Source organism: Arachis ipaensis, chromosome B06 (assembly GCF_000816755.2).
Source record: "Arachis ipaensis cultivar K30076 chromosome B06, Araip1.1, whole genome shotgun sequence".
Classification (NCBI taxonomy): domain Eukaryota; kingdom Viridiplantae; phylum Streptophyta; class Magnoliopsida; order Fabales; family Fabaceae; genus Arachis; species Arachis ipaensis.
The window spans coordinates 41,958,070-42,011,941 of record NC_029790.2 but is presented as its reverse complement, the minus strand read 5'-3'; the positions used below and the strand labels follow the sequence as shown (position 1 = coordinate 42,011,941).

Below are 53,872 nucleotides of genomic sequence, written 5' to 3'. Positions count from 1 at the left end.
CTTTAGTTCAAATGTATGAGAGATCTATATATAATTTTTTGTTTAGTCCTCACCATCATTCTTAACCAAATCATTGCACCTAAAAATTAGCTAACATAGTTGATATAATTGGTCAAAGAAAAGAGAGGTGGACTGCATGGGGATTCAGTTTAAGCCACCTGGGTGTTGGGTTCCACTTCCATGTTTTTCCCCCCCAAAAATAATGTCATTTATATTATGCAATCTATTAAACAACATTTTAATAAAATTTCTTTTTATTAAAATAGAAATTCTTTGACATTCTTGACACGGAAGAGGATGATATCTATCAAGTTTGGAGGTTTAGGGCTGCCATTTGCAAAAAAGGTGCCCGTCCATATTGGATTCCACCAGAAGTTCTTGGTGAATTGATGAGACGTTGGGACACTAATGTCTATAGACAATTACAGGCGAGAAATACAGCTGTCAGAAAATTGACTCGAGGTACCTCCCTTCACATTGTAGGAGGCACCACCTTTCCAGAAGCAAGGTTACGCTTGGTAAATTGCTTATAGAACCCTCTTTTTTGCTTTATACTATCAGTTGCCATCATAATTTATACTATCAAAATTTACCTATTCATTCAGCTATATATGCTGCTATGCTATTTCAAAACATGTTAAGACATTCAAGTCCTGCTCTCATAACAATTTAGGCTTTAGAAGTGTCTGGTAAATAGTCATAACATCGATGAGATTTTGTGACTAAACCTACACTAGTCTCCATGTCTCTCTACTTCAAATTGCATGAGTATCTGTCTCCTGTGGCTACTTGCCATCATCAAAATATGTCACAGGAAGGTTTATTATATACAAGAAAAGAAATTGGCACTACAAGAAAAACACCCATTCAGCCACACTTTTTTTAGACTACATTTGAAAAGCGTAGCCTATTCATAGAATAGGCTACGCTTTTCTCCGTGTTGCCTTTTTATAAGAGAAAAGGATACACAAATACGGCATCATTTAAAAAGCGTAGCCTTAGATATTAAAGATATCACTTATAAAGCGTAGCCGTAGGTTGATATCTATAGGTTCACTTTTCGTATCAAAGGAGACGCTTTTAAAGGATAACCTATTTATTAAGTTTTGGGTGCGTTTTAAAAGTGATGCCTAATGTCTCTAGAGCCAAAAACTTAACACTTAGTAATTTTTTTCCTTGTTTTTCTTAAAAGCAAACTGATCACCTTAACACTTAGTAAAACTTAGCAAACTTCTTGAGTCTCAGTCACCTTCGATAGCTCAGTCACCTTCATCCTTGTAAACCCTCGATAGCTCAGTCACCCTCGATAGCTCACCATCGTCGCCCCCCACTCACTCTCTTCACTCTCACCATTGACCTTCTCACTCTCGGTCTCGCCATTGACCCTCTCACTCTCGCCATTGACCCTCTCATTACAAGCGGAAACCCTCTCACTCTCGCTATTGAGAGTCGTCGCCTCCCACTCACGACTCACCTGCACAACTCTCCATGTTGACCGTCGTCACTCCTCTTCGCCATCGCTTGCACTAATCGTCGCTGTGCCGCCTCACCATCGTCGTTGTGCGGCCTTCACCATCGTCGCTGCGCCGCTCTCACCATCGTCATCTCCGTGCTTCTCATCATCGTCTTCGCTGTGCTCACATCATTGAATAGATATGTATTGATTTCTATTTGCTTCTGAAATTGATCAGTGGCTTAGGGTTCCTATTTTAGGGGTTTTAATTTGGGGCTTTTAATCTCTGAAATATGGGTTTGTGAACTGTAATTTGATAACATGCATGCTGTTGTTGATGAATATGTGTGGTATTTTAGGGTTTGTGAACTGTGATTTAGCTTGTCTATTTTCTCTGTATTTTTGTTTCTGAAACTGAATCCAAATGCAGCGTTAATAAGCTTTTGTTTCTGTGATTTTTCAATGAATAAGTTGGCTTCTGTTTCTCTGTTTTCAGCTTCCTATTTTCAGCTTCCTGTTTCTAACAGAGTTCTTGCAGTTTAAACGGTTTCTTGGTTAGCCAGAAATAGAAATGGTGTGAAGAATGTAAAGAATGAAAAGAAGACAAGGAGTAGAGAAGAAGTAGAAGAGGAAGAAGAAAGGTAAGCTGAATTGTAAATTGAATTGAAAGAAAGAAATCTGATTAACATGAAAACAAATCATATACAATCCTGTTTATGTAGCCATATCAGGTGAGCCTTCAACAAAGGCAATAACCTTGTAAATACCAATAAATATAAAAAGACTATGTTATTTAAGCTATAATATATATAATTAAAATTAATAATTAAAATTTATTAAAATATTGATATACTGATATATTTAAAAGCCTTTTAAATTAATAATTAATACAGAACATAGTATAAGAAATTAATAATATTAATAATAACAATTCTTGTTTTGTACAGAAGTGATACAAAGAGTTTGTGGACTTTGTTAAGGAAATTTCTGATTCCTTTCTAGTTTTATGGTGTCCTCATCAGAATAAATATTATCTTAGGTGCTTCTCAGCAATAACCCCAAAGAGAGTTTAATTTGTCTTCTGCAACTTTTTCATCTTTTTCAAGCACAAGATCTTCTACTTCAGGTATGAATTGGGTTTAGGATGCCTCAGTTGTAGAAACCTGATTATTTGACATCTCCATTGTAGAAATCTAGGTATTCATCTATAAAAATGGGGACATTATAGTTACTTATACCCCTTTTGACTAAAACTACAATTTTTCCCTCAGTTGCTGATTCTTATGGTAATTCTTTTCTGAGACTAAAGTTGATTTCTTGAATAGGTGAATGATTTAATGTGTTATGTGTGTAATATTGAAACACTTGTTCCAACCAAAACAACAATGGGTTCCAATCAGATTACAGCAGCAACAACAATTACCAGCCACAATCTCAGACTCTAAGCAGAAGATCAGATGATGGTTACAATTGGAGAAAATATGGTCAGAAACAAGTGAAAGGTAGTGAGAATCCAAGAAGTTACTATAAATGCACATTCCCGAATTGCCCAACAAAGAAGAAAGTTGAGAGATCCTTGGATGGACAAATCACAGAGATTGTTTATAAGGGTACTCATAATCACCCTAAGCCTCAGAATACTAGGAGAAACTCTTTATCTTCTTCTAATTCTGCTGCTTTTGCAATTGCTCCCTCCAATCAAATGAACAACTCTGAGGTGACTGATCATCAATCTTATACACATGGTAGTGGACAAATGGATTCTATTGCCACCCCTGAGAACTCCTCAATTTCAGTTGGGGATGATGATTTTGAACAAAGCTCTCAGAGGTGTAAATTAGGTGGAGATGATTATGATGATGATGAACCTGATGCCAAAAGATGGTAAATTTTTAGTTCCATCCTTTTTATTATTATCATTATTATCCAAAGAATTTCAACTCTGTTAGAAATACTTCTGATTTTTTGTTGCTGTTTTTGGTTTTAGCCTGATCTTAATTATATATTATTATCTACTTTATGTGGTTAATAACCCAAAGTTCATTTCATGGTCTAATGTTGTTATAAATTATGCAGGAAAATTGAAGGGGAAAATGAGAGAATATCAGGAGGTGGAAGTAGAACAGTGAGAGAAGCAAGGGTTGTGGTTCAGACAACAAGTGACATAGATATCCTTGATGATGGCTACAGATGGAGGAAGTATGGCCAGAAAGTATTATGGGCAATCCAAATCCAAGGTAAAAATATTTTTAAGTCACTTCTTTTGATTCATCTTTTTGGGAAATTCTTTCAACTTCTTTTATGTTCTATCATGTCACAGTACTTTGATAAATTCCTTTTTTCCTTTTCTCTTGGATCAAACATCGCATGCACATCATAAAAGGACATAATATGTTGCATACTACTACTTGATTCATCTTTTTTTAAATTTGCACTGTAACATGGGTGTACCTATTATTCTGGTATAAAATTTCTTGGTCAAATTAGGCTTTAGGCAACCCCCCTTCTCTTCTTTTCTTTTTCCCTAGTTTGTGCATGTGACACTAGAAGAATAAAGGATACTTATATAAAATCGACTATCAAAATTACTTTTTTGTATCAAATGGAATTTTAGTTAGAAATCATAAGTTAGTTTATTTGTTTCAAATTTTGACAATTTGCTGCACTATATCTATTAGACTAGCATCTGTTATAACAGTTATTTTAGTTTCAAAAGTTAGTGTCGATTAGTTTCAAATTCTGATCATTGTAGAACTCGACAGGAAGGAATTTGATTCAAGAGTTGTACCCTTGCATGTTTATAAATTCTAAGTAGCCGGTTCAGTCCCCTATTGCAGCTCTTTCCCATTTCTTGAAGATAAGTATTGCTTATAAGTGTAGCAATGGTCATATGAGCTTGCTAATTTTGTTTGAAATTTAAAATCAATAGTAAAAATATGTGCATGATAAGCAGGTCTTTCCCAGTGTATTTTTTCTTCTTATGCTTATTATATGTCATTCTGTTTCCTAAATTTTGATATCAATTAAAAAGCAAAATAGAAGATTTGCTAATGACTTTTAATATGATGCTACAATTTACATTTTACAAAACACCATATATGAATGAGTTGTTGATCCTTTTCTATGTTCTCGGAAGTTATATTATTTTAAACACCAACTGCCAATGTACGTTCAGCTGATTTACTCGGATCAGTGTCACATTGGAACTAACCTTCTTTCTTTTTTTTTCAGTCTAACTCAACTGTGTCATCATTTGGATTATGAAACAGATCTCAAGGATGTGAAGTATTGGAGTTGGCACAATGAGGTTGTTGGAGTTTGGGTGCCTGGTTGCAGTTCTATGTGGTATTCTTATGTCTGTGAAAGCTGAGATTAGCATGACTCTTTCTTTTAGTTGCATTGTCATAGCTACTAGTATTCTTGTGTCTGTGAAGAGAGCTATAACCAAAGCTATTCACTGCCTAAAGTCCTTCAAATTTTAATGGTTGAGGCCATTGTTGGCATAGTTAGAGTTGGTCAATTGGTTCTAATAATTGCCAGAAGATGCAGCTTTAATATGTCCATTTTTATTTTGTTCATTCCAATTTAAGATTCCGATCGAACATAATTCTCTATTAATGAACTAAGTTTGATTGAGTTGCAAAAGTAATATATGTAATGTAATATAAATGCAGGCAATAATTAGGGGTGTGACATGGCTTCTACATTATTTTTGGAATGTACACAATTAGCATGTTTATTTGATTCTCAATTTGGTAGTGAATTTGTTTGAATTTATTTATTATGATGATGAATTGTTGATTTGCTGCAGATTGAGCATTAAGATCCAGTTGCATCTGATGCATTCCATGAATGGTAACCGCCGATGATTCAGATCGAGTCTCCATTTGGAACTGGAAACACTGCCAATGCTGCTCTACTCTCTGCTCGCCCAGTCTTCATCAAGAATTTGCTTCAATATATGTTCAATTCAGTCGCAAATGTTAGGTGCTCTATTTGACATCAATTTGTTTTTTTCTCTTCTATCAGAAGATTAATAACTTTTATTAGAAGATACTTATGTAGGATACAATATTTTGGTTTTTTATAGTTTATTAGTAGTAAATTCTAAGTGATCTAATGTATATTTTGATATGGGTATGTTTAATTTAGTGTGAGATATATGAATACTCATTTATGATCATCCCAATATTTTTAGTTCATTAATGTATTATTTAAAGAATATTGTATGGTATTATTATGTATTTATTTTTATTTTATAATTTTTGACTAATTTAATTAAAAAAAATAGGATTATATATATAATCATATTACTAAATATTAGGTTTTAGAAAAAAAATTATTAGAATATATATATATAGAAAATAAAACAAAACAATGAGGGACCTAAGGCTACACTTATATATAGTAGCTATAGTATACAAAAAAAAAAGAGGGACCTAAGGCTACGCTTATAAAAAGTAGCTATGGTATACAATGTGCCTACGCTTTACAAGTGATGTAGTAGCGTTGAAAAGCGTAGCCTATTCTGGAAAAATGAAAGCTGAAAAGCGTAGCCTTTGGTCCTAGACAGCATCACTTGAAAAGCGTAGCCTATTCCCAAATGCCAAAAGCGTAGCCCTTGGTATAGAAAAGCGTAGCCTTTGAGAATAGGCAATGGCCGAATAGGAATCACCCCAAAAAGCGTAGCCGTAGCCCAAAAAGCGTAGCCGTAGCCTAAGGCATCATTTTTTTTCACTTTTGGCTACACTTTTTAAGTGTACCTGAATGGGTATTTTTCTTGTAGTGTGGGAGTAAAATCTGCTTCCTTGAAGGTTTATGTCAGTTGTCACTGCTTTGCTTGACAGAGCACAAAACGCTGCCAAACATGCAGATGGTGGCTGAGTCTATAATCCTATTCTGCTAGGAGAGTGAAACTACATCTTCTTAATAATTTCTCATGTGCGCTCCCATGCATAAGTGGTGCACGAAATTGTGATTACACTTTTCACAACTCCACACAACTAACCAGCAAGTGCACTGGGTCGTCCAAATAATACCTTACGTGAGTAAGGGTCGATTCCACGGAGATTGTCGGCTTGAAGCAAGCTATGGTTATTTTGTAAATCTTAGTCAGGAGATTAATAATAAGAGTGATTGTATTTATGAAAAATAAATAACATGAAATAAATAGTACTTGTGATTCAATAATGAGAAACAGGCTGAGGTTCCGGAGATGCTCTGTCATCTGAATCTCTGCTTTCCTACTGTCTTCTTCTCCAAACACGCATGGCTTGCTTCAATGGCAAGTTGTATGATCCTCTTGGATGAAAAATACCAGGTACGATCTCTGCACGGCTAATTAACTGACGGATTGCTCGTCTCGGATGAAAAATACCATGTACAGCTACCGCACGGCTAATCATCTGTCGGTTCCCACTAGCGTCGGAATAGGACCCTTGTCCTTTTTCACACTGTCACTGCGCCCAACATTCGCAGGTTTGAAGCTCATCACAGTCATCCCTTCCCAGATCCTACTCGGAATACCACAAATAAGGTTTAGACTTTTCAGATCTCAGGAATGCTGCCCATTTGGTTCTAGCCTATACCACGAAGGTTCTAACCTCCGGACTCGGTCCGTGGATCAGAAACCCAAGAGATACGCACTCAAGCTGTCGCCCAATGACTATGTTGAGCTCAGATAGAACAGAGTGGTTGTCAGGCACGCATTCATGGGGTTGAGGATAATGATAGTGTCACGGATCATCATGTTCTCCATGTTGAAGTACGAGTGAGTATCTTAGAATAGAATCAAGCGTGATTGAATAGAAAACAGTAGTAATTGCATTAATCCATTGAAACACAGCAGAGCTCCTCACCCCCACCTATGAGGTTTAGAGACTCATGCCATCAAGATTACAATATGAAGTGTAAAAATGTCAAAAGGTACAAAATGAATCTCTAAAAGTAGTTTTTATACTAAACTAGTAACTTAGGGTTACAAAAAATGAATAACTGAGTGCAGATAGTGCAGAAATCTACTTCTGGGGCCCACTTGGTGTGTACTTGGGCTGAGCATTGAAGCTTTTTCATGCATAGGCTGTTTCTGGAGTTAAACGCCAACTTTGGTGCCAGTTTGGGCGTTTAACTCCAATTCTGGTGCCAGTTTGGGCGTTTTACGCCAGAAATTTTTAGGCTGGATTTGGACGCCAGTTTGGGCCATCAAATCTCGGGCAAAGTATGGACTATTATATATTGCTGGAAAGCCCAGAATGTCTAGTTTCCAACACAATTGAGAGAGTTCCAATTGGACTTTAGTAGATCCAGAAAATCCACTTCGAGTTCAGGAGGGTCAGAATCCAACAGCATCTGCACTTTTTTTTCAGCCTCTGAATCAGATTTTTGCTCAGGTCCCTCAATTTCAGCAAAAAAAAATAGCTGAAATTATAGAAAAAGACAAAAACTTATAGTAAAGTTCAGAAATGTGATTTTTAAATAAAAACTAATAAAAATATAATGAAAAGTAATCAAAACATACTAAAAACTATGTAAAAACAATGCCAAAAAGGGTATAAATTATCCGCTCATCACAACACCAAACTTAAATTGTTGCTTGTCCCCAAGCAACTAAAAACAAACTATGATAAAAAGAAGAGAAAATACAATAAATTTCAAAATATCAATGAAGATTAGTTTCAATTAGATGAGCGGGACTAGTAGCTTTTTGCTTCTGAACAGTTTTGGCATCTCACTTTATCCTTTGAAGTTCAGAATTATTGGCATCCATAGGAACTCAGAATTCAGATAGTGTTATTGATTTTCTTAGTTCAGTATGTTGATTCTTGAACACAGCTACTTTATGAGTCTTGGCCGTGAGCCTAAGCATTTTGTTTTCCAGTATTACCACCGGATACATAAATGCCACAGACACATAATTGGGTGAACCTTTTCAGATTGTGACTCAGCTTTGCTAGAGTCCCCAGTTAGAGGTGCCCAGCGCTCTTAAGCACACTTTTTTTGCTTTGGACCACGACTTTAACCGCTCAGTCTCAAGCTTTTCACTTGACACCTTCACGCCACAAGCACATGGTTAGGGACAGCTTGATTTAGTCGCTTAGGCCAGGATTTTATTCCTTTGGGCCCTCCTATCCATTAATGCTCAAAGCCTTGGATCCTCTTTACCCTTGCCTTTTGGTTTAAAGGGTTATTGGCTTTTTCTGCTTGCTTTTTCTTTTTCTTTTTTTTTATTATTTTCGCCCTTCTTTTTTGCAAGCTTTGTGTTTTTCACTGCATTTTCTTCCTTCAAGAATCAATTTTATGATTTTTCAGATTATCAATAACATTTATCTTTTTTCATTATTCTTTCAATAGCCAACAATTTTAATATTCATAAACAACAAATTCAAAAATATGCACTGTTCAAGCATTCATTCAGAAAACAAAAGGAATTGCCACCACATCAAAATAATTAAACTAATTTCAAGATAAAATTTGAAATTCATGTACTTCTTGTTCTTTTACAAATAAAAACATTTTTTATTTAAGAAAGGTGAAGGATTCATAGGACATTCATAGCTTTAAGACATAGAAATTAGACACTAATAATCATGTAATAAAGACACAAACATAGACAAAACATAAAGCATAGAATTCGAAAAACAGAAAAATAAGAACAAGGAAATTAAAGAACGGGTCCACCTTAGTGATGGCGGCTAGTTCTTCTTCTTGAAGATCCCATGGAGTGCTTTAGCTCCTCAATATCTCTTCCTTGCCTTTGTTGCTCCTCTTTCATGGCCTTTTGGTCCTCTTTGATTTTATGGAGGATAATGGAGTGCTCTTGTTGAGGTCCTTGAGTGGGCTCTCTTGTTTGCTCCATCCTCTTTCTAGTGATGGGCTTTTGAGATGAATCTCTCCATCTCTCATGACTCGGAGTTGGAAGCAACTGCTTTCCCTTTCCTCTTCCTAGAGGTTTCTCTGGCCTTAGGTGCCATTAGTGGTTATGGAAACCAAAAAACTGAGCTTTTCCACACCAAACTTAAAAGCTTCGCTCGTCCTCGAGCAAAATAAGTTAGAGGGGAGTAGAAGAAGAATGATACAATTAATTTTGAAAACTTATTACTGTATACAAGAAAAATTAAGAAGATTTGAAAAGAATTTGAAAAGATATGTAAGTTTTGAAAATGTTTTGGAAGGAATTGAAAAGAATTAAAAAGAGAATTAAAAAAGAATTGGAAATATTATTAATTTTTGAAAATAGAAATTGAAATATGAAAGTTTAAAATATGTTTGACGCAAAAAATTATGAATTAAAACATAAAAAATTGAAAAAAATCAAATTAGAAACAAAATTATCTCCCTTGTGTCATCCTGGCATTAAACGCCCAGAATGCTATTTATTCTGGCGTTTAACGCCCACTTGTCTGCCTATTTGGGCGTTTAACGCCCAGCCAGATACCCTGACTGGCGTTAAATGCCAGGAATCCTTCTTTACTGGGCGTTTTTCTGAACGCCCAGAATGCTGCCTGCATGGGCGTTAAACGCCCATTCTACTATCCTTACTGGCGTTTAAACGCTAGTAAGCCTGTCCTCCAGGGTGTGCTGTTTTTTATGCTATTTTTTTTTGCTTTAATTCTGCAGCTGTTTTTATGACTTCACATGATCATCAACCTAAAGAAAACATGAACTAACAATGGAAAATGAAATGAAAAAGTAATTAACATAGATAAATGAGATTGGGTTGCCACCCAATAAGCACTTCTTTAATGTCTTTAGCTAGATCTTTACTGAGATTTTTAATTTAGTCTCAATTTTGAGCACTCTTGCTCAACATTGCCTTCAAGATAATGTTTGACTCTCTGAGCCTAGAGTTGAACAGCAGGACCTTCTGTCCTGCCTCAAAGACTCTAGAAGACAGCCTTTTGTCATGCCATCTTTTTGCTTTCTCTTTATAAATTTTAGCATTTTTGAAAGCATTGAGTCTGAACTCTTCCAACTCATTCAACTGGAGTAATCTTTTCTCTCCAGCTACCTTAGCATCAAGGTTTAGGGACCTGGTTTCCTAGTAGGCTTTGTGTTCTAGCTCCACTGGCAGATGACAGGCTTTGCCATACACAAGCTGGTATAGAGAGGTCCCTATAGGAGTCTTGAATGTTGTTCTGTATGCCCACAGAGCATCATCCAGACTTCTTGCCCAATTCCTTCTATGGGTACTTACAGTTCATTCCAGGATTCATTTTAGTTCTCTATTCGAGACTTCAGCCAGCCCATTTGCCTGTGGATGATATGGAGTTGCCACTTTATGGTTAATTCCATATCTGACCAGAGCAGAATCAAGCTGTTTATTGCAGAAAAGAGTGTCTCCATCACTGATCAGTATCCTAGGGACACCGAACCTTCTGAAAATATGCTTCTAGAGGAACTTCATCACTGTCTTAGTATCATTAGTGGCTGTTACAATCGCTTCTACCCATTTGGATACATAGTCTACTGCCACTATAATATAAGTGTTTGAATATGATGGTGGGAAAGGCCCCATGAAGTCAATACCCCATACATCAAACAACTCAATCTCTAGGATCCCTTGCTGAGGCATGGCATGACCGTGAGGCAAATTACCAGCTCTCTGGCAACTGTCATAGTTACGTACAAACTCTCGGGAGTCTCTATAGAGAGTAGGCCAGTAGAAACCACATTGGAAAACCTTTGTGGCTATTCGCTCACCTCCAAAGTATCCTCCATATTGTCATCCATGGCAATGCCATAGGATATTCTGTGCCTCTTCTCTAGGCACACATCTGCGGATAACTCCGTCTGCACACCTCTTAAAGAGATATAGTTCATCCCACAAGTAGTACTTTGCATCAAAAATTAATTTTTTTCATTTGTTGCTTGCTGTACTCTTTGGGTATGAATCTCACAGCTTTATAGTTTGCAATGTCTGCAAAGCATGGTAATTCCTAAATGTCAACGAGTTGCTCATCCGGAAAGGTTTCAGAGATCTCAGTAGGAGGGAGGGATGCCCTTGCTACTGGTTCTATCCGAGACAGGTGATCAGCTACTTAGTTCTCTGTCCCTTTTCTGTCTCTTATTTCTATATCAAACTCTTGCAGAAGCAACACCCATCTTATGAGTCTGGGTTTTGAATCCTGCTTTGTGAGGAGATATTTTAGAGCAGCATGGTCAGTGTACACAATCACTTTTGATCCTACTAAATAATATATGAACTTGTCAATGGCATAAACCACTGGAAGCAACTCCTTTTCTGTGGTTGTGTAATTCTTTTGTGCGTCATTCAAAACACGACTAGCATAGTAAATAACGTGCAGAAGCTTGTTATGCCTCTGTCCCAATACTGTACCAATGGCGTGGTCACTGGCATCACACATTAATTTGAATGGTAATGTCCAGTCTGGTGCAGAAATGACTGGTGCTGTGACCAGCTTGGCTTTCAGAGTTTCAAACGCCTGCAGACACTCTGTATCAAATACAAATGGCGTGTCAGCAGCTAGCAGATTGCTCAGAGATTTTGCAATTTTTGAAAAATCCTTTATAAACCTCCTATAGAATCCTGCATGCCCCAGAAAGCTTCTAATTGCTTTAACATTGGCAGGTGGTGGTAATTTTTCAATTACCTCTACCTTAGCTTGATCCACCTCTATTCCCTTATTTGAAATTTTGTGCCCAAGGACAATTCCTTCAGTCACCATAAAGTGACATTTTTCCCAGTATAAAACTAGGTTAGTCTCTTGGCACCTTTTCAGAACAAGTGTTAGATGGTCAAGACAGGAGCTGAATGAGTCTCCAAATCTGAGAAGTCATCCATGAAGACTTCCAGAAATTTCTCTACCATATCAGAGAAGATAGAGAGCATGCACCCCTGGAAGGTTGCAGGTGCATTGCACAGACCAAATGGCATCCTTCTGTAGGCAAATACTCCAGAAGGATATGTGAATGCTGTTTTCTCTTGGTCCTGAGGATCTACTGCAATTTGGTTGTAACCTGAATAGCCATCCAAAAAGTAGTAGTATTCATGACCTGCTAGTCTCTCTAGCATCTAGTCTATGAATGGTAAAGGAAAATAATCCTTTCTGGTGGCTGTATTGAGTCTTCTGTAGTCAATACACATACGCCACCCTGTAACTGTTCTTGTAGGAACCAGTTCATTTTTTTCATTATGAACCACTGTCATGCCTCCCTTCTTGGGACAACATGGACAGGGCTTACCCAGGGGCTATCAGAAATAGGATAAATAATCCCAGCCTCTAGTAACTTAGTGACCTCTTTCTGCACCACCTCCTTCATGGCTGGATTCAGCCGCTTCTGTGGTTGAACCATTGGCTTGGCATCATCCTCCAATAGGATCTTGTGCATGCATCTGGCTGGCTAATGCCCTTAAGATCACTTATGGACCACCCAAGAGCTGTCTTGTGTGTTCTTAGCACCTGAATTAGTGCTTTCTCTTCTTGTGGCTCTAAGGTAGAGCTTATGATTACTAGAAAAGTGTCATCTTCTCCCAGAAATGCATATTTCAGAGATGGTGGTAGTGGCTTGAGCTCGGATTTAGGAGGCTTCTCCTCTTCCTGAGGAGTTTTCAGAGGTTCTTCTGTTTTCTCTTATTCCTCTAAATCAGGATGAACATCTTTAAAAATGTCATCTAGCTCTGATTCAAGACTCTCAGTCATATTGACCTCTTCCACCAAGGAGTCAATAATATCAGCACTCATGCAGTCTTTTGGTGTGTCTGGATGCTGCATAGCTTTGATAGCATTCAACTTAAACTCATCCTCATTGACTCTCAGGGTTATCTCCCCTTTTTGGACGTCAATGAGGGTTCGTCCAGTTGCTAGGAAAGGTCTTCCTAGAATGAGAGTTGTACTCTTGTGCTCCTCCATTTCCAACACTACAAAGTCAGTAGGAAAGGCAAATGGCCCAACCTTGACAATCATTACTAGAAAATTAGTTATTACAGACGGATATTTTTGACGAATTTTATCCCACGGAAATACAGAAGGAATTTCAGAGGGATTTTTTTGTCGGAAAACAAAAAAAATGAATTAGCATAAATTACAGACGGAAAAAAAAATCCGTCGATAATTCTGTCGAAAATATTAATTTTTTTTCCAAAAAAAATGGTTACAGACGGAAAATCCGTCTGTAATTTAAAAATTTTTGTCGGAAAAATTGAGATAACCCTAACTCAACCCTATCTTCTCGAGCTTCATCCACACCCCACACAAGTGAGAGCTCCATCGCACGAGTTTCTTCCTCTCTCCTTCTTATTTTGCAATATAAAACTGTTCTCCTCCGCTCCCCTCGCCAGCGGTGCTACCGAGCTCAGAGCCGGCGGCTCCATTCACACTCCACACAAATCTAACGAGCTTCTCCCTCTCTCCGTCAACGAGCTACTTTTTCTCTCTGTCGCACGAGCATCTTTTGCCGCTGCCGCCGCCGCTCGCGTCGCATGAGCCCCCTCCGCCGCCGCTCTCGTCGCATCTGCTCCCTTCGTCATCGTCCCTTGGAGGTTAGATTTTTAATCCGCTAATTAACCGAAACTAAAGCCCTCCATTTTTCTTCGCTTGGAGGTTAGTTCATTCAGCGTTTCGTTCCTTTCGTTGTTCTTGTTCTACGATTTGATAATGGTGATTGATCATATTTATGGAGATCTGCTTTCGTTCCTTTCGTTCCTTTCGCTTGGAGGTTAGATTTCATGCAGATCTGCTTCAATCAAAACAAATGCCCTAAAAGCTGGTAGTAAAGATGAAGAAAGACAATATAATATGGTGTTGTCTATAGTGTTGAAGGGAAAAGGGAAGAGTTCTTGGAACAACTTTTGAGTTCTAGGAACAGATCAAGATCAAGGAGTGGAAAAAAGAGATATTCATATGAGGAATGCTCATCATCTTCTTCAGATGTTAGTAAAGAATAATGATTGACCAATATTTCACTTTGCTTTTGACACTCGGATAGGCGAAGAATATTTCTATTTTGACAAAGTCAACTCTTATCTTGTGCCTCATTTTTCAATGGTAAACCTATTTTCTCTTTTCTTGATGTAGGCAAAGAAAATATTTCCAACTGGCTTCAGTGCTATTTTAAGGTACCTCAATTTGTGGCTTTTTATCTATTAATTTTCACTTGTCTTTGAAACTGCTAATTTTCCTTTTAGCTTCTTCATTACTACTTGCAAAATTATGCTTCTTTTGTTTAGATCATTTATGCATGTTGCAATTTTTTATTTCAGTTCTGCAATGCTCTATTGTGCCTTTTACAGTTCTGCTTTTGAGGTAACTATAATTACCAGTTCATGAAATCTTCGATCATCATTTAATCATTTATTTTGAATATTATAATAAATCTGTGCTTTTAATTGTTATTACTCTTTTCCATTTGATTTTAGGAAATCGAAGTTTTACGGATTCGACAAGAAAGGGAACTGGTGGAAGGAGATAACCGCAGGTACCGTAAAGTTCCCGAAGAACAAGGTTACTAGCAAGGTTTGGCTTCTTTGTTTATGTTGCTTATTCTCTGATTCTTCAGTTCGTAAGTAGTTAGAGAAGTTTAAATGATAATTGTTTGAGCCTCATATAATAATGTCGAACGTGGTTCTTTTGCTGTCATTATAGTAGTTAAATCTAAGAAGGTTAATTGGTTCATTTGTGCTTATGATCTTCTTGTTATAAATTTCAGTTCCAATGATATTCTTAATCGCCGGTGCTCTAGCCTGAAACTTAGTTACTTAAACTACTTCACCTCTCATAAATTTCAGTTCCAATGATCTTCTTGTTTGATAAGTTTTATACATCTCTGTAATAACAGAGCTGTATGGTTCTCTTAATTCAGATAGGGTATTATGCCATTTCTGCTTTAAGCCAAAGAAAGTTACAAACGAGGCCTTGTCAGTTGACCATGCTAAAAAGAGTCAAGTGCTAGTATCAAGTGTTATTCTCCTTAAAACTACTTTGGATGCCCTTATTCTACTATCAAAGGTACCTCTATCTCATACACAAAATCACAAACTAGAATAAATATTCTGGCAGTAAGCAATTTAGGCTGAAAAAAGGGAGAAATATGATCTTATTAAAATAAGGTATATGCAGTTGCTTGTTGTAGGTTAGTGCAGTGAAATGTGGAAGGGTTCAAGTTGATGGTGAGAGGGTATCAATTTTATACATAGTTAAATCATCACAGAAGATTAGCCATTTCGTACACAGGTTTGTCTTTGCACTGAAAGCTTTGCAGTTTTACTTTTGTGGTTTAGAAGTGATTGAGCTTGAAACTGATGCCGCAAAGATTTTAGGCATGAACCGTTTGTGATGGCTTGTGAGGTTCCGATTCTCCAAAAAGAACTAGACGTGCTGACTGTTTGTAAACCTGCATCTGTCCCTGTAAGTATGCATTAACAAGTGAACTATATTTGCTAGTCCCTGTGATTGCTTTTTCTTTTCCTGTGGGAAATTTTATACTTTCTTGTTTTCCTTGTCCTTATTATTTGAGTTAATGTGGTATTGTTGCTTGTTAGTTTGGTTGTCCTATTAAGGGGAAATGTTAGGGAACAAACAATTTGAAAAAAACGTTGATTTAGAATCTTTGCATAACTCAAAATAAAGGATATCCTTTGCTTAGGAGGTGGTTCTTTTGTTCATTCCTCAGTTTTCTAACTTTGGTTCTGTTGCCTCTTTCTTCTTTTTGCCTGTATTTTGGTTACAAATCATATTGATCATTTCAGGAGCATCACATTCGAACTGGTTGTGGTTCTGTGTCTGTTATAGTGTATGGGGATCCTGAGAAACCAGCTCTGATCACTTATCCAGACCTAGCACTAAATTGTGAGTGCATATGTGTATTCTTTAATCCATTCTTTTTATTTTATTCGGAAGGCCGAATTAATTGTTCACTTATCTGTTTGTGCAGATATGTCATGTTTCCAAGGATTATTTTTCTGTCCAGAGGCAGCTTCTTTGCTGCTTCACAACTTCTGCATATATCATATCAGTCCTCCTGGACATGAGGTCTGTAAGAGATTGATTTCAATATACATTTTCTTTTCTATTTAGAAAGTGAACTTTATAATTCACATAGCAGGTGAAGTAACTTTCTTTTCCCTTGTTCATTTTCCTTGTTTTGTCTGTTTAGCTTCTCCGAAATTCAGGTCTTATTCTTATTGATGATCATTAGGGTGATGATCATTGATCTTGATGCACATCAAGGAAATGGCCATGAAACAGACTTTGCCTATGATAGTATGGCCACCAAAATTTCTCCTTATGTTGTCTGACTTCTTACCTTTTAGGATTTTCACTGAAAAGACTGTGTAATGGCAGGCCGAGTCTACATTTTGGACATGTACAACCTTGGAATATACCCTTTGGTGAGCTATCTGCTCCTTTGTTTGTTTTGTGTTCATAATTTTAAAGTGATTTTCTCTAATTTCCCCTTTTCACATTTGGCTTATTTATTCATCATCGCTACATGACATTAGACATGCTGCCAGTATCTTGTGGCTTTTACCATACATTTGGTTTATCATGTCCTTTGTGGTGGTTGGAAGGATGAGTGTTTTTTCTCTTTTAATCAATGTCATTAGATGGTTCAAGATACATAGATCAAGCAACACTATTAAGTATTATGGCTTTGTTAAAACCTGAATTTTCTGAAAGTTTATTTAGATCAATGTCCTTTCTAATTGTTTCTATTATATTTTCTTTGGTTATTAGTTAAAGCACATATATATTATTATTAGTTACTTATTATAGAAACTTAAAGCACATATATATTTACAGAAAATTGAAAGGAGTATCTCATAATAAGTTTGGTTAGGTGACAGGCAATTCTAGCATGTGCCTTTGCTGAGAAAAATTTTGACAAAGTAACTGCTGCTGCAACAAGGTTAATTTATGTTTCCAATATTTCATTTATCAATGGATTTGGTAATGCTTCGTTATATGATTTTGTGGCTAATTTCATTATATTATTGCCCCAATAGTTTGTTGCTTCCACATAACCAATCAATTCATTAGCCTTTGTATTTGATGGTGTGAACTATGGTGCTTCCGATTTTGCTTATTCTGCATACTCCTTGGTAAGTTATTAGTTCACATAATGAAATGCCTTTATTTATTCCTATTTTCATAGCGTGTTAGATCTCTATCTAAACATGTTAATTTGCTATAATATTCTCTATTTTTCAGGTTTTGGTTTCACTAGCAAGTATTATATTATTCTATTAAAGTTCAATTCTGCTAGCTTGGAGAGAACTGTTGATTATCATATTAAATAAAAAAGCTTGGTTGTCATAATTTAATTTCTATAGAGACTGATATAGTATTTTCTGATCTGGTTCTAGTTGCATTTGCGGTTAACACTTGCTAGATTGGTGTGAGATATCAGCTAATCTTGGAGTAGCTATTTCCAAGCTTAGTAATTATAGATGTATTCTTTGAAGGATATCTGATCATTTCATGGACTTCAATTTTGTTTACTTAACAAAATTTAAGCTCATGTCAATATAACCATTAATTAGAATCTCAATATAACAAAACTTCAATCATAAACTATATAGGCTAACATTGCAAGAGCTTTCATTGTAGATGCTCATGTGGAATAAAGTTGGCATCTCAAATGTGGCTGGAGAAGTAGCTTTGCTAGCAGGATTAGCCATGTGGGCCACTAACTTACCTTTGATAAGGCAAAAACTTTATGAACTTTTTTTCTACACTCATCAACTATACATAGTTTTCGTAGTCTTTTATGTACTACATGTAGGATTTTCTTCTTTCTGTGTGTTTCTTACAAGCTTTTACTTATTCTTGATCGATCGCTACCTCAGGTTCCTACAGTTCCAGCAAAAAATTTAGCTGGTTTCTGCTCGCATCTTATCTTGTGAAACTATTGAACTGAATTTCTCCAAGAATCCAGGTGAATGACAAGTTCTATATCTGAATTTGTCTCCATTTCAAGCAACAGTATTTATTTCAATTTCCTCTCATGTTGCTACAATAGGATTCAACTTTTCATATATATTGCTCTCACGGGGACACAGAAATTGTTGAGTTCTGATCAGTGCATATAGGTAGCTAATTTCAAATCTGCACTGTGATGTCATACAAATCATATAAATCATTGAGAAACTGTGTTGATCTTTTTCTCCACATCTGTTGTAGTGCTCAAATATATTCTTGAAAAAAGATCAAGATATACGTTAATTGTTTCTTTTGACTTCACATGTCATTTGGAACAGTCAATCACTATGTGCAGGACTTATTTTTACCCCCATCAAGCAATCAATCCAGAATTTCTTTCCAGTCAAAACTTGTTTAGAAATGGGGTACATTACACTCAACCTCATGATTATATACTAAAAATAAAAGCTCAATCATTCATTACTCTTTTTCTTTGTTATTCTTCTTGTAAACTTTTGCATACTCGCTTTACAGGAGTTTGCTGAGAGGAAGGACAATGGGAAGATGGCTGGAGGATCAAAAGGAGAGGAAAAAGCAGGAAATTACGACTCATAATGCTCAGTTGCATGCTGCAGTATCCGTGGCAGGCATAGCTGCTGCTGTTGTGGCCATTGCAGCTTCAATAGAGTGTACATTGTAGAATCAATAGAGTGTACATAGTAGCCATAAGAAAGTGTACATAGCTGCCATAAAGTTCTACACTTACCATATGAGTGGTCTCTAGCTTAGCTTGCATTGTTCAAGAAATTTTAGAAAATTCTAAGGATGCTACTCTACTAATTTTTGTGAGACATGGATGTAATTTTCACTCCATATGGATGTATAACTGTATATTATTGAATAAGTAGAGTTATATGCAAAGAAATATTATATAGATAATCTATTTTTCATATATCTCAAAGAAGGAAAAAATAATATATAATTTATATGAGTTGAGTTGAGTTTTTTTATATTTATTTTGTATGAAAACAAGTTTATTTTGCAATTAGAAAAATAAAAAAATTCTATTTTACCTTAGTGACGGATTTACAGACGGATTTTCTATCTCTAATCAGAATGTGGGATGATTTTTCAAAGTTCAAATTACAGACAGAAAATCTGTCAGAAAATCCGTCTATAATTACAGACGGAAAATCCGTCTGAAAATCTGTCTGTAATTACAGACGAAAAATCCGTAGAAAAGTTCGTCGCCTTTGGAAAATGGATAGAAAATTTATAGAGGGAAAATCCGTTGGTAAATAATTTCCGACGGGGCTTTTACAGAGGGACAAAATCCATCGGTAATTTCATCGGTAACCAAAAATCCATCTGTAATAAAGACTAAATCCGTCTATAAATCTCTCTGTATTAATCCATTTTCTAGTTGTGAATCATGTCCTCAATTATGCCTGATGGGATTTTAATGGAGCCATCAGCAAGTTGGAGGTATATCCGGGTTGGTTTAACTTCATCAGTCAAACCAAGATTTTTGATAGTGGATACTGGTATTAGGTTGATACTTGCCCCAAGGTCACATAGAGCTGTCTTGGTACAAGCGTCCTCTAATGTGCATGGTATCATAAAACTTCCGGGATCTTTAAGCTTTTCTGGTAAGCTTTTCAGAATGACTACACTGCATTCTTCAGTGAGGAAAACTTTTTTAGTTTCTCTCCAATCCTTCTTATGACTTAAGATTTCTTTCATGAACTTAGCATAAGAGGGTATTTGCTCAAGTGCCTCTGCAAACGAAATCTTTATTTCAAGAGTCCTGAGATAGTCTGCAAAGCGGGAAAATTGTTTATCCTGTTCCGCTTGGCGGAGTTTCTGAGGATAAGACATCTTGGCTTTGTATTCTTCAAACTTAGTTGCTGCAGGTTTATTTCCTACAGAAGTGGTTGGAGAAGCCTGCCTAAGGGGGTTATTATCAACACTTGCAGGTGTCTGACCCCTTATTGGCGTTCGAACGCCATAATTGGGTGCTACATGGGCGTTTAACGCCAGATTGGCACCCTTTTCTGGCATTTAGATGCCAGAATTGGCCATCCCTTGGGCGTTTAACGCCACTTTTCCACCCTGTTCTGGCGTTTGAACGCCAGAATCATTCCTCTCTGGGCTCTTATTGTCCTCAGATGGATTTTGGGCAGTGGGTTGGTTATCCTCTGTCAGTTGTTCCTTTCTTGGCTTTCTGCTGCTTTGAGTTGAGACATTCAATGTCTTCCCACTCCTTAATTGAACAGCTTGATATTCTTCTGTTATCTGGTTAGGTAGCTGCTGTCTTGTCTGATCTAATTGTGCTTCCATATTCTTGTTAGCATTTTTAGTATCTTGGAGCATCTCTTTGAATTCTGCGAACTGTTTTGTTATAATAAGCAATTGCTGATTGAGTTCAAGAACTTGTTCTTGAGGACTAAGTTCAGTGGATACTGCTTTAGCTTCTTCTTTCATGGAGGTCCCACTACTTAAGTAAAGATATTGATTTCTAGCAACTGTATCAATAAGTTCTTGAGCCTCTTCAATTTTCTTTCTCATGTGTATAGATCCACCAGCTGAGTAGTCTAGAGATATCTGGGCCTTTTTTGTAAGCCTGTAGTAGAAGATGTCTAACTGCACCCAATCTGAAAATATTTCAGAGGGGCATTTCCTTAGCATCCCTCTGTACCTCTCCCAGGCATTATAAAGAGATTTATTATCCTCTTGTTTAAAGCCTTGGATGTCCAGCCTTAGCTGTGTCATCCTTTTTGGAGGGAAATATTGATTCTGGAATTTGTCTGATAGCTGTTTCCATGTTCTTATGCTTGCTGTGGGTTGGTTATTTAACCACCTCTTAGCTTGATCTTTTATAGCAAATGGAAACAGTAATAATCTGTAGGCATCCTAATCTACTTCCTTATCACGTACTGTGTCAGTAATTTATAAGAACTATGCCAGAAACTCAGTAGTTTCTTCCTGTGGAAGACCGGAATACTAGCAATTTTGCTGCACCATGATAATGAGATGAGGGTTTAGCTCAAAACTGCTGGCTCTTATGGGGGGTATACAGATACTACTCCCATATGCAGCAGTAGTGGGGTTAGCATATGACCCCAGAGTCCTTCTGGACTGTTCATTTCCACTTAGGTCCATGATGGAGAAAGGGAGATGATGTGGATTGTAAAATAAATTATTATTATTATTATTATTATTATTATTTTTAAATAAAAAAGTTTTAAAATTTAAATTTGAATTTGAAATAAGATAAGATAAGATTTTGAAATTTTAAAACTAAGATAAGATAAAATAAAAATTTTAAAATAAAAATCTGAATTTTTAAATGAAATTTTTGAACATTCAATTAAATAAAGAGAAAAGATATTTTTGAATTTAATGAGGAAAGAGAAAAACAATAAAATGACACCAAACTTAGAATGTTTAGATCAAAACAAAGAAAACAAACAAAAAAACTTTGAATGTCAAGATGAACACCAAGAACACTTTGAAGATCAAGATGAACACCAAGAACAAATTTTAAAAATTTTTAAGAAAATAGAAACACAAAGGACACCAAACTTAAAAATTTTTATATTTTGGACACTAATAATTCGAAAATGTATAAGATAAACAGCAACAAACACCAAACAAGAAATTTTAAAGATCAAATAAGGAAAATTATCAAGAACAATTTGAAGATCAATAAAGAACTAAGAACATATAATTCGAAAATTTGAAAGAAAAATAAAATCATGCAATTGACACCAAATTTAAAATATGAAACAAAACTCAAACAGAAGACTAAATTATGAAGTTATTGGTTTTAAAAATTTTCGAAAATAATTTAGAAAAATAAAATAAGGATTTTAAAATTTTAACCAAAAACAATAATAGAAGACTCAATTTTAGTGACTCTAAACCAAAAGGATAATTTTTTCCAAATCTAAGCAACAAAATAAACCGTCAGTTGTCCAAACTCGAACAATCCCTGGCAACGGCGCCAAAAACTTGGTGCACGAAATTGTGATTACACTTTTCACAACTCCACATAACTAACCAGCAAGTGCACTGGGTCGTCCAAGTAATACCTTACGTGAGTAAGGGTCGATCCCACGGAGATTGTCGGCTTGAAGCAAGCTATGGTTATTTTGTAAATCTTAGTCAGGAGATTAATAATAAGAGTGATTGTATTTATGAAAAATAAATAACATGAAATAAATAGTACTTGTGATTCAATAATGAGAAACAGGCTGAGGTTCCAGAGATGCTCTGTCATCTGAATCTCTACTTTCCTACTGTCTTCTTCACCAAACACGCATGGCTTCCTTCAATGGCAAGTTGTATGATCCTCTTGGATGAAAAATACCAGGTACGATCTCTGCACGGCAAATTAACTGTCGAATTGCTCGTCTCGGATGAAAAATACCATGTACAGCTACCGCACGACTAATCATCTGTCGGTTCCCACTAGCGTCAGAATAGGACCCTTGTCCTTTTTCACATTGTCACTGCGCCCGACATTCGCAGGTTTGAAGCTCGTCACAGTCATCCCTTCCCAGATCCTACTCAAAATACCACAGACAAGGTTTAGACTTTCTGGATCCCAGGAATGCTGCCCATTTGGTTCCAGCCTATACCACGAAGGTTCTAACCTCTGGACTCGGTCTGTGAATCAGAAACCCAAGAGATACGCACTCAAGTTGTCGCCCAATGACTACGTTGAGCTCAGATAGGATGGAGTGGTTGTCAGGCACGCATTCATAGGGTTGAGGATAATGATGAGTGTCACGGATCATCATGTTCTCCATGTTGAAGTACGAGTGAGTATCTTAGAATAGAATCAAGCGTGATTGAATAGAAAACAGTAGTAATTGCATTAATCCATTGAAACATAGCAGAGCTCCTCACCCCCACCTATGAGGTTTAGAGACTCATGCCGTCAAGGTTACAATATGAAGTGTAAAATGTCAAAAGGTACAAAATAAATCTCTAAAAGTAGTTTTTATACTAAACTAGTAACTTAAGGTTACAGAAAATGAATAACTGAGTGCAGATAGTGCAGAAATCCACTTCTGGGCCCCACTTGGTGTGTGCTTGGGCTGAGCATTGAAGCTTTTTCGTGCATAGGCTGTTCCTGGAGTTAAACGCCAGCTTTGGTGCCAGTTTGGGCGTTTAACTCCAATTCTGGTGCCAGTTTGGGCGTTTTACGCCAGAAAGTTTTAGGCTGGCTTTGAACGCCAGTTTGGACCATCAAATCTCGGGCAAAGTATGTACTATTATATATTGCTGGAAAGCCCAGAATGTCTATTTTTCAACGTAATTAAGAGCGTGCCAATTGGGTTTCTGTAGCTTCATAAAATCCACTTCGAGTTCAAGAGGGTCAGAATCTAACAACATCTGCAGTCCTTTTTCAGCCTCTGAATCAGATTTGTGCTCAGGTCCCTCAATTTCAGCCAGAAAATACTTGAAATTACAGAAAAACACACAAACTCATAGTAAAGTCTAGAAATGTGATTTTTAAATAAAAACTAATAAAAATATAATAAAAAGTAATCAAAACATACTAAAAACTATGTAAAAATAATGCCAAAAAGGGTATAAATTATCTGTTCATCAATAAGCTAAGCATGTAATAAGCATAGTTCAGAATCTTGTGAAGATAACTAATAATTAGAGTAATGCTAGTGAAGTCATTTTTCATGGGACAATGCCCTGACTCATCCATTCTTTACCATTGAATGAGGTCTAAGTGGGGGTGCACACACATTCAACTGCAGATGATGGATGAATTTGGAAGATATCCCATAATGAATGAGTTCACCAAAGGTTTCTCTACTAATTAAGACAAACATGATAACAAGGATTAAGATGATAATTGTTGAAAATGGTCGATAAAACTTTGCTTCTATGTTGGTAGCCAGATGGTCCAAAATCTTAAGGCCTGGGAATGGTTCTTATTAATCTCTCTAACTGGTTTAATATCACATTTAACATGTCACTTGTTGCATCCCTTAATAATTTAGAAATGTTACTATCTTAAGTGTCAGCCTGTTCTCAAATGTAACTTTTCTCTTTGTGCTTTGTAAGCTGCTCTATCTAAGTGCAGTGGCTTAGTTCAGTACATCATCAATTGTACACCCATATTTGTTGATAATTTAGTTACATTATGTAGAATCATTCACTTGGAAGACCATCACGTATGGATGAGTTTTTTTAGCACACTCATACTCGCAAAGAGGATAGGACTCAATGGGTTGATGAACACTTCCGAAAGACAAAGGTAACTTACTTTCATTGTAATGTTGGACTTATTTTTTTCACGTATCCCCTTAATTTTTGCATTATTGATACTTATAGTAGTTTATCAATCATTTCTCCTCATTGTAGGATATATTTCAAGAGTGCATGTTTCAGGCTGAGCAAGAGTGGCAGGCTGCTATAGAGGCTGGTGTAACTGATCCACCGCCTATCTCTGAAGAAAGCATATGGATTGAGACAGTAGGTGGAAAGCGAAGAGGTAGGGTATATGGCATGGGTGAGGTAAGAGATTCTTCTATAGTGAAACCTCGAGTTGATGGGTCAACCACGACCACCAGCACTGATGTTTTGGATCTTAGAGAACAAATCGCAATACTCAATAGGGAAGTTGAACAATATGCCGCTAAATATAGAGAGCTTGAAAACCGCTACCAAAGGGAGAAAAGAGAATGGCAACAGACTATTGAATCCTTGCGTGAGGATCTCAACACCAGTAACTCATGGATGGATCAGTTTAGTCATCGATTGAGCAGCTTGACTGAGTATGTGAGGGCCATAGGTCCTAGTAGTTCTAGATCACGTGTTCCCCTGCCTCCTCCTTTTACTTTTCCAAGCTCCCAGAAAAGCACAACCGCTGGTAGAAAACTCCCACCTATTCTGCAACAACCAGGAGAACCACAGAGTTCTCAAAGGAACGATGATTCTCATGATCTTGATGACTCGGATGATTATTTAGATGAGTATGAGTAGGGTTATTTACTTTGCTTTGAATATTTTGTATTATTAGTAGATTACAATTTAAATGAATATAAGTCTAAGTTTAGTTATTTATCTTGTCTAGAGTCTTTATGTTAGAGGATTATTTATTATTTTGATAAGTTTGTAAATTCATTATTTTTATATTTAGAAGTTTATTTATCTAATATTTTGAATAAATTTTACTTATATATTTAAAAGTTTATTTGTATTAATTGTATACTAATTTTCAAATAGAAAAATAATTAAAAAAATTATAGCTATTAAAATCGACGGTAATATTGTCGTTTTTTAAATTTAAAATAGATAAAAAAACAAAATATAGACACAGAATTTGTTGGTATCTAAGTAATTGAATCGACGGCTCTTTTGTTGATTTTATTAAATCAAATATCGACAAAAGTGCTGTTGATTTTATATAAAAATATCGACGGCCATGTTGTCAATTATATTAAGCATTTGTCGGTATCTAAATAATTAAATCGACAGCCCTTTTGTCGATTTTATTAGATCAAATATCGACAAAAATGTTGTCGATTTTACATAATAATATCGACGGCAACGTCGATTTTAGTAACAATGTAGAATTCTCAAACTCATATTATAGATAGAAACACCGTCGATTTTATTAAGTTATTATCGACAGCCAGGCTAGTCGTCGATTTTAATAGCATTTTGAAAAATTGACAAGCTTAATAGCGACCATCTCCGCCGTCTATTTTGTCATCGAATTTCAATTTTATCGACGGCTTAGCCGTCGATATGACCGTCGATTTTAATGATGTTTCTTGTGGTGAGATTAACCAATTGTAAAAAATACATATTAAAATATAAAAATACTTTGAAGATAAATTAAACAATATATATATATATATATATATATACTCTACCCTTTCTAAAATAAAAAGTAAATTACCCCTTGTGACATATGCAGTGATTTTTAATAAATTATCTTTCTATCCAAACTCCAAGATTCACGTTATTTTCTCTTTTCCCTTCAATTGACGCTATTTTTCTCTTGAAACTTGATAGTAGTGTCATTTTCATCATCCCCACCAAATACACTTCTTCTTCTCTAATTTTAAAACCTTAATTCCTCTCAAATCAAATCACCATTTTCAATCAATTAGGTTAGGATTTTGAACTTGTTCTTACGCTTTCAATCTCCAATTTCAACGAGCAATTCTACCAATTTTTCAGCTCTTTCCTTCTTAAGATTTTCTTCCTAGTATTTTTTTTAAAATTCAACCGAATCAACAATGGTACTCCTCTTCAGGTAACCAACCCCCACAGCCTGCCTTATATAACTATATAACAAAAACAAACTAAAATATTAGTTAGTCATAAAAACAATGAGTCAATAATTATCATCTTAAGATTTTTATTATCTGAATAATGATTGAAAGATAATTTAAGAGCAATTAAAGAGAAAAATACTTTGATGCTCTTTTTCATGCACCAATTACCATCATTTTTAACTAATATATCGCAAATTTCTATCAGTTTTTCAGTTCTTTCCTTCTTAGAATTTTGTTCCGATCATATTAGAGATAGCGATCAGATTTGATGATCTCATTCGAACCTTGGAACTCTAGTTAAAAGATAATTTATCAATAATCACGGTATATATCACAAGTGGTAATTTACTCTTTATTTTAGAGAGGACATGGTAGAATTCACCATAAATAAATATATAGTGACTAATTTGATAGTTGCTTTTTTTTTTGCACATAATATTTTTATTTTCTTTCACATAACTTGAAAAAATTAAGAAAGTAAATAACATAAAAAAAACTATATTAATAATGTTTTTTAACATTCATAATAATTCTAAAAATTGAACTGGATCGATCAGTTCAACCGGATTAACAAAAAGCCGGTCATCAAGTTAATTCGATTAGCCTCATAGATTGTCTGGTAAGAAACCGATCAAAGAATCGGTCGAATCGGCAGTTAACCAGTGAACCGGCGAAATCACTCCGTTATTTAAAGAATTTTCGGTTTAAACTACCCCACCAGACAGCGTCATTTTATGGGCTGGAAAAAAAAACCCTTAAAATCTAATACCCTAACCCATCCCCAGTCCCATCCCCACTCCTCTCCTCTCTGAAACTAAAGAGGGAAATTTGGAAATTGAGAGAACAAAGTAGAGAACCCTAGGAAAGGTCTTCCTAGAATGAGAGTTGTACTCTTGTGCTCCTCCATTTTCAGTACCACAAAGTCAGTGAAAAAGGCAAATGGCCCAACCTTGACAATCATGTCCTCAATTACGCCTGATGGAATCTTAATAGAGCCATCAGCAAGTTGGAGGCATATCCGGGTTGGTTTAACTTCATTAGTCAAACCAAGCTTTTTGATAGTGGATGCAGGTATTAGGTTGATACTTGCCCCAAGATCACATAGAGCTGTCTTGGTACAAGCATCCTCTAATGTGCATGGTATCATAAAGCTTCCGGGACCTGTAAGCTTCTCTAGTAAGCTTTTTAGAATGACTGTACTGCATTCTTTAGTGAGGAAAACTTTTTTTGTTTCTCTCCAATCCTTCTTATGACTTAAGATCTCTTTCATGAACTTAGCATAAGAGGGTATTTGCTCAAGTGCCTCTGCAAACGGAATCTTTATTTCAAGAGTCCTGAGATAGTCTGCAAAACGAACAAATTGTTTATCCTGTTCCACTTGGCGGGGTTTCTGAGGATAAAGTATCTTGGCTTTATATTCTTCAACCTTAGTTGCTGCAGGTTTACTTCCTACAGAAGTGGTTGGAGAAGCCTGCCTAAGGGGGTTGTTATCAGCATTTGCAAGTGTCCGATCCCCCATTTGCGTTTGAACGCCAGAATTGGGTGCTGTATGGGCGTTTAACGCCAGATTGCCACCCTTTTCTGGCGTTTAGACGCCAGAATTGGCCATCCACTGGGCATTCAATGCCAACTTTTCACCCTTTTCTGGCATTTGAATGCTAGAATTATTCCTCTCTGGGCGCTTACTGTCCTCAGAGGGATTTTGGGCAGTGGTTTGGTCATCCTCTGTCAGTTGTTCCTTTCTTGGCTTTCTGCTGCCTTGAGTTGAGATATTCAATATCTTCCCACTCCTTAAATGAACAGCTTGGCACTCTTCTGTTATCTGTTTAGATAACTGCTGATGAGCAGATAATTGATACGATTTTTGGCATTATTTTTAGGTAATTTTTAGCATGTTTTAGTTACTTTTTATTATATTTTTATTAGTTTTTATGTAAAAATCACATTTTTGGACTTTACTATGATTTTGTGTGTTATTCTATAATTTTAGGTATTTTCTGGCTGAAATTGAGGGACCTGAGCAAAAATCTGATTCAGAGGCTGAGAAAGGACTGCAGATGCTGTTGGATTCTGACCTCCCTGAACTCAAATGCGATTTTCTAGAGCTACAGAAGCCTAATTAGCGCACTCTCAATTGCGTTGGAAAGTAGACATCTTGGGCTTTCAGAAATATATAATAATCCATACTTTGCTCAAGATTTGATGGCCCAAACTGGCGTTAAACGCCAGCCAGAGACCCTTTTCTAGCGTAAAACGCCAGAACTGGCACACTTCTTGGCATTAAACGCCCATTTTGGCACCCAGGGTGGCGTTTAACTCAAATTTGAGGCATATCCACGTGGAATCTTGAAAGCTCAGTCCAAACACTCACCAAGTGGGCCCCGAAAGTGGAATTCTGCACTATTTACACATAGTTACTCATTTTCTATAAACCTAAGTTACTAGTTTAGTATAAAAACTACTTTTAGAGATTCATTTAGGAACTCATGACATTTTACATCTCATATTGTATCCTCTACGGCATGAGTCTCTAAACCCCATAGGTGGGGGTGAGGAGCTCTGCTGTGTCTCAATGGATTAATGCAATTACTATTGTTTTCTATTCGATCACACTTGATTCTGTTCTAAGATACTCACTCGTACTTCAATATAAAGAATATGGTGATCTGTGACACTCATCATCATTCTCAAATTTATGAATACGTGCTTGACAACCACTCCCGTTCTATCTGAGCTCAATGTAGTCATTGGGCGACAGCTTGAGTGCGTATCTCTTGGGTTTCTAATCCCTGAGTTTGACTTGCATCTCCTGACAACAGAGCATTCGAATCCGTGAGATCAGAACCTTCGTGGTAGAGGCTAGAACCAATTGGCAGCATTCTTGAGATTCGGAAAGTCTAAACCTTGTCTGTGGTATTCCGAGTAGAATCTAGAATGGGATGACTGTGACAATCTTCAAACTCACGAATGTTGGGCGTAGTTACAGTGTGCAAAAGGATAGAGAGATCTTATTTTGACACAAGTGAGAACCGACAGATGATTAGTCGTGCGGTAGCTGTACCTAGTATTTTTCATCTGAGACGAGAGATCCGACAGTTGATTAGCCGTACAGAAACCGTCCCTGGTATTTTTCATCCGAGAGGAAGGATGGTAGCGATTGACAATGGTGATCCACCAACATACAGCTTGCCATTGAAGGAAGCCCTGCATATTTGGAGAAGAAGACAATAGGAAAGCAGAGATTCAGATGACAGAGCATCTCCGAAACCTCAACCTGTTCCTCATTACTGAATCACAAGTATCCTTCAATTCATGTTATTTACTTTTCATAAACAAAAATCATTTTGATTACTAATCTCCTGACTAAGATTTACAAGATAACCATAGCTTGCTTCAAGCCGACAATCTCCGTGGGATCGACCCTTACTCACGTAAGGTATTACTTGGACGACCCAGTGCACTTGCTGGTTAGTTGTGCGGAGTTGCAAAGGTGTGATTGCGATTCCGTGCACCAAGTTTTTGGCGCCGTTGCCAGGGATTGTTCGAGTTTGAACAACTGATGGTTCATCTTGTTGCTTAGATTGGGTAATTTTATTTTATGTTTAAGCTTTTTATTTTTATTTTCGAACAAAAAAGTTTTCAAAAATTTGATTCAAAATTTTTAAGAATGAATTCTAGAGCTTCATGAGATATGTTGAAACCTAGCTGGCTATTAAGCCATGTATAATCTTTTGGACTGAGGTTTCCACTTTCCATTGTAGAAAGGACATATCTGTATTTGTTATGCTAAAGCTTGGCTGGCCATTTGACCATGTCTAATTCTTTTGGACCGAAGCTTTAGAATAACATTGCATGAGCCTTTGGATTCTTAAATCTGATATTGTTATTTACAGTGTTTTACTAAAGCTTGGCTGGCCATTCGGCCATGTCTAATTCTTTTGGACCGAAGCTTTAGACTAACATTGCATGAATCCGGGAATTCTTATTAAAAATTTTGAATTTCTTTATTTTCTTTTTCCAAAATAATTTCGAAAAAAATACAAAAAAATTTAATAAAATCATAAAAACCAAAAAAAAATTTTGTGTTTCTTGTTTGAGTCTTGTCTCAAATTTTAAGTTTGGTGTCAACTGCATGTTTTTAATTTTCTTAGATTTTTGAAAATTCATCATGTGTTCTTTCTTGATCTTCAAGTTGTTCTTGATGATTTTCTTTGTTTAATCTTGTGATTTTCTTGTTTTGTGATTTTTGTTGTTTTTCATATGCATTTTCGAATTCATAGTGTCTAAACATTAAAAATTTCTAAGTTTGGTGTCATTTGCATGTTTTTATTTTCCTTCAATTTTTCGAATTGTATGTTCTTTTTATTCTTCATATTTTCGAGTTTTATGTTCCTTGTTCTTTCTTGATCTTCAAGTTGTTCTTGTTTATTTCCTTGTTTGATCTTTAGTTTTTCTTGTTTTGTGTCTTTCCTTGTTTTTTTTGTGCATTTTTGAATTATTAGTGTCCAAAGTATAAAAATTTTTAAGTTTGGTATCCTTTGTGTTTTTATTTTCTTAAAGAATTCTAAAATTTGTTCTTGGTATTCATCTTGATCTTCAAAGTATTCTTGGTGTTCATCTTGACATTCAAAGTTTTCTTGTTTGTTTTCTTTGTTTTGATCTAAAAATTCTAAGTTTGGTGTCATTTTATTATTTTTCTCTTTACTCATTAAATTCAAAAAAAAATTCAGATTTTTATCTTATCTTCTCTAAGTTTTAAATTTAAAAATTCAAATCTTTTTCAAAAATCATATCTTTTTCAAAATCTTATCTTATCTTATTTCAAATTCAAATTTCAAAATTTAAATTTAAAATTTTAAAAATCAAACCTTTTCAAAATTTAAATCTTTTTCAAATCTTTATCTTATATTGTTGACTTTTTCAAAATTCAAAATTTAACTTTAAATTTAAAATTTAAATTTCAAAACTTTTTAATTTAAAAACTTATCTTCTCTTAAAATTCTTTATCTTCTCTTACCTAACTTATCTTATCTTTTCTAATCTCAAATCTTAAAATCAAATCTTTTTCAAATCTTTTTAACTAATTAATTAATTTAGTTTTCTAATTTCTTTTATTTCTTTTTCTTTTCTTAATTTTCAAAACTTGCATCAATTTTTTTATTTACTTTATTTTTAAAAAAAAAGGGGAATAAAATTTTAATTTACAATCCATATCATCTCCATTTCTCCATCATGGACCTAAGTGGAAATGAACAGTTCAGAAGGACTCTGGGGTCATATGCTAACCCCACTACTACTTCATATGGGAGTAGTATCTGTATACTCCGATCAGAGCCAGCAATTTTGAGCTAAACCCTCAGCTCATTATCATGGTGCAGCAAAATTGTCAGTATTTCGGTTTTCCACAGGAAGAACCTACTGAGTTTCTGGCACAGTTCTTACAAATTGCTGATACAGTACGTGATAAAGAAGTAGATCAGGATGTCTACAGATTATTACTGTTTCCATTTACTATAAAAGATCAAGCTAAGAGGTGGTTAAATAACCGACCCACAGCAAGCATAAGAACATGAAAACAGTTATCAGACAAATTTATGAATCAATATTTCCCTCCAAAAAGGATGACACAGCTAAGGCTGGACATCCAAGGCTTTAAACAAGAGGATAATGAATCTCTTTATAATGCCTGGGAGAGGTACAGAGAGATGCTAAGGAAGTGCCCCTCTGAAATATTTTCAGAATGGGTGCAGTTAGACATCTTCTACTATGGGCTTACAGAAAAGGCCCAGATGTCTCTAGACCACTCAGCTGGCAGGTCTATACACATGAGAAAGACAATTGAAGAGGCTCAAGAGCTCATTGATACAGTTGCTAGAATTCAACATCTATACTTAAGTAGTGAGTCCTCCATGAAAGAAGAGGCTAAAGCATTGTCCACTAAACTTAGTCCTCCAGAATAAGTTGTTGAACTCAATCAGCAATTGCTTCTTATAACAAAATAGTTAGTAAAATTTAAAGAGTTGCTACAAGACACTAAAAATGCTAACAAGAATATAGAAGCACAATTGGATCAGACAAGACAGCAGTTATCTAAACAGATAACAGAAGAGTGCCAAGCTGTCCATTTAAGGAGTGGAAAGACATTGAATGTCTCAACTCAAGGTAGCAGAAAGCTAAGAAAGGAACAACTGATAGACGATCATCAAACCACTGCCCAAAATCTCTCTGAGGACAGTAAGAGCCTAGAGAGGAATAATTCTGGCGCTCAAACGCCAGAAAAGGGTGAAAAGTTGGCGTTGAACGCCCAGTGGATGGCCAATTCTGGCGTCCAAACGCTAAAAAAGGGTGACAATCTGGCGTTAAATGCCCATACAGCACCCAACTCTGGCGTTCAAACACCAATGGGGGATCAGACACCTGCAAGTGCTGATAACCACCCCCTTAGGCAGGCTTCTCCAACCAGTTTTGTAGGAAGTAAACCTGCAACAACTAAGGTTAAAGAATATAAAGCCAAGATGCCTTATCCTCATAAACTCCGCCAAGCGGAACAGGATAAATAATTTGCCCACTTTGCATACTATCTCAGGACTCTTGATATAAAGATTCCGTTTGCAGAGGCACTTGAGCAAATACCCTCTTATGCTAAGTTCATGAAAGAGATCTTAAGTCATAAGAAGGATTGGAGAGAAACTGAAAAAGTTTTCCTCACTGAAAAATGCAGTGCAGTCATTCTGAAAAGCTTACCAGAGAAGCTTACAGATCCCGGATGCTTTATGATACCATGCACATTAGAGGATTCTTGTACCAAGACAGCTCTATGTGATCTTGGAGCAAGTATCAACCTGATACTTGCATCCACTATCAAAAAGCTTGGCTTGACTGATGAAGTTAAACCAACCCGGATATGCCTCCAACTTGCTGATGGCTCCACTAAAATTCCATCAGGCGTAATTGAGGACATGATTGTCAAGGTTGGGCCATTTGCCTTTCCCACTGACTTTGTGGTACTGGAAATGGAGGAGCAAAAGAGTGCAACTCTCATTCTAGGAAGACCTTTCCTAGCAACTGGACGGACCCTCATTGATGTCCAAAAAAGGGAGGTGACCTTGAGAGTCAATGAGGATGAGTTTAAGTTGAATGATGTCAAAGCTATGCAGCATCCAGATACCTCAAATGACTGCATGAGCATTGATATTATTGACTCCCTGGTGGAAGAGGTCAATATGACTGAGAGCCTCGAATCAGAGCTAAAGGACATTTTTAAAGATGTTCAGCCTGATATGGAGGAACCAGAGAAAATAGAAGAACCTCTGAAGACTCCTCAGGAAGAGGAGAAGCCTCCTAAACCCGAGCTCAAACCACTATCACCATGCCTGAAATATGTATTTCTGGGAGAAGATGATACTTTTCCCATGACATAAGCTCTGCTTTAGAGCCACAGGAAGAGAAAGCACTAATTCAGGTGCTAAGGACACACAAGACAGCTCTTGGGTGGTCTATAAGTGATCTTAAGGGCATTAGCCCAGCCAGATGCATGCACAAGATCCTATTGGAGGATGATGCTAAGCCAATGGTTCAACCACAGAGGTGGCTGAATCCAGCCATAAAGAAGGTGGTGCAGAAAGAGGTCACTAAGTTCTAGAGGCTGGAATTATTTATCCTATTTCTGATAGCCCTTAGGTGAATCTTGTCCACATTGTCCCCAAGAAGGGAGGCATGACAGTGGTTCATAATGAAAAGAATGAACTGGTTTCTACAAGAACAGTTATAGGACGGCGTATGTGTATTGACTACAGAAGGCTCAATACAAACACCAGAAAGGATCATTTTCCTCTACCATTCATAGACCAGATGCTAGAGAGACTAGCAGGCCATGAATACTACTGCTTTTTGGATGGCTATTCAGGTTACAACCAAATTGCAGTAGATCCTCAGGACCAAGAGAAAATAGCATTCACATGTCCATCCGGAATATTTGCCTACAGAAGGATGCCATTTGGTCTGTGTAATGCACCTACAATCTTTCAGAGGTGCATGCTCTCTATCTTCTCTGATATGGTAGAGAAATTTTTGGAAGTCTTCAAGGATGACTTCTCAGTATTTGGAAACTCATTCAGCTCCTGTCTTGACCATCTAGCACTTGTTCTGAAAAGGTGCCAAGAGACTAACCTAGTTTTAAACTGGGAGAAATGTCACTTTATGGTGATTGAAGAAATTGTCCTTACGTACAAAATTTCAAACAAGGGAATAGAGGTGGATCAAGCTAAGGTAGAGGTAATTGAAAAATTACCACCACCTACCAATGTTAAGGCAATCAGAAGTTTTCTGGGGCATGCAGGATTTTATAGGAGGTTTATAAAGGATTTTTCAAAAATTGCAAAACCTCTGAGCAATCTGCTAGCTACTGATACACCATTTTTCTTTGACATAGAGTGTTTATAGGCCTTTGAGACTTTGAAAGCTAAGCTGGTCACATCACCAGTCATTTCTACACCAGACTGGACATTACCATTCGAACTAATGTGTGATGCCAGTGACCATGCCATTGGTGCAGTATTGGGACAAAGGCATGACAAGCTTCTGCATGTCATTTATTATGCTAGCCATATTTTAAATGATGCACAGAAGAATTACACAACCACAGAAAAGGAGTTGCTTGCAGTGGTTTATGCCATTGACAAGTTCAGATCTTATTTAGTAGGATCAAAAGTGATTGTGTACACTGACCATGCTGCTCTAAAATATCTCCTCACAAAGCAGGATTCAAAACCCAGACTCATAAGATGGGTGTTGCTTCTGCAATCGTTTGATATAGAAATAAGAGACAGAAAAGGGACAGAAAACCAAGTAGCTAATCACCTGTCCCAGATAGAACCAGTAGCAGGAGCGTCCCTCCCTCCTACTGAGATCTCTGGAACCTTTCCGGATGAGCAACTCTTTACATGTTTGCAAACAAGGAATCCACTGAGGCCAAGTTGGCCTACCCAAGCATGATTAGTCTGTTATGCAAAGATGCGAGGGTACAGATGGGTGTGGATGAATACATCATAGTTGAACGCCCAATCACCAAAAAAGTGATGGATGGACCTCAAATTCAAGATAACCTCATCAAGAGGGGGGCGCATGAGCTCCTCCCAGAAATTCCTCAATTTGATTATTGGGCCCGCTTAGAAGCATCTGTCACCAAGCTGCAAGAAGCTGTGAATCAACTCAAAAAAGAACATCAGAATCAAAACAGCATGCTCTACAAAATGCTCATAGAACAAGAGAGACAAGGGTGTGAGATTGATGAGCGAATAATTTATACGCTTTTTGGCATTGTTTTTACATAGTTTTTAGTATGATTTAGTTAGTTTTGATTATATTTTGACTATTTTTTATTCCAAATTCACATTTCTGGACTTTACTATGCGTTTGTGTGTTTTTCTCTAATTTTAGATATTTTCTGGCTGAAATTGAGGGACCTGAGCAAAATCTGATTCAGAGGCTGAAAAAGGACTGCAGATGTTGTTGGATTCTGACCTCCTTGCACTCAAAGTGGATTTTATGGAGCTACAGAAACCGAAATGGCACGCTCTCAATTGCGTTGGAAAGTAGACATTCAGGGCTTTTCAGCAATATATAATAGTTCATACTTTGCTCAAAGATAAATGACGTAACTGGCGTTTAACGCCAGTTCCATGTTCCATTCTGGCGTTAAACGCCAGAAACAGGTTACAAGTTGGAGTTAAACGCCCAAACCAAGTTATAACCTGGCATTTAACTCCAGAAATAGCCTAGGCACGTGTAAAGCTCAAATCTCAGCCCCAGCACACACCAAGTGGGCCCCGGAAGTAGATTTCTGCATTATCTATCGTAGTTTACTCATTTTCTGTAAACCTAGGTTACTAGTTAGTATTTAAACAACTTTTAGAGATTTATTTTGCACCTCATGAAATTTTACACATTTCATATTGTATTTCTAACGGCATGAGTCTCTAAACCCCATGGTTGGGGGTGAGGAGCTCTGCTGTGTCTCGATGAATTAATGCAATTACTTCTGTTTTCTATTCAATCACACTTGTTTCTATTCTAAGACACTCGCTTGTACTTAACCGTGATGAATGTGATGATCCGTGACACTCATCATCATTCTCAACCTATGAACGCGTGCCTGACAACCTCTTCAGTTCTACCTTAGATTGAGTGTGTATCTCTTAGCCTCTTGGTTCATGATCAGAGTCTTCGTGGTATAGGCTAGGATTATTGGCGGCCATTCTTGAGATCCGGAAAGTCTAAACCTTGTCTGTGGTATTTCGAGTAAGATCTGGGATGGGATGACTGTGACGAGCTTCAAACTCACAAGTGCTGGGCGTAGTGACAGATGCAAAAGGATCAATGGATCTTATTCCAACATGAGTGAGAATCGACAGATGATTAGCCGTGCGGTGACAGCGCATTTGGACCATTTTCACTGAGAGGACGGATGATAGCAATTGACAACGGTGATCCACCAACATACAGCTTGCCAAAGAAGGAGACCTGCGTGCGTGAAGAAGAAGACAGTAGGAAAGCAGAGATTCAGAAGACAGAGCATCTCCAAAACTTCAATCTGTTCTCCATTACTGCATAAGAAGTACTATTTAATTTATGCTTTTTACTCTTTATAAATATAATCACTCTTATCATTGATTTCCTGACTAAGAATTACAAAATAACCATAGCTTGCTTCAAGCCGACAATCTCCGTGGGATCGACCCTTACTCCCGTAAGGTATTACTTGGACGACCCAGTGCCCTTGCTGGTTAGTGGTACGAGTTGTGAAAAGTGTGAATCACAATTTCGTGCACCAAGTTTTTGGCGCCGTTGCCGGGGATTGTTCGAGTTTGGACAACTTATTTTGTTGCTTAGATTAGGAAAAATTTTTCTTTTTGGTTTAGAGTCTCCTATTATTGTTTTTGGTTGAAACTTTTTTTTAAATCCTTATCTTCACTTTTTAAAATTTTTTGAAAATTTTTAAACTAATAATTGAGTTTTTCTGTTTGAGTTTAGTTTCATATATTAAGTTTGGTGTCAATTGCATGTTTTTATTTTCCTTTAAATTTTCAAAATTTGTGTTCATTGTTCTTTCTTGATCTTCAAGTTGTTCTTGCTATTTTTCTTGTTTGATCTTTGGTTTTTCTTATTCTGTGTCTTTTCTTATTTTTCTTGTGCTTTTTCAAATTATCAGTATTCAAAAAATTTTATATACATTAAATACCTTTTTTTAAAAACACGTTAAATTTATAGCTCAGTTAGCTAGAGCGTTGTGCTTATGTTCTTGGTAATTGGGTATCTTCCTTTTAAAACTTTTTCAAAAATAAGTTTTCTTTAATTAAATCTTGTGTCAAACTTTTAAGTTTGGTGTTCTCTTGTTATTTTTCTTTAATTTTCGAAAATTTATTTTTCGTTTTCTAAAAGTTTTAAGTTTGGTGTTCTTTTTATGTTCTTGAGTCTTTGAATTTTATTCTTGTTGTTCTTGTGAGTCTTCAAGGTGTACTTGAGTCTCCTTTGTATTTTGATCTTAAAATTTTTAAGTTTGGTGTTCCTTGGTATTTTCCCTCCAAAATTTTCGAAAAAACAAGGAGTATTAGATCTAAAAATTTTGAGTCTGGTGTCATTTTATTGTTTTTCTCTTTCCTCATTAAATTCAAAAATATCTTCTCTCTTTATTTTAAAATTCAATTTTCAAAATTCAAAATCTTTTTCAAAAATTATATCCAAAGTTTTTCAAATCTTCTTAATTAAGCAATTATTTTCATTTTCAAATTTATTCTTTCTCTTGGTTTTCGAATTTGCATTGTAATTCCTAAATATTTTATTTTATTTTATCTTATTATTTTAATTATCTTAATAATTTGGTTTGTCATACTTAAATAAGATAAAAACAAAAATATATTTTCTCTGCAATTCATATCAATTCCAATTTTATCCATCATGGATCTAAGTGGAAATGAACAGTCCAAAAGGACTCTGGAGTCATATGCTAATCCCACTACTGCTGTATATGGGAGTAGTATCTGTATACCTCCCATCAAAGCAGGCAGTTTTGAGCTAAATCCTCAGCTCATTGTCATGGTGCAGCAAAACTGCCAGTATTCCGGTCTTTTACAAGAAGAACCTACTGAGTTTTTGGCGCAGTTCTTGCAAATTGCTGACACAGTGTGTGACAAAAAGGTAGATCAGGATGTATACAGGCTGTTACTGTTTCCGTTTGCTGTAAAAGATCAAGCTAAGAGGTGGTTAAATAACCAACCCACAGCAAGCATAAGAACATGGAAACAGTTATCAGACAAATTTCTGAATCAATATTTCCCTTTAAAAAGGATGACACAGCTAAGGCTGGACATCCAAGGCTTTAAACAAGAGGATAATGAATCCCTTTATAATGTCTGGGAGAGGTACAAAGGGATGCTAAGGAAATGCCCCTCTGAAATATTTTCAGAGTGGGTGCAGCTAGACATCTTCTACTACGGGCTTACAGAAAAAGCTCAGGTATCTCTAGACCACTCAGCTGGTGGATCTATACACATGAGAAAGACTATTGAAGAGGCTCAAGAGCTTATTGATATAGTTGCGAGAAATCAGCATCTGTACATAAGTAGTGGGTCCTCCATAAAAGAAGAAGCCAAAGCAGTATCTACTAAACTTGGTCCTCCAGAACAAGTTGCTGAACTCAATCAACAATTGTGTTTTCTAACAAAACAGCTAGCAGAATTCAAGGAGATGCTACAAGACACTAAAAATGCTAATAAAAATATGGAGGCACAATTGAATCAGACAAAACAGCAGTTATCAAAGCAGATAACAGAAGAGTGCCAGGCAATTCAATTAAGAAGTGGAAAAATATTAAATACCTCACTTCAGAGTAGCAGAAAGCCAAGAAAAAAACAACTGACAGAGGATGAGCAAAATATTATCCAAAATCCCTCTGAGGACGGTAAGATCCCAGAGAGGAATAACTCTGGCATTCAAACGCCAGAAAAGGGTGCAAAGCTGGCATTAAACGCCCAATGGAAGCTTAGTTCTGGCGTTCAAACGCCAGAAACAGGTAAGAAGTTAGCGTCCAACGCCAATCCAGCTTCTAACCCTGGCATTCAAACGCCAGTGAGGGATCAGACACACACAAGTGCTGATAACAACCCCTCTAAAAAGGCTTCTCCAACCACCTCTGTAGGAAATAAACCTGCAGCAACTAAGGTTGAAGAATATAAAGCCAAGATGCCTTATCCTCAAAAACTCCGCCAAGAGGAGAAGGATAAACAATTTGCCAACTTTGCAGACTATCTCAGGACTCTTGAAATAAAGATTCCGTTTGCAGAGGCACTCGAGCAAATACCTTCTTATGCCAAGTTCATGAAAGAGATCTTGAGTCATAAAAAGGATTGGAGAGAAACTGAAAGAGTTCTCCTCACTGAAGAATGCAGTGTAGTCATTCTGAAAAGCTTTCCAGAAAAGCTTAAAGATCTTGGGAGCTTTATGACACCATGCATATTAGAGGATAATTGCACCAAGACAGCTTTATGTGATCTTGGGGCAAGCATCAACCTAATACCTGCATCCACTATCAGAAAGCTTGGTTTAACTGAAGAAGTCAAACCAACCCGGATATGTCTCCAACTTGCTGATGGCTCCATTAAATACCCATCACGCATGATTGAAGACATGATTATCAGGATTGGGCCATTCGCCTTTTCTACTGACTTTGTGGTGCTGGAAATGGAGGAGCACAAGAGTGCTACTCTCATTCTAGGAAGACCTTTCCTAGCAACTAGATGAACTCTCATTGATGTCCAAAAGGGGGAAGTAACCTTGAGAGTCAATGAGGATGAGTTTAAGTTAAATGCTGTCAAAGCCATGCAGCATCCAGACACACCAAAAGACTGCATGAAAGTTGATCTTATTGACTCTTTGGTAGAGGAGATCAACATGGCTGAGAGTCTCGAATCAGAGCTAGAAAACATCTTTAAAGATGTCCAGCCTGATCTGGAGGATTCAAAGGACATAAAAGAGCCCCTGAAAATTCCTCAGGAAGAGGAAAAACCTCCTAAACCCGAGCTCAAACCACTACTACCATCCCTGAAATATGCATTTCTGGGAGAAGGTGACACTTTTCCGATGATCATAAGCTCTGCTTTAAATCCATAGGAAGACGAAGCACTACTTCAAGTGCTAAGGATACACAAGACAGCTCTTGGGTGGTCCATAAGTGATCTTAAGGGCTTCAGCCCAGCCAGATGCATGCACAAGATCTTATTGGAGGATGATGCTAAGCCAGTGGTTCAACCACAGAGGCGGCTAAATCCATCCATGAAGGAAGTGGTGCAGAAAGAGGTCACTAAGTTACTGGAGGCTGGGATTATTTATCCTATTTCTGATAGCCCCTGGGTGAGCCCTGTTCAAGTTGTCCCCAAGAAGGGAGGCATGACAGTGGTTCATAATGAAAAAAATGAACTGGTTCCTACAAGAACAGTTACAGGGTGGCATATGTGTATTGATTACATAAGGCTCAATATAGCCACCAGGAAGGATCACTTTCCTTTACCATTCATAGACCAGATGCTAGAAAGACTAGCAGGTCATGAATACTACTATTTTTTGGATGGCTATTCAGGTTACAACCAAATTGCAGTAGATCCTCAGGACCAAGAGAAAACAGCATTCACATGTCCTTCAGGAGTGTTTGCCTACAGAAGGATGCCTTTTGGTCTGTGCAATGCACCTGCAACCTTTCAGAGGTGCATACTCTCTATCTTCTCTGATATGGTAGAGAAATTCTTGGAAGTCTTCATGGATGACTTTTTAGTATTTGGAGACTTATTCAGCTCCTGCCTTGACCATTTAGCACTTGTTATGAAAAGATGCCAAGAGACCAACCTGGTTTTAAACTGGGAAAAATGTCACTTTATGGTGACTGAAGGAATTGTCCTTGGGCATAAAATTTCAAACAAGAGAATAGAAGTGGATCAAGCTAAAGTGGAAGTGATTGAAAAACTACCACCACCTACCAATGTTAAGGCAATTAGAAGCTTTCTGGGGCATGCAGGATTCTATAGGAGGTTTATAAAGGATTTTTTGAAAATTGCAAAACCTCTGAGCAACCTGCTAGCTGCTGACACGCCATTTGTGTTTGACATAGAGTGTCTGCAGGCGTTTGAAACTCTGAAAGCTAAGCTGGTCACAGTACCAGTTATTTCTGCACCAAACTGGACATTACCATTTGAACTAATGTGTGATGCCAGTGACCATGCCATTGGTGCAGTATTGGGGCAGAGGCATGACAAGCTTCTACATGTCATTTATTATACTAGCCGTGTTTTAAATGATGCCCAGAAGAATTACACAACCACAAAAAAAGAATTACTTGCAGTGGTCTATACCATTGACAAGTTTAGATCATACTTAGTAGGATCAAAAGTGATTGTGTACACTGATCATGCTGCTCTTAAATATCTACTCACAAAACAGGATTCAAAACCCAGGCTCATAAGATGGGTGTTGCTTCTGCAAGAGTTTGATATAGAAATAAGAGACAGAAAAGGCACAGAGAACCAAGTGGCTGATCATCTTTCCCGGATAGAACCAGTAGAAGGGGCGTTTCCCCCCTCTATTGAGATCTCTGAAACCTTTCTGGATGTGCATTTATTCTCCATTTAGGAAACACCTTGGTTTGCAGACATTGCAAACTATAAAGCTGCAAGATTCATACCCAAGGAGTACAGCAGGCAACAAAAGAAAAATTAATTAGTGATGCAAAGTACTACTTGTGGGATGAACCCTATCTCTTTAAGAGATGTGCAGACAGAATAATCCGTAGGTGTTTTCCTGGAGGAGAAGCACAGAAGATCTTATGGCATTGCCATGGATCACAATATGGAGGCCATTTCGGAGGTGAGCGAACAGCCACCAAGGTCCTCCAATGTGGCTTCTACTGGCCTACCCTCTATAGAGATTCCCGAGAGTTTGTACGTAACTGTGACAGTTGCCAGAGAGCTGGTAATCTGCCTCATGGTTACACCATGCCTCAACAAAGAATCTTGGAGATTGAGTTGTTTGATGTATGGGGTATTGACTTCATGGGGCCTTTCCCACCATCATACTCAAACACTTATATTCTGGTGGCAGTCGACTATGTATCCAAATGGGTAGAGGCCGTTACCACACCCACTAATGATACCAAGACAGTGCTGAAGTTCCTCCAGAAACATATCTTCAGCAAGTTTGGTGTCCCTAGAGCACTAATCAGTGATGGGGAAACTCACTTCTGCAACAAACAGCTTTATTCTGCTATGGTCTAGTATGGAATTAGCCACAAGGTGGCAACTCCATATCATCCACAGACAAACGGGCAAGCTGAAGTCTCTAATAGAGAACTAAAAAGAATCCTGGAACGGACTGTAAGTACCCGTAGAAAAGATTGGGCGAGAAGCTTGGATGATGCTCTGTGGGCTTATAGAACAGCATTCAAGACTCCTATAGGGACCTCTCCATACCAGCTTGTGTATGGTAAGGCCTGTCATCTGCCCGTGGAACTGGAGCATAAGGCCTACTGAGCAACCAGATTCCTAAATTTTGATGCCAAATTAGCTGGAGAAAAAAGATTGCTCCAGCTGAATGAGCTAGAGGAATTCAAACTCACTGCTTTCGAAAATGTCAAGCTTTACAAAGAGAAAGCAAAAAGGTGGCATGATAGAAAGCTGTCATCTAGAGTCTTTGAACCAGGACAGAAGGTTCTGCTGTTTAACTCTAGGCTCAGGCTATTCCCCGAGAAACTGAAATCCCGGTGGAGGGGACCATATGTGATTACAAGTGTGTCACTGTATGGCTATGTGGAGCTTTAAGACATTGATTCTAATAAGAAGTTCATTGTTAATGGACAGAGAATCAAGCATTATCTTGAAGGCAATGTTGAGCAAGAGTGCTCAAGGCTGAGGCTAGATTAAAAGCTCAGCAAGGTCCAGCTAAAGACAATAAGGAAGCGCTTGCTGGGAGGCAGCCCAGCCATTAGCAAAACTTTTTTTTTCTTTTCTTCTATTTATTTTTAATTATACAAGTTTAATATAAATAATCTTCAAGGTAAAGAATCAATCACATAATTTCACAGGGTTACAGAAGGATTCAGAGTACAAAACAGGGAAAAGGAGCTCACTGGCAAGAAAACGCCAGTAAGAGGTACAATTGGGCGTTAAAGGCCCAAAAGAAGCATCTATTGGGAGTTTAACGCCAGTAATGATACCTTTCTGGGTGTTAAACGCCAGAATGGATACCATTCTGGGCGTTTAACGCCATACTTGCAGCATCCTGGGCGTTCAGAAAAATGCCCAGTGACAAAAGATTTTTGGCGTTTAACGCCAACCAGAAGCAACAGCTGGGCGTTAAACGCCCAAAAGAGGCTACAGATGGGCGTTAAATGCCCAAATGCAGTAGTTGGGCGTTTAACGCCAGGATTGTGGAGGGGATGAAGTTTTTGCTCCAACTTGATTTTTTTTCAAATTTTCATAGTTCCATCCATACTTTCTTGTATAAACATGTTTTCATACTTTCATTTTTCAAACTCTTTTCCAAAAATATTAAACATATCTTAATCCCAAAATTAAATCTTTCTCAATTCTTCATCAACCTCTTTTCAAATCTTTTTCAAAACAAATCTATCTTTTTCAAATCTTTTCAACTCATCAATATCTTTTTCAAATCTTCATAATAACCTTCAAAAAACAAATCTGTCTTTTTCAAATATCTTTTATATCTTTTCAATTTTAAATTACATCTTTTTCCTATCATACTTATCTTTTACAAATCACATGTTCTATCATATCTTTTTCAAAAATTTTCGAAAACCCACCCCCTTCCCTTTAAATCCTCGTTTGGCCTCCCCCCTCTCCTCCACAATTCGAACTTGGCTCTCCCTATATCCCTCTCCTTTCCTTTCTTTTTCTTGAGGACAAGCAAACCTCTAAGTTTTGTGTGTTTATCCGTGATCACTAAGCCAATACCCACCAAGAACATGGCTCCTAAGGGAAAACAAACCACCTCAAGAGGCAAGAAAGAGAATATTCCAAAACCACTTTGGAATCAAGGGAAATTCTTAACCAAAGAACATTCAGACCATTACTACAAAATAATGGGTCTAAGGTCAGTGATCCTGGAAGTTAAATTCGATTTGAAAGAAGACGAATATCCGGAGATCCAAGAGCAAATTCGAAATAAGAGCTGGGAAATCTTGGCTAATCCTGAGACAAAGGTGGGAAGAAACATGGTTCAGGAATTCTACTCTAATCTGTGGCAGACAGACAGGCAGAGAATAGCTGGAACCGCATTTTATGACTATCGAACTCTGGTCAGAGGGAAGATTGTTCACCTCCACCCTGACAAAATAAGAAAGATATTCAAGCTGCCTCAACTGCAAGATGACCCAGACTCCTTTAATAGGAGAATGATGAGACCAAATCAGAGCTTGGATAAAATTCTAGAGGATATATGCCTTTCTGGAGCCAAATGGACAACCAACACAAAGGGTGTCCCAAACCAACTCAAAAGAGGAGATCTCAAACCAGTCGTCAGAGGTTGGCTGGACTTCATTGGGCGCTCTATACTGCCCACTAGCAACCGCTCTGAAGTCACCATCAGAAGTGCAGTGATGATTCATTGCATTATGCTGGAAAAAGAAGTGGAAGTTCATCAGCTGATTTCTTGTGAGCTTTACAAAATTACAAACAAGAACTCCAAAGATGCCAAATTGGCCTATCCAAGCTTAATCTCTCTGTTATGTAAAGATGCTGGGGTAAAAATGGGAGTAGATGAGTATATCTCAGTTGAGCAACCAATCACCAAAAAGTCAATGGAAGGACAAGTGCAGGACGACCCCATCAAGAGGAGAGCACAGGAGTTCCTCCCGGAAATTCCTCAATTTGAATACTGGGGGCGCCTAGAAGCATCTATCACCAAGTTACAAGAAGCTATGGATCAACTGAAGAAAGAACAACAAAATCAAAACAGCATGCTCTGCAAACTGCTTAGGGAACAAGAAGAGCAAGGGCGTGAATTGAAGGAACTAAAGCGCCAAAAGCTATCTCTTGAAGGACCAAGCACCCCACAGACTAAAGAGGCATCTACCTCCCAAAATAAAGGTTGTTGAGTCCTAACTCTGTGATAACCTTTTATCTATTTTAAAAGTACATGAGTCTTAGAATTAGAGTCATTTGTCTTTATGTCTTTAATTTCCTTTCTTTTATTATTAATTGTTTGCTTTTTATGCCTATTTTAGATTATTTCTATTAATAATAAATAAAGATTAGAGTCTATGCCTTAAAGTTATGAATGTCCTATGAATCCATCACCTTTCTTAAATGAAAAATATTTTAATCACAAAAGAACAAGAAGTATATGATTTTGAATTCATCCTTGAAATTAGTTTAATTATTTTGATGTGGTGACAATACTTTTTATTTTCTGAATGAATGATTGAACAGTGCATATGTCTTTTGAATTTGCTATTTATGAATGTTAAAATTGTTGGCTCTTGAAAGAATGATGAAAAGGAGAAATGTTATTTGATAATCTGAAAAATCATAAAATTGATTCTTGAAGCAAGAAAAAGCAGTGAATACAAAAGCTTGCGAAAAAAAAGAAAAGAAAAATGGTGAAAAAAAAGAAAAAAGAAAAAAAAAGAGAAAGAAAAAGAAAAAACAAGCAGAAAAAGCCAAAAGCTCTTTAAACCAAAAGGCAAGAGCAAAAAGCCAATAGCCCTTAAAACCACAAGGCAAGGGTAAAAAGGATCCAAGGCTTTGAGCATCAGTGGATAGGAGGGCCTAAAGGAATAAAATCCTGGCCTAAGCGGCTAAACCAAGCTGTCCCTAACCATGTGCTTGTGGCGTGAAGGTGTCAAGTGAAAACTTGAGACTGAGCGGTTAAAGTCGAGGTCCAAAGCAAAAACAGAGTGTGCTTAAGAACCCTGGACACCTCTAATTAGGGACTCTAGCAAAGCTGAGTCACAATCTAAAAAGGTTCACCCAGTTATGTGTCTGTGGCATTTATGTATCCGGTGGTAATACTGGAAAACAAAGTGCTTAGGGCCACGGTCAAGACTCATAAAGTAGATGTGTTCAAGAATCAACATACTGAACTAGGAAAATCAATAACACTATCTAAATTCTAAGTTCCTACAGATGCCAATCATCCTGAACTTCAATGGATAAAGTGAGATGCCAAAACTGTTCAGAGGCAAAAAGCTACTAGTCCCACTCATCTGATTGGAGCTAAGTTTCATTGATATTTGAAATTGATAATATATTCTCTTCTTTTTATCCTATTTGGTTTTTAGTTGCTTGGAGACAAGCAACCCTTTAAGTTTGGTGTTGTGATGAGCGGATAATTTATACGCTTTTTAGCATTATTTTTACATAGTTTTTAGTATGATTTAGTTAGTTTTGAGTATATTTTTATTAGTTTTTATTCAAAATTCATATTTTTGGATTTACTATGAGTTTTTTGTGTTTTTCTGTGATTTCAGGTATTTTCTGGATGAAATTGAGGGACCTGAGCAAAATCTAATTCAGAGGCTGAAAAAGGACTACAGATGTTGTTGTATTCTGACCTCCCTGCACTCGAAGTGGATTTTCTGGAGCTACAGAAACCCAAATGGTGCGCTCTCAATTGCGTTGGAAAGTAGACATCCAGGGCTTTCCAAAAATATATAATATTCCATACTTTGCTCAAAGATAAATTATGTAAACTGGCGTTTAATGCCAGTTCCATGTTCCATTCTGGCGTTAGACACCAGAAATAGGTTACAAGTTGGAGTTAAACACCCAAACCAAGTTACAACCTGGCATTTAACTCCAGAAATAGTCTAGGCACGTGTAAAGCTCAAGTCTCAGTCCCAGCACACACCAAGTGGGCCCCAGAAGTGGATTTCTGCATTATCTATCGTAGTTTACTCATTTTCTGTAAACCTAGGTTACTAGTTAGTATTTAAACAACTTTTAGAGATTTATTTTGCACCTTATGACATTTTACACATTTCATATTGTATTTTTGACGGCATGAGTCTCTAAACCCCATGGTTGGGGGTGAGGAGCTCTGCTGTGTCTCGATGAATTAATGCAATTACTTCTGTTTTCTATTCAATCACGCTTGTTTCTATTCTAAGATACTCGCTTGTACTTAACTGTGATGAATGTGATGATCCGTGACACTCATCATCATTCTCAACCTATGAACGCGTGCCTGACAACCACTTCCATTTTACCTTAGATTGAGTGTGTATCTCTTAGCCTCTTGGTTCATGATCAGAGTCTTCGTGGTATAGGCTAGGATTATTGGCGGCCATTCCTGAGATCCGGAAAGTCTAAACCTTGTCTGTGGTATTCCGAGTAGGATCTGGGATGGGATGACTGTGACGAGCTTCAAACTCACAAGTGCTGGGCATAGTGACAGATGCAAAAGGATCAATGGATCCTATTCCAACATGAGTGAGAACCGACAGATGATTAGCCGTGTGGTGACAGCGCATTTAGACCATTTTCACTGAGAGGATGGATGGTAACCATTGACAACGGTGATCCACCAACATACAGCTTGCCATAGAAGGAGACCTGCGTGGGTGAAGAAGAAGACAGTAGGAAAGCAGAGATTTAGAAGACAGAGCATCTCCAAAACCTCAATCTGTTCTCCATTACTGCATAACAAGTACTATTTAATTTATGCTTTTTACTCTTCATAAATATAATCACTCTTATCATTAATTTCCTGACTAAGAATTACAAAATAACCATAGCTTGCTTCAAGCCGACAATCTCCGTGGGATCGACCCTTACTCACGTAAGGTATTACTTGGACGACCCAGTGCACTTGCTGGTTAGTGGTACGAGTTGTGAAAAGTGTGAATCACAATTTCGTGCACCAGAGATACAGGAGCTAAAGCGTCAGAAGCTGTCTCTTGAAGAGTTGGACATCCCACAGATTGAAGGAGCACCTGCCCCTTAAAATCAAGGTTGTTGAGTCCTAAATCTGTGATAACTTTTATTATTAGAAACCTATTTTATGAGTTACATAAGCATTAATATTAGAGTCATTTATTTTTATGTCCTTAATTTCCTTTCTTTTGTTATTATTATTTGTCTGCTTTTATGTTTATTTTATGTCTTATTTTTATTCCATGATCAATAAAGTTTAGAGTCTATGCCTTAAAGCTATGAATGATTCCATGAATCTCTCACCTTTTTTAATTGAATAATATTTTTATTTGCAAAAGAAAAAGAAGTACATGGGTTTCGAAATTTATCTTGAAATTAGTTTAATTATTTTGATGTGGTGGCAATGATTTTTGTTTTCTGAATGAATACTTGAACAGTGCATATTTTTTATTTTATTGTTTATGAATGTTAAAACGGTTGGCTCTTGAAAGAATAATGAAAAAAAGAGAAATGTTATTGATAATCTGAAAAATCATAAAAATGATTCTTGAAGCAAGAAAAAGCAGTGAAGAACACGAAGCTTACAAAAAAAATAGCAAAAAACAAAAGAAAAAGAAAAAGCAAGCAGAAAAAGCCAGTAACCCTTTAAACTAAAAGGCAATGGTAAAAAGGATCCAATGCTTTGAGCATCAGTGGATAGGAGGGCCTAGAGGAATAAAATCCTGACCTAAGCGGCTAATTCAAGCTGTCCCTAACCATGTGCATGTGGCATAAAAGTCCAAGTGAAAAGCTTGAGACTGAGTGGTTAAAGTCGTGGTCCAAAGCAAAAGAGTGTGCTTAAGAGCTCTGGGCAACTCTAACTGGGGACTCTAGCAAAACTGAGTCACAATCTGAAGAGGTTCACCCAGTCATGTGTCAGTGGCATTTATGTATCTGGTGGTAATGCTGGAAAACAAAATGCTTAGGGTCACGGCCAAGACTCATAAAGTAACTGTGTTCAAGAATCAACATACTGAACTAGGAGAATCAATAACACTATCTGAATTCTGAGTTCCTATGGATGCTAATCATTCTGAACTTCAAAGGATAAAGTGAGATGCCAAAACTTTTCAGAAGCAAAAAGGCTACTAGTCCCGCTCATCTAATTAGAACTAAGCTTCATTGATATTTTGGAATTTACTGTATATTCTCTTCTTTTTATCCTATTTTATTTTTAGTTGCTTGGGGATAAGCAACAATTTAAGTTTGGTACTGTGATGAGCGGATAATTTATACCCTTTTTGGTATTATTTTTACATAGTTTTTAGTATGATTTAATTACTTTTTATTATATTTTTATTAGTTTTTATTCAAAAATCACATTTCTGGACTTTACTATGAGTTTGTATATTTTGTTTTTGTGATTTCAGGTATTTTCTGGCTGAAATTGAGGGACCTGAGCAAAAATCTGATTCAGAGGCTGAAAAATGACTGCAGATGCTGTTGGATTCTGACCCTCCTGCACTCGAAGTAGATTTTTTGGAGCTAAAGAAGCCCAATTGGCGCGCTCTCAATTGCGTTGGAAAGTAGACATCCTGGGCTTTGCAGAAATATATAATAGTCCATACTTTATCCGAGATTTGATGGCTCAAACTGGCGTCCAAAGCCAGCCTAAAACTTCCTAGCGTAAAACGCCATAACTGGTATAATTCTTGGCGTTAAACGCCCATTTTGGCACCCAGGGTGGCGTTTAATGCCAGCTTTAGGCATATGCACGTGAAAGCTTGAAAGCTCAGCCCAAACATCACCAAGTGGATCCTGAAAGTGGATTTCTGCACTATCTGCACTTAGTTACTCATTTTCTGTAAACCTAAGTTACTAGTTTAGTATAAAAACTACTTTTAGAGATTCAGTTAATAAATCATGACATTTTTTACATTTCATATTATATCTTCTATGGCATCAGTATCTAAATCCCATATGTGGAGGTGAGGAGCTCTGCTTTGTTTCAATGGATTAATGCAATTACTACTGTTTTCTATTCAATCACGCTTGATTCTATTCTAAGATACTCACTCGTACTTCAATCTAGAGAATGATATGATCCGTGACACTCATCATTATTCTCAATTATATGAACGCGTGCCTGACAACCACATCCGTTCTATCTGAGCTCAACGTAGTCATTGGGCGACAGCTTGAGTGCGTATCTCTTGGGTTTCTAATCCACGGACCGAGTCCAGAGGTTAGAACCTTCGTGGTAGAGGCTAGAACCAATTGGCAGCATTCCTGGGATCCGAAAAGTCTAAACCTTGTTTGTGGTATTTCGAGTAGGATCTAGAAAGGGATGACTGTGACGAGCTTCAAACCTGCGAATGTTGGGCGCAGTCACAGTGTGCAAAAGGACAAAGGTCCTATTCCGATGCTAGTGGAAACCAACAGATGATTAGCCGTGCAGAGATCGTACCTGGTATTTTTCATCTGAGAGGATCATAAAGCTTGCCATTGAAGGAAGCCATGCGTGCTTGGAGAAGAAGACAGTAGGAAAGCAGAGATTCAGATGACAGAGCATCTCCGGAACCTCAACCTGTTTCTCATTACTAAATCACAAGTACTATTTATTTCATGTTATTTATTTTCGTAAATACAATCACTATTATTAATATTTTAACTAAGATTTACAAAATAACCATAGCCTGCTTCAAGCCGACAATCTCCATGGGATCGACCCTTACTCACGTAAGGTATTACTTGGACGACCCAATGCACTTGCTGGTTAGTTGTGCGGATTTGTGAAAAGTGTAATCATAATTTTCCACACCAAATATAGAGGAATGAGAAGAAGAATTCGAATAGAAGGAGTAAAGAATTCGAAAATTAAGAAGTGAAAAGAGGAACAAGAATTAAAATATTTTTGTTTTTATTTTAATTATTTGTTGAATTCGAAAATAGGAAAGAAATTAAAAGCTAATTAACTAAAAGGAATTGAAAATTAGAGGGTAGTTTTCGAAAAAGAAGAGAAAGAAAGAAGTAAGAAGTTTTCAAAAATAGAAGAGAGGGAAATTAGTTAGGAAGTTTTGAAAAAGAAGAAAGAGAAAACAAGTAACTAATTAAGAAAGATTTGAAAATAAGATAAGATAGAAGATTTGATTTGATTTTTAAAAGGTTTTGAAATTTAAAATTAGAAAAGATAAGATAAAAATTTGAAAAGATTTGAAAAAGATTTGATTTTGAATTTTGAAATTGAAACAAGATAGGATAAAGATTTGAAAATAAGTTAAAAAAGTAAGATATGGTGAAGATTTGAAAAGGATTTAAAAAGATAAGATTTGAAATTTGATTTTTGAAAAAGATTTGATTTTGAAATTTGAAATTTGAATTTTTAAATTTTAAATTTTGAAATTGAGTTTTAAAATTTGAATTTGAAATAAGATAAGATAAGAGTTTTGAATAATATTATTTTAAAATTAATTATGTTATGTGTAGAAAAAAATATTAAATCAATCATTGATATAAAATATATTAAAAATTAAATAATATATAAAATATTTTATTTGATGACTTATTTTTAGTGTGTACAGATATTTTTTGTAAATGAGATTCTTCTTATATTTACGTCTTGATGAGTGTGAAGGTGGTATATATTTTTTTTTCCTATTGTTTTGTTAGTGTTCTCTATATGGCATCTCCTTTGTTTTAGGGTCAAGCATTTCTAAATTATATTAAAGATATTATTTAACCCAAAAAATCAATAAGACTTTGATATGGATAATTATTGATGAATTCTCTCTATCAATGTTTTATTACCGTAAAAAATTGTATATAGAGTTTGAAATAAAGTTTTGTGTTAAATAAATTTCCTACCATATTTAAAGTTTAGGCAACTCACCAAACTACCAAAGTTATGGACATTTAATGGATATTAACTGTGGATCAACATAATTAAATCAAAATATACTAAAAGTGATGATGTATGTCTATGTTGTCAACTTTGTCCATGACATAATTCTTCGAGCAGGACGAGGATACTTCCATTATTATTGGTATTCATAGAAAATTTTGTAATTTATTATTCCACCTGAATTATAGTGTAGATGTACTTTATCTCTTAATTTTAGTAACGATATTATTTTTTTCTATATCTCTCTTATTTAATAAGAGGAAACTTTTGTATTAATAAGAATAATGTATGTTGATTTTGATCTTGAAAGAATATATACGATTTAATTTGTTTTTTCTTTCGTTTAAAAATTCAACATTTTAATTTAATTTATGAAAGGTATACATGGGAATTAGGTTAGATTAACTTTGTTATCCTTAAATATCACGTATCATAAAAATGTAATAAGTGATGATTTTTACTTTATACTACAGGTCAATAAAAATCAACAGAAAGTTTAACTTCACTAATATTTAAATATATCTTTAATTAGAAAAATTATGTGTTTAAATATCACTTTAAATATTAATCCCTAAAAGTATTAAGACACGGCATGCCAAGGAGAACGCGAACTAGAGCTAGTTGTGAACCGTTTTTTTGGCACATGATTTGCATCAATGAGTTTGACCGGTCAACGGCAATTTAAATACAGAAATGGTCTCGAAATAAATTCCCTAACCATGGACAAATTCATATTTGGTGTGCATTGTTGCTTATAATATCAGTAGTGCAAATTTTTTACTACTAAGGAATTTATTATTGGACCGTGTGCATTCATGTGGGGTCGTATTTTCATTTTTATTTTAACACATACAAGATACTGTGAAGAAATGTGTTACAAGCATTGAATCCAAAACACTAACTTAAAGAGCTACCAGAGGCATGAACGCAATTTGACACAGAAGATGAGGGTTTGTGTTTTTTAATTATTTTTTTTAGATTTGATATTCATTTGAGGATGGAAATGGAACTTATTTATTTTAGAAGGTCGTTCACTTTGTATTTTTACAGTATTCGAGAAATTAATTATTGAAACTTTCGACCTAATAGATACCTTGGTACAAACACAAAAAAAAACTACCAAAAGTTGGGTTATTTTTAACTAATAGCTTCGGTAAAAAGGGTAGCAAGAAGCACAAGTTTCACCTTATTATATTGATAATGATAATTGATCGCAACTTTTCAATACTCTTTAGGGTTAATGCTGTAAAGATGCTTGTTCAATAATTTTTTACTTCACAAAAAGGTGTTTTTGTTATTAAGAAGACCATAAAAGAGGTACTTTAAATTAAAATAAGAAGGTGGCTATTAACACGTGTAAATATATTGGGCCTTGCTAAACTAAATTTTATTTATTTTTAAACTTAATAGAT

General features: G+C 36.5%; 1 protein-coding gene, 2 long non-coding RNA genes and 1 pseudogene across 3 annotated transcripts; all 4 read left to right on the top strand.

Annotated features, from left to right (window-relative positions):
* LOC107646754 lies at positions 2,814–3,890 on the top strand (annotated as a pseudogene).
* Positions 13,622–14,342, top strand: LOC107648591. The gene is made up of 2 exons (XR_001621985.2): positions 13,622–13,952; positions 14,093–14,342. It is a non-coding gene; the product is annotated as an uncharacterized LOC107648591 (long non-coding RNA).
* Positions 15,651–16,522, top strand: LOC110263742 (pollen-specific protein SF21-like). Its single transcript, XM_021105510.1, has 4 exons — positions 15,651–15,816; positions 16,158–16,257; positions 16,343–16,440; positions 16,514–16,522. The coding sequence occupies exons 1-4, from the start codon at positions 15,745–15,747 to the stop codon at positions 16,520–16,522; spliced, it is 279 nt and encodes a 92-aa protein (XP_020961169.1). The 5' UTR covers positions 15,651–15,744.
* Positions 18,507–19,278, top strand: LOC110263305. The gene is made up of 2 exons (XR_002348717.1): positions 18,507–18,755; positions 18,865–19,278. It is a non-coding gene; the product is annotated as an uncharacterized LOC110263305 (long non-coding RNA).

Bases quoted from the DNA above. Each gene is read 5' to 3' on its own strand.
- LOC110263742 (XM_021105510.1), top strand. From the start codon at position 15,745: ATGGCTTGTGAGGTTCCGATTCTCCAAAAAGAACTAGACGTGCTGACT. The intron at 15,817-16,157 runs GTAAGTATGCAT...TGATCATTTCAG, and splicing joins GTAAACCTGCATCTGTCCCT to GAGCATCACATTCGAACTGG. The intron at 16,258-16,342 runs GTGAGTGCATAT...CTGTTTGTGCAG, and splicing joins TCCAGACCTAGCACTAAATT to ATATGTCATGTTTCCAAGGA.